We start from the raw sequence: 72,089 nt of genomic DNA on the forward strand, positions 1-72,089 counted from the left end.
TCCTTTTAACAATTTTGACTAAGATGCATAGTCCACATTTGTCATACCATTCTAAGCATCAAGCTTAGAATTGGTTCTAGGTCTTCATCTTAATTTGCTAATTATTTTGACTACTATTCACCTTACTAGTCAACCAAAATGTTGACTTTGTGACACCCCTTACCCGACTACAGTGTAGCCAAGTAAGTTATGCCACTCAGTGTGCCGAGCACTCTATTTTATCTTAATTCATTTTTATTCTTCCTTTTGAATATAACTTGTGAAATATAATTTATTTAAGCCATTTATCGAAATTATAATTTATTTGAGGTTCTGAGAATTTTATAGAAAATCCGGCAAAGTACCGGCTAAAAATGGAGAAAACAGTTCTTCGGAACCTGTGAAAAACACTTCCTATGATCATATTCAATCATCTCATCACTCTCAAACTTCAATATCAAAATCTCAACATTTTTCACCATTCATTTCTCAATCATTCATCTCATGTGATATCATGTATAAATCACAGATAAACATTCACTTTTACATTCATTAATACGATTTTTCATTATTTACATGAACCTCAAAATACATTCCATAAGTTCAAATACATATGAGAAAATAGAAATTAGTTACAAAATGTCAAAATGAAACCTAGTGTCCTACCAATGCACTGTGGATGGTGAGGTGACACGGACACTATGCAGAACTGTGAACTGCCTTACCGAATCTGTGGTCTACTGGGCCCTCTGTCCAAATCTTGAGCACTACGCTGCGTAAAAGCGACGCGCTAAGCATAAAGCTTAGTGGTGCCAATAATACAAGGAAATATAATATGCAAATAAAAATAATAATTTCCTTGCTATTGTGTTCATAAGAAATGAATAATTACTAACTTATTGTTTAGTCGAGGGCTAATCGTGTTTTATGATATTAACTTCTTCATGCATTTCGTTAATTATTTTCTTCATGATCTTGAGCTTTTTTGTATTTTTGGTAATCATTCCTGATACTTAATTTTCATATTTCCTTTAATAATCAGTTCAATCACAGTTATACTTTTCCATGCCCAAGTAACCTATACTGGATGACTGGACTGGATAACGGGTCGTTGGCACTGGAAACCGCGGTGCCTCGGGCCGTCATACCATGGGACGCAGAACGTCAACCATGTATGCAGTCAGTATGGCTAAAAAGCCATGATATCACATAATCGGGCATAAAAGCGATGCATACGGGCATAAAAGCCATGAATACGGGCATAAAGTCATGAATACAGGCATAAAGCCTTTCGCAGTACTGCTAAAACAATACCCTATTGGCATGCCAAACTATCCAAACCAATCTTGTTAGGTATACTAGGGCTTTTGATACTTTAAAATTCTTCAATCTTTGAATTTCAACTTTTGGTGTCACTATTCATTTCATTGGTCAATAAAAAAGTTGACTTTTGCATAGAAAATATGTACATTGACTTTGGCACTTCAAACATACCACATTTTTCATTTAAAACTTGTTGGCATTAAGCATTTATACCATTTCTAAGCTTTAACCAAGTGAAACAAAATTTTCAGTTTTTGAAACTTAACTTTACTATTCCATTAAGCACTATTGCAGTGGGAATTTGAGGAAATGGTAAACATGAAAGTTGTTCCTTATTTTGTCTAGTTGAATTTCATTTTTTGAATCACTCTATTTGGAGTTTTTTAGCTCAATTTATGGCCAAAATAAGTTTACTGTTCACGCAATCGCTCATCTTTGAGATTTTGGGTCTAGCAGATTTTTGGTCCAACTTTGGTCAGTAATTTGATCAAGTTAAGTTCATAATTTGGTCTAACTTTCTTCTTATGAAATGTTCTACATACCTTAGGTTTCCATCGGTTCAAGAATCGCCTAAATCCGAGTTTTCTAGAGAGAGTTATAGCCATCCAAACATTACTGCTCAAGTGAAAATCTGCAGAGTTGCAGGTTTGATAACTTAACTTTGCCCAATAATTTGAATGGGTTAATGGCATAATTTGGGGTGATGTTCTTCATGAAAGTTGTTTGTCTATGTCTTAACTTGTTACTGTAAAAATTTCAGGTCAATTGACCATATCTACAGTGAGTTATGGCCAAATGAACAGTTATTCATTTGGTCATTTCTGCAGGTGCTGTTGCATAAAGCCTTTTGCAGTACTGCTAAAACAATACCCTATTGGCATGCCAATCTATCCAATCTGACACACGTGTCTAGGCAATATAAGGGCACATAATATCATTAAATATTAATATATTGTATTTTATGAATTCATTATTTCATGATAAATTTCAATTATAATTCATGCATTCATTTGATCATTTATATGATCACAATTCACATCAATTATCCTTTTATACCATTGTACTCAAAATACTTCTCCTTTCTATAATAATGAGAACTAATGTCTCATTCATACATTAATATAGTTCATTTATTCATTCATTATGTTATTCATATTGATTACAATTCTAAACAATGGTTCACATGTACCATTGTATTCAAAACATTTTTCCTTTTTCATTTATACATTCAAGAATCTACTTATGTAATTACAATTTTTATATTTTAAGTTGAGTTACTAATATTTTATGAATTCCATTTGTGATGGGCATATAAACCCTAACTATCTATTTACATCAATTAGATGACTTATTTTTCATGTTTCCAGTAATCCATGAAAATTTCATGGACTTCAAATTTATGCTCTTAATTTCCTTTTAACAATTTTGACTAAGATGCATAGTCCACATTTGTCATACCATTCTAAGCATCAAGCTTAGAATTGGTTCTAGGTCTTCATCTTAATTTGCTAATTATTTTGACTACTATTCACCTTACTAGTCAACCAAAATGTTGACTTTTTCTACTTAATGGATATATTAGTTCTAATTACACCAAGATCCCACATTTTGAGTTTTATATTTGCTAGTATTAATTGCCAATTGCAATTTAAAGTCCCCTAGATGCATTTCTAATTTCACATTTTAATTTTCAATTTTTGGTGTCACTATTCACCTCATTGGTCAACAAAAATGTTGACTTTTGGATGGAAAATAGGTACATTGGTTTTAACACTCCCAATGCACCACATTTTACATTTAAAACTTGTTGGAATTGAGCACCCATGCCATTTCTAAACTTAAAACCAAGAGGACTGAATTTTCAGTTTTTGAAGCCTAACTTTACTGTTCCATTAAGCACTGTTGCAGTGAGAATTTGAGGAAATGGTAAACATGAAAGTTGTTCCTTATTTTGTCTAGTTGAATTTCTTTTTTTGAATCACTCCATTTGGAGTTTTGTAGCTCCAGATATGGTCCAAAAACCACAGCTGGCCGGATTTCAATTCTGCAGAATTTACCAAATCTACAGTACCATGAACAGTGAATGTGACTGCATTTTTGAATTGGTTCTGGTCATAATTTGGGGTAGGTTCCTTCATGAAAGTTGTTTGACTATGTCTTAAATTATTTCTGTAAAAATTTCAAGTCACTTGACCAAATCTACAGTGAGTTATGGCGCAGGTGCTGTTGCAGGGTATCCGGATTGGGGCCAACTTTTGGTCCTCTTGCTTTGGTCTTTTGGGCATGGTTTCTTCAGCAAAAATGTGCTATTATAAGCCTAGTTTCATGTCCAATTGGCCAAACACCAATTGGATCAACACAGCCAAAGTTATGGCTATCTAATTGGACTGGAATCTCAGTCACCATTCTTCTTGTCCTAGGCAAAGATAGTCATTCACTTTGCTATGCTATTTTTCAGTCCATATTATGGTCAACTTACCTAAAATGGTCACTAATTGACCATTAAAATGTTCTCTAACAATTTCATAAGCCAAGTCAATTTTCACTCCCCAAAACCCTAGCTTCACATTATGTTTTCAACAAGATACCTTAGTTAGCATACCAATTTATTATCCATGTAGATATATGTCTTAAACATCATTTCTAGTTCACTCTAAGTCCAACAAAACAATCAAAACCATTCCTTCATTAGGGCTGCCGAAATTCATGGTATACATACACATGAATTCTTTTCATTTAATTTACAAATTCTTGTTCACTTTAAGTCCTTAACATGGAATGAAAGGGATTTAGGTATAAATATGCACTAACCTTTTTGAAACCAACCTTGAGCTTGTTATTCTTCAAGATTTCTCCTAGAATCATAATAATCATAATCAATTATAACTTCACTTTCCTAAATTAAATATCCAATAAAAATTCAACAGCATTTCCCCTTAAATTGGACTAAACTCCTATAATAAATCTTAAATCCACAACCACCCATTAATACCCAATCTGGCAGCTTGTGCATTCAAATTTATATATAATGATCTAACCGTTAGATAGATCCCAAATTTTAACCATATATTCAAGACATCCCTATACAATATCAGTAAAAATTTTAGCATCAAATAATCTCTATATCATGAGATATCAAAACATTCATTCAACCCTTCAAAATCTGAATTTTTGCAGAAATCAGTCTTACTCAGACAGCTCATGCAAAACAATTTATATCTCATAAACCACAAGTCTAAAATTCACCAAATTTTAACCCAGCAGCCTTAACATCCCAAATATCATTTTTACCAAATTTCATAATTTTATAAGCATCCTAACTATTTATTTTTCTCAAATTTCAGTAGCTAAAATTCAGAATTCAACCTACAGACAGCCTGTGTTCAACAATATATTTCTCCAAATCCAACCGTTGAACAATCACCAAATTTTAACCATAACTTCCACACATACATACCTCAAATATATCCAAAAATCAGCCGTAGATGTTGAGCCAAACTCACCTGGACGGAAGAGAAAGATGCTGCCCTGCTGAACCCCTTTTTCTGCTACTGTTCATCTCCTTCTCCTTCTTCCTTTCTTTCTTTCTTTTCCTTTTCTCTCTCTCTCTCTCTTGATTCAGCCCGTATGAAGAAGGGAAACTGCTGGTTTCTTTTGTTTTTATCTCATTTTTGCTTCATTTTTATCCCTTTTTATTGGTTTGTCAAATGGTGATTGGAGGGGGCTTTTAAATGACATCATCATGTGTCATAATTAAGCATTTTTCTTCATTTTCTTTTCTTCTTTTCTCTACTCATTTTCAATTCAATTTTTAGTAAAGTTTATTCATGTTTTATGTCATATTAATTATTTACTCAACTGGACAAGTCGGCCAAAAATCACCTCTGAAGGCGAAATAACCAAAATGCCCTCCGTTTGGCTTAACGGGTCAAAATTGTTTGTATAGATTGAAAAATTTTTCTAAATATTTTCTTGGCATTCTAATGCCATAGGAACCTCAATGACCCTTTTCTGGAGTCCCAAAAATTATTTTATGAATTTTCTCTCTGGTCTAGGGCTCCTAGTTGCGAGAACCGCAACTTCCCTCTGGTTACCCATCGCTTGGGCACCGGCTCATTTGACTTGGTTGTATTTTATTTCTAAAATTTTTACTAAATTTTTCTTATTAATATTTGAGTTAATTACAATTCCTCACTTTAGTTTAAATATTTTTCCGAACGTTCTAGCTGTCTGGACCGACACCGGTCACCGAAACAGTAGAATGTACGTAATTGCTACAATGAGGGTGTTACAGGAATTGTTGGAATGAAAACCAAATTCGTAGGTCAAATGGTCATGCTGCTGGCAGCATGACCAAACCTACTTTGAAGGACCAAAACGGGAATTTTACAAGCCCAATTGATATGCCACTAATTGGGGATGAAAATAGACAAAAAAAGGGCACAATTTTCATTAAAGAACCATGCCCAAAAACTGACCAAAACTTAGTGCAACAATTGACCAAAGTGAAATGAGAGCAGTCACATCGCATAAATCGACCAAATGAACAGTAACTGTTCATTTGGTCATAATTCGAGCTAGATAGGTCAAATTGACTTGAAATTTTACCAGCAATTAGATAAGATATAGATCTAAAACTTTAATGAAGAACACCACCCCAAATTATGCCATTAACCCATTCAAATTATTGAGCAAAGTTGACTTACTGTACCTGCGATTCTGTAGAATTCCATTTGATCAGTAATGTTTGAAGGGCTATAAATCTCTCTAGGAAACTCGGATTTAGGTGATTCTTGAACCGATGGAAACCTAAGATATAGTATAACATTTCATATGAAGAAAGTTAGATCAAATTATTGAACAAATTTGGACCAAAAATCTGCCAGAACCAAAATCTCAGCTTGAACAGTGCACGTGAACAGTAATTGTATTTTGGCTATAACTTGAGCTACAAAACTCCGATTGGGGTGATCCAAAAATGAGAATACACTTAAGACAATAAGGAACATTTTCTATGAAGGAAGTTTTGCCAAATTCCAACAGTAGATTGACCAATGGAATAGTGCAACTTCGGAGCACCAAAACCAAAAATTGGCAATTTTGCCAAAATGACCTAAGCTTTGAGAAAATGACCAAAACCAACAAGTTTAGTGACCAAAATGTGGAAGGTAGGTGAATTTGGAATTCCCATACCTATTAAGCCTTAGAAAGTCAACAATTTGACTTGAATAGTGCAGTGAATAGTAACCCAAAACACAAAAATTTCAAGAACGTCGAAATTAGCACGTTAGAGCTAGGTATAAGTGAAGTTAAATTTATTTTTGGATTTGTGTTAAATTATGATACTGAAACACTATAAAATTGTGTGTTTCAGCGGAAAAGAATACCGGGACAGAACCCGAGGAGTCGAGTTAAGGCCAAAAGGCGACTCATTTGAGGTTTGTGCACAACATCACTATGCTTTAAAATGTGTTGATAAAGTGAATGAAATATGTATTTTACATTTGCTTTGAATTATTGAGAATTTATTTGTGACATTAGTTATGATGTTTTGACTCAAATTATTGGAAGTTATTGTGTATATTTGAAATGACAATGTTTAACAAATTGTTAAGATAAGTTTTGAAACCACAGTATCATGACCATATATTTGAACACCTCACTAATACGATGAGTGGGGGTAATTAGTTTCGAATTTTGATTCCTTCTCTGGAGAAGTGTTGAGGTGTGCCAGTAGAAGAGGATGTGAATGGATATCCATATATTTGAGTTAGCTAGCCTTGTGATGTGATTTCTCTTTAGCCTCTGGCTATTGAGATTCTATTTGTTTCGAATGGCATGATCTAACTGTGGGTTTTATGAAATGTGTTTTGATACTTCGAAATGAACGTGGTTTGCATTAAAATCTCATAATTCATGTTTTGTGTTTAATACTCATGTTTAGTCAAATTTTTAAATAAATGTGATTTTATTTTTGCATAAAGATTATTTTAGTATGTTGTGCACCACTGAGTCCTAGTACTCAGCGATAGCTTTTATTGCTGTCGCAGATACAGAGACTAGAGGAGCAGCAGACTGAGCTGCTAAAGATTGAGGATCATTCAGCCTAAAGTCTTCGAGTATAATTTATACCCTAATTGTAAATATTTCTTTTGATGTATATATTGCACATAAATGTATGGACATGTAAAAATGGGTCTTGAGCAGTTGTATAAAATTTGTATAAAGTTGTAATATATATTGTAGTTTGAAATTCTCTTAATGTAAATTTTGTAATGATCTATTTAAATTGTTTTGTATCTAATGAAATATGAATGGAACTATTTTATTTAATTTGAATGAAATGGATTGTTAGTATTTTGATGATCATTGGATACTGGATTTGAAATTGAAAGTTGATAAATGTGTTGAGAAATTGTTGAGATTGAGTTTGAAATTGAAGCAGTTGTTGAGAAAATTTTTAGAAGTGCTTTTTACAGGTATTCGAAGAACTGTTTTCTCAAAATACAGAGGGAACTCTGTCAAAATTTTTATGAAATTTGCGGAAAAATAAAATGGGCTAAAATTTCCAACTAGCTTTCAACTTAATTACATGTTTAAAATACTTATTAAAAATGCTCACCACTTATCAAAAATAAGAAATTTGTTTTAAAATCCTTTGTAGGGTACTTAATGAGTTATCGGTAGGTGAAGTTCGGTAGTTCATTAGGTATTCTACGGTATCATGTTATGCCTTACAGAGGGGTAAGGTGTGACAATTTTGACACTTACCTCTTGAGAACTTCCTTTAAACTTCACCAAATCTTATTTTTCTTGTTGTCAATATCTTCCCCAAGGTGAGTAGTCAAGTTTTAATGAAGGATCTAAGTGGAAATGATGGCTTGATCATGCACCAATGGAGCTTTGCATGTTGGGCGGCAATGGAACTTTCATGGAGGACAATTCGGCTGGTTGTTTGGGAGGAAGAAGATGGACTGAATTTCTATCCAAAATGACTTCAATAGGTGTCCCAAAGCTTGAGTTAGTGGAGCACTAACTTGAATTAATAATTCATTAATCTTAAATTCCTTAATTTGCTCATTTGCCACTAATCTTTTACTATTTACATAATGTATCTCATTTTAATTTTGCATGACATTTTCAAAGTGTAATATCATTTATTTTTAATGGACATTGAGGTCAAAAGGCAACTCTTGGTGTCAAATAACCAAAATGCCCCTCTTCGGGTTGTATTCCTGATTTTTCGGTAACACTGATTTTTGTCTATTTCTCGATTTTTCATTTTTCTTTGTACTAATTTATTTTTTTTTCATATTTCTAGTGTCAATTACATTTCAATAAACCTTTACTTACATCCCGAAATTTAATTCCGAGGGTTCCCCACTGTCTTGGGGTTGGTAATTGCCTTTGCCATAACTTCCCGGTGCAGCTACCCATCGCTACGGTGTCGACTCGTTTAACTTAGTTTCATTTTCTCTCTTTTATTTTTCTTTGATTTTTCTTGTTTTTTTTTTATTTATTTCATCATTATATGTCTGTTCACTATCACCGAAGTGCAGTTTCAGACATCCTGACTTGCTCGGACTAACATTAGGTCACCGAAGCAACAGAACATACAGAACACGTACAGGGAGGATGTTACAATTTTCCACCAGTCATATGCATCCCCTTGTAGTAGTGACACTGAATACTCAAATCATAGCTAATCTGTGCAATGCAATTTCTTGAACACCCTATCCATTCTCTCCAACCATTGTTCTGCCTCTAGTGGATCTATTGTCCCCTTGAACTCAGTAGCCCCATATTAAATCAGTTTGTCATACTGCCTAGCTGAAGGCTATGGTTGTACTACTGGTGTCTACAGTGAGGCTTGAGTAGGCATGTTACCAGCCATCTGTTGGAACATTACAGCCATCTGCATAGCAAACTAAGTAGGAAACTATGGTACTGAGGGTGTTGGTGCGGCTGATCCACTCACATTGTGAAGGGCTGGGGCTTCCCCTTGTACCTCAGCCTCTATTGATTGATCGACTGAACGGTCCCCTTCTTCCATAGTCAATTAGAGGATATTATACCTCCTGAACAAATAATACAAGGAGATTTCCTCCCGTTAATGCATATTTATAATGTAATATACTATATATATCAAACCGTGACATTGAGCAGTTGTACTATGAAGAAAGAATATTCAAATTACAGGTCAAAATAGAATTTAAAAACTAGCTCTGATACCACTAAAACATGTCACACCTTACCCCTCCGTAAGGCATAACATGATCCCGTAGTATACTTAATAAATTACCAAACTTCGTCTACTGATAACCCATTAAATATACTATAAGGGATTTTAAACCTTTTCTTATTCCTTTTTACAGTGGGGAGCACTTTACATAGGTGTTAGAATTTTTTGTTTTAACTAAAGTGAACCCAAATAACAAATATGAAGTATCAGTAATTTCTGTAAAAATTTTGGCAGAGTGCCATCTGTATTTTGAATAAAATAGTTCTTCAAAAACCTATAAAAAGTACTTCCAATATGTTTGTTCAATCCCAAACTTCAGTATGGCTCAACACAAATCATTTTCCTCAACATTTGTCAAACTCAATTCAACATCAATTTTCAATATTTCCAAAGATAGACTACAAAATGGCTGAGTAGTTCAAAAGCTGAGATAAGAAATAAATATGTTACTACTTTAGTTTATAACTGCTCAAGACCAAGTATAATATATACATACAGTGCACATACATTACAACAAAAATTATAAAAAGGTGATATACTCTATATACCTAGCAGAATCTTAAAATGTAGCACAAGCAGCCTAATCTGCTGCTCTGTCTGTCTGTCTACCTGCGACAGCAATGAAAAAGCTATCGCTGAGCCAATGTCTCAGTGGTGCACAACATTAAGAAAATACAATTTAAAACCATAAACCATAAATCATATAAATTGTGGATACTTAAAATCATAGTTAAATTCAAAAGACAGAGAATGTCATAAAGAATTTAAACTCCATTTCACAATGTCTCAATGAATATCAATAAATCATACACACAGCTTAATCATGATTCTATAGTCCAATTCGTCTCAAAAGCTAATGGCTAATGAGGAATAACATAGCTAGCTAGCAATTTTAATGAGTACTCATCCTATTCGTGCTCAACAGGCACACACCTAAACACTTCAGCCAGAGAGGGAATTCAAAGTCAATTCGTCCCACTAGATAAGCTAGTGAGGAATTCAATCAAATATACATGATAGCTGTGATTTCAAACCATTTGCAATATTTTTCAAGCAATAAGTATCCATCAAATATCATTCAAACAAATTTTCCATAATTTAAGCAATAACATACAAATTTTCATAATTTATTTCAATTGAAAATTCAAAAGAAATAACTTTTATGCACAAACCTCTGATGAGTAGCCTCTTGGCCTTGACTCAGTGTTTCTTTTCCCTTCCTTGAGTCTTTGCTAACTGAAACACATAATTTAAAGTGTTTCAGTACTCATTTAAATTGTTTCTAACAATAAAATTCAATAATTAAATTTATTTAATACTATTGCTTTCATTAGTCAACTTATAATGTTGACCTTTGATGCACTCTAGGGGAATAAATTTTAATATTACCAATATGTCACATTTTATAGTCCTTTAGTGTTGGTACATGTTATCAATTTCATTTTCAAGTGTATTACATTTTATTGCAATTTATCAGATTTCGGTATGTTGTTTTGACCTAGCCGATTGACCTAGTTTCCTTAGTTTTTGGGTTCTGGTCTGAATTACAAACTTGTAGATCTATGTTTTAGTGAACTTTTGCCACAAATTTTAGGTCATTTTGAGTTTACTAGACCAAGTTATGGTCATTTTACTATTACTAGACAGATTGCACTAAAATGGCAAACTTAGGTCATTTTTAGGTCATTTCCGATTCTGGAAGTTTTTATACCTGAACTTGTGCAAGCATATTGACTTGCTTATGGTCATTTCTTTTGTGGTCTCTACAAAAGATGTAGCCCTATGTCTAAGCTTTCCAACCATATAAATTTCAGGCCATTTGGACCTATTTTGAGTGAGTTATGGCCAAAATACTGACTGCTGTTCAAATGGTCAATTTTCAGGTTTGCAAAGTCACTAATCCGGATTTGGTCAGTTTCCATGTCACTTTCTGGACAGAATTTTGGTAGGCTTTCTTCATGAAAGTTAGCACATTTTGTGCCTAGTTTCACCTCCAATTAGTCTCATACCAATTGGAGTCACACACTTAGGGTTATAGGCTCATTTGCATACTGCCCTTTACATGTCTCTCAAATACCAATTCAATCACACATTCATCTAGCTATAACTTTATTCCCAAACCAAATTCTGCATTTGTATCATACCACAACCATTTATCACTTCATATTATAGTCACTTTGGGTAGAATACAATGACCTTAAATGCACCAAATATAATCCTAATTCACAAAGTCCAAACCCAACAATATATACACATAAACACTCCTAATTATTACATACATTTTCACTACTATATCATATACTTATGCTGCTACTTTTAGTACCATAATTCAACAACTTTTCATGAATTTAAAAACTTTCAATCTTCACCATGAGGCTGCCCAAGTAACACATATACATCAAACTTCCATTTTAACTTTTCAAACTTACAATTCAAACTATATACATGGTAAATCATTCCTATACATTTAAATGCTTAATTCAACACCTCAAAACACTATTTACATGAACAAATAATTCATTAACCTTGATATTCCATGGCTGGCAAAAACAATACCTTCCAATAACTCATTAAAACCTCAAAGTTTCTTCATAAATCAACTCACCACAACACCCACACAAACTTTAACAAAGAAAGGAAGAAGAAATGGACATTTACCTCTTGTGAGCTTGCCCAAACTTCACCAAAAACTCTTAAAATTACTATCAACTTCTTCCTTGCAAGGTGGGGATAAACTTTAATAAAGACAAGTGTGGGAAAAGATGACTTGATCATGGTGATTCAAGCTTGAAAAGTGAGGCGGCCATGGGAGAGGATTTGAGAGCAATTCGTCTGATTTCTTAAGAGGTTGAAGATGAATTCATCTTCTTTCCACTTTATCTTTAGGTGTCCCAAATGTTGAGGTTAGTGGAGCACTAACTTAGATTAATGAATTAATTAATCCAAATTTTTCATAATTTGCATTTATGCCACTATACTTCCACTATTAATATAATGTTCCACAATTTTAATTTTCATAATATTTTCAAAGTTTAATATCATTTATTTTTAATGGACATTTAGGTCAAAAGGCAACTCGGGGTGTCAAATGACCACAATGCCCCTATTCGGGTTGTAATCCCGATTTTTTGGTAACACCGATTTTTATCGGTTTCTCGATTTCTCGTTTTTCTTTGTACTAATTAATTAATTTTTCTTTGACATTTCTACTGTCATATGTACTTCAATAGATGTTTATTTAAGTCTTAAAAATATTTTTCAGGGTTCCCTGCAGTCCAGGGCTAGTAAACGGTCCACGCCGCAACTTTCCGGTGTGGTCACCCATCGCTATGGTTTTTTGCTCGTTTAACTTAGTTACATTTCATTGCTCTTATTTTTATTTTGTTTTTCTTGTATTTTCCTCTATTGTATTTCATTATATTATATCTCCTCACTAATATTTAAGAATAATTCCAGGCATTCTAGCTGTCCGGACAGACACTGATCACTAGAACAGTAAAACGCACTACCAAATATAGGGGTGTTACAAAATGAATGTAAATTTGTAAGGATTTATTTCTTTTGGTTGTGAATGAAGAAAGCAGTTGTTGAAATGTTGATTTGATAAATTTGATGTTATAAATATATTGCTTTAGTTTGTTTTAACAAGTTTAAAATTTTTAGATAGACAGATTTTTAGCCATCACCACACCGGATTTTCATCTAATTTCTTTAAGTTTTAAAAATACTGTTTTTTTAATTAATTTCATGGTATTTTTCTTAAACCTTAAAATAACTATTAAATCTTTTATCGACAAGTTTCACTTGAAAATGAAATTGAAATCGTTAAATCCCTTATAATATGTTTAATAGATTATCTGTAGAGGGTGTTTCGATAATTCATTAGACATATCACGAGAGTATGTCTGTCACGACCCAACCTATGGGCCGGACCGGCACTAGGACCTGGGCTAGCTTAAAGCCCCCGAGGCCCGTAGTAAGCCTAACTATTCCTCAAATCCATAACCAGGCCCACAATTTAGGCCCAATATGCATATAAAATAATTTAAATCAAACTGTTATAATTTCATTTCGGGCCAACTTAGCCCAGAAATTTTCAGAAACTAAAATCAGGGGAGCCCAGCTCAACCCTGTTACCTCATTTACAAACTGTTTAAATACCATACAAATCTTCATTTATTAATCAAAAAAATTTAAATTAACACAACCTCTACCAAGGTCCACACTAATTCTAACACATGCGGAGTTCTAGATTTTTAATTTTGAAAAGATAGTAAAACAATTAAATAATCGACGTTAAACCTGCGAGGAAGAAAACAGGTTGCTCTGTAAAATAACTCCTCCTGTGGCCTGGAAAAATATTGAACAGGAGTGAGCGTTCGACTCAGAGAGTAAAATATCAATTTTAACCATAATCTCTATAACTATCTAAAACTAATGTACCCTGTAGAGTGAAATGCAACATCAACAACATCTTCACATCATAACATCAAAAAGGTAATTTGGAACACTCACACACCCTGTAATATCAATCATAATATATGAGAGCTGATCCCCTATACAGCTCTCTTAAATCCAACCTGGTGCCAGCGAAGAACTCAAGCCGGACTTTCGCTTAATAAACCAAATCGGGGGTCCCAACGAAGAACTCAAGCCGTGACTACCCCCCGAAGGATCGGGTCCCAGCGAAGAACTCAAGCCGTGACTACCCGTCCTGTCCATAGTCCACACCACATCACACGCACACCAACGCACGCACACGGCTCCAAATTACCACAACAACATTCATAGCACGTTAACAGTTATGAATGCAACATAGATCGTGCCTAGAGTTTAACTATATAAATATATGCATATAAGTGATGCATGGGCATGCTTGAACATATAATAATATCGAAATTACAATTAAAATTAATATTTTACTCACAGTACACCGATGACTATTGTGGCTGCTGGATGCAGAAAAATAGCTGACCTCGATCACCTAATAATTAAATTATAAATTTATTAGTACTAAGTTAAGATAAAATTCTAAAGAGGCAATAGACAGCCTAATCCATGCCGGAAATCCGGCAGAGTTTCCTATACAGGACCTACCCAACCTGCAAAAAGGCTCAAATAACACTTCTAAATTCTCAATTTCCACAACCACATCTCATCAATATCACATGGCCCCTCCTGGGCCCTCCAAATCAGACAATACTCAAAATCTTAAAAATTACGTTTTAGTCCCTATAATTGACATTTATCAAAAATCCACTCAAACAAGCTCTAAAAATTCTAAAATTTTGCCCCGCGGTCCTTAATAATATTATATGACTATTGCAAAAGGAATTATAATTTTTCGATAATCCACGAATATTTTATGAATTTTATTCTAAATCGATATTAGCCAAAAATGAGCAACTTGGAGTTCGGGTTTACCTATGCCAATTCTGACACCTGGAACGCGTCCAGAACGTCTGAAAATGCTAGGATTGACTATAATATTGACCACGTTCTGAGATTGGCCGTCGGGCAGTCGGATCTGGCTGAAAATGCAGTCCCGACGCTGGTGAGCTATCCTCGATCCAATCGCACCTAAATTAAGTCCAAATTTTGTTAATAATTATCATAAAATTATTTTTAAATTTTAGAAATCGAAAAAGTTCGAAAATCTCACCAAGCGATCTGGACCGTCCGATTATCGCCTTTTTCAAACGGTGTCCGATCGGAGCAGGACCAGTTCTATCCCGAAGATCTCGTCGTCTTAAGTCCATCGGTGGCCTCGGATTTCCAATCCGACTGTCGGATTGCCGAAAAAGTGGCCGGAAAGCTCGAAACCCACATGTTTTTCTTCCAACTTTCCCTCACCGGATCTTCTCCCTCCGGCCACCGTTGGAGGCGAGGCTGGTTGGTTCTTGAAGCTTGCTGTGCCGAAAGTTGAACGAGCCCAGCCTCGTCGGAAACAACCACCAGATGACGTCGGAACGAAGCTCGAAAGTGGCAGCCTCGCACATGCGTCCACCTCCCTCTCTCATTGAAACTAGCCTCCATTGCCGCCCTTTGCCGCCTTGCTTGCTGCCGTAGAGGCTCGCCGGATCATGCTGGAGACTCACCGGTCTTCATCACCAGCAGTGGTGTCCTTTGCCAGCCGGAAAAATGAAGAAAGGATGAGAAAGAGAGGGTGAAAGGGAGAGAGTGCGTGGGGGTGAGGGGGGGTTTGCATGGGTCTGTTTCCAAATTTCAAATTTTTTTTTTTTTTTTAAAGGTTGGCAGTGACAGTGGATTTCCACTGTCACATACCAACCTCAAATCATTCAATATATTATTTTTTTTTTTCTGGCTTGTTACATTCTTCCCCCCTTAAGAAAAATTCGTCCTCGAATTTTCGAATAAACAAGAGATATGGAAAAGAAGATTATCGGAACAAGTGCAATCATTACTCCTCCAGCTATGCAGATGTTTGTAAAACATTTATTCTTCAAACTCTTTGTATATTATATATGATATTCTACTGTTCTCTGATTCTACTATAGTGTCCTATTTGTCATCATCTCTTTCTAGAGATGCTCTTATCTCTTAGCTATTCACTGAACATTCTTCTGACATCTCTGGTATTCATTATAACTTCATTACTCTCGACTTGATCTCTGATAACTTTAATTAACTTTGGTGCTTACCTCACTTTTATTACGCCCTAACATGTCTCTTGGTGACTTCAGTCCTTATCCCTTTGTTTCAATAATCTTTGTTTCCCTAAATGACATAGCTTATGTTCCTTATTCCATGGTATCCTATGAGTAGCTTTCTTGTAGCACCTAATCTAGGCATCTTGTTCGAGATCTTCACTCTTCTTATAACCTCAGTAGTCAATACCTATAAATCTTCTCACTCCCATGATACTTCAAAATTTTTAATCTCTTTTGTGTCATTACTAAGGTACTTAGACCAACCTTTATCCATCTTATGTAACTAGTCAGGTAGAGTCTCCTTCAAGAGCCAAGTGTATCATTTATCAACATTGGAAAGTGAACTAGGTCTCACCTTCTAAGTAACAAAAGTGTTTATATTCCCTGACAACTCAATCCATGAGACTTTATCAATTCTCACTCCTCCTTTGGAATGAGAATATCTGGACTTCTTCCTAAAACTTCTTAGTATGTGGCCTACTTCTGACACATTGGCACTCAGATCGAGGCTCTACTACTTCTTTAATCTATCATCTCATAATAACTTGTTTTAAACATCTCTTAGTGTGTTCCTAGCATACCTATTCCTCCTTATCCTCGTCATTATAACTAGCTCTATCGAGCTTTCTTTCCTGTCCTTTACATCTTATCCACTTTCCTTTTTCCTATTTCTGGTATTGTTGATATCTTTTCGACTTGCTCCACTTATTCCTTAATCTTAATCCTATTTCACCCTTACACCTTTTTCCTTCAAGGATGTCCATCCCATCATCAACTTTAACTTTCATTTTATTTCTTAGTCTTATCTTGATTACTAGTTCTATTACTTTGAGAATTCTAACCTTACAATTTACTCCTACCGGCACATTCTTCACCCTTTGTAACACTTATAATTAACCATAGAAAATTCTTTTTGTATCCCCTTTCCCAACTTAACTATCAGAACATTATCATTCCCCACCAGCCTCAGTAGGAAATTGCTCATCCTGGATGGATAGGAGCCCTTGAAACTATAAGTTCCATCTGAACTACATGGCTGTGGGAAATGTGTGCCATGCCTTAATTCCAAATAAGATACTTCACGTGTTCATTCTCCTTAATATAATCACATATACTACCATAGCTTTCCAAACTTCAGCCTCAACTTTTCCTATTAGCAACAATCTTATTCGCTGTAACTCATTCACAATTAATATTCTCTCCAGCTCATAGTTTAAAACAGTTGCAAGCCTTAGTAGCTAACTCAATTTAACTCCTGTCATTACTCTGTTCGTCCTTTCATAATTAATACTAGGTATGCACTTACTGTCATTCTCATATCAGGAAATTTGTGTATGAATTGGTGCCTACCAAACTCTCCAATAACTAGGTCTCCTTGACTCAGTCTCTGTTCCTTATATAACCTTCTTAGAACCAGAAGTACAAGCTAAACTTGAAAAGAAAGAAAAATATCCTCTTATATTCAACTACGCCCGATTGTCCATATAATAACGTTTAACCTATGTTTCCTAGTCTTTCTCTTCAAATTTTATCATCTCCTAGCACAATTGTGCTCTACCCATAAGGCATCATCTGCATAAACCCTTTACCGTACCATTGTCCTTCCTGACATAATATTTTATAATTTATTAACTTTACTTATACTCGACCTATGATTCATATCTAAGATCGTTTATATTGTGCCCTTAACTTTTGTTGATTCCTGAAAGATTTCTCTTACTAATAGATTCTTCCAACACTAATTCCACCCTTATCTATGGTCATTAATTTGATCCTTGAACTTTCTAGTGATTTATAACCACCCAGGCTTGTCACTTCTCGTTCTACCGCTACTATTGTTCTGTCGTTATTGCTTCACTGTAAAGTGATTCTGTTGATCACACTAAAGACGTTTGCCTGACATTCATAACGAACCTCTAACTACCTTCTCACTATCTCAAAAGTCTAAACTAAAACCTATGTGTCATTATCTATAATTCTTTCCACTCATCATACCTATTTGATCCCTTAGATTAACTTTTATTCAACTTACTACTTACTAACTTCTTTTTCTCTACCTAATTAGATAGTCCGCAATATCATCTCACACCTTCTAGCTTTTGCTCATTATTATTGTGTTCCTCGCTTAATCTTCTTGATACTGTTAACAAGTTAAAAGAATCTTGCCCATGTCACTATCTCAACTACATCATGCTTTGAGTATTACATTACTAGATTCCATACCTCCATCACTATTCTCACTAATGTGGTCCCATTTTGGGTTTTCCATCCTTGTCATTCACCTTGCCAAGAATAACACTTAGCTTACCCTATATCTTAATTTTGTTCCTTTTATTATGCGCTCTTCAGGTTGTCATTTCATTTATTTCTTTTGTCTTACCCAAAAATAGAACTTAACTATTCTATCCCTGGTTCCATTCCTCTTCTTAACATGACAGCTGTACTTGCTGACTATATCTTTCAGAGTCTCTATCGCGTTATCATATGTCCGTCTTTGCATGATTTGGTCCTTTGACCACTCTAGCTAGTACTTCCACTAGCATTTAGATTATATTGCATCTGCAATCAATTGTCTAAACCTTCATTCTGCACTTTCTTTATCCATTGGCCTTCTATGATTTATCTTCGCTAATTTATTACTCTTAATACTATTATAATTAGATTATACTATTGTTTTGAACAATATGAAGTTAGAAAGGAACTAAGGAAATTGCAGTCATACCTTTATCGTATGATTTCTATTCTTATCCTTTAGTTTACATAATACCCTTACTACCTCGAGAACTGATTCTGTAGTAATTTTATTTATTATTATTATTATTATTATTATTATTATTATTATTATTATTATTATTATTATTATTATTATTATTATTATTATTATTATTATTATTATTATTTTCCATGTTTACTCAATTAGCCAAAACTTAAGATTCCGGGCACCCAAACCCGTCATCCAATTCAAAGGATTTACATCCATCGTGATCTGATTATATATGATTCCTATAATGAAACTTGTATCCTCTGCAGGATACCCGAGCCAACTACTCTCTACCACACTCTACAGTCCTATCTGGGGCACTATTTTATTGGTTACCATTATTAGTAATAACTTTCGATCCCTTCTGAAAAGATAGGACTATACCCTAACTTGCTGCAACAAAGGTACTACATTTACCACCTTGCCCAAAACCCTGTCAAATTAATGTCTCCTTTATCATATCATAGCTCTGTAAATCATCAATTCATAGTTTCGACCTTCTCTAAGTAGTAGGGTTGTACTTTATTCCATACTGATACACACAAGGTATACTATTCTCACTAAGCTTTAAGCAAAATGTTTGTCATACTGCAAAAACCATCCAAAATTCCATACTGAATACTAGATAATCTCACTCTATAGGTGTCACCTTTACTTTGCAACTAATCCAAAACCTCTGGTCTGATGGCAATTCTTATTGTAACTCTAGCTCATGCTAGGGTAACTGAGTCACTGACTCTAGTTATTACCCAACTGTGACCTTTCAATATTCTAACTCTAGACCCCTAACCAGGAGTTCCCAACTCCTCTGCAGATATAAAACTCTGTTCTGGAATAACTGTACCAAAACAGAAGCCATCCGCAAACACCCTCATTATGGAGCACCACGGGGATGCACGCAGCTCTACACAATAATCTCATGTCGGTACTGTAATCTGCAGCTTACAGAGCAGACATCGAGAACATTGTATAGTTACTACGATACGTCCTGACCGACTAGGTCTCCTAATTTCTTATCTCTCTTTAATCTTTTATTATCATAAACTTATTATGACTGGGTCATCCACTGATGACTGTCAGCAGTGATATCCTCATCCTTATCTAGGGCAACTGTACTTTCAAGACTCACCTTTATGTACTCGTGCCTTGCACAAAATAGGCACACCATTTAAACCCATACCGACAAAAATATAGTATTTCTTGGAGTACATATCCTCATGATAGATCTCACATGTCTACTAACTCTATTTCACATTTCTATGTACTCCACGAAAATCAAGACACTAATTGAGGTACTTTTATATTTCCCGAGGTATAACGCAAAATCTAGAAACAAAGAATTACAGAAAAGACAAAACAGAATCCTATACTCCGCATGTAACATCCTAACAAGACTCCTTTTACACTCCCAAGTATATTCTTTCCCATGAATCTAGAGCCTAAGCTCTGATACCAACTTTGTCACGACCCAACCTATGGGCCGGACCGGCACTAGGACCTGGGCCAGCTTAAAGCCCCCGAGGCCCGTAGTAAGCCTAACTATTCCTCAAATCCATAACCAGGCCCACAATTTAGGCCCAATATGCATATAAAATAATTTAAATCAAACTGTTATAATTTCATTTCGGGCCAACTTAGCCTAGAAATTTCTAGAAACTAAAATCAGGGGAGCCCAGCTCAACCCTGTTACCTCATTTACAAACTGTTTAAATACCATACAAATCTTCATTTATTAATCAAAAAAATTTAAATTAACACAACCTCTACCAAGGTCCACACTAATTCTAACACATGCGGAGTTCTAGATTTTTAATTTTGAAAAGACAGTAAAACAATTAAATAATCGACGTTAAACCTGCGAGGAAGAAAACAGGTTGCTCTGTAAAATAACTCCTCCTGTGGCCTGGAAAAATATTGAACAGGAGTGAGCGTTCGACTCAGAGAGTAAAATATCAATTTTAACCATAATCTCTATAACTATCTAAAACTAATGTACCCTGTAGAGTGAAATGCAACATCAACAACATCTTCACATCATAACATCAAAAAGGTAATTTGGAACACTCACACACCCTGTAATATCAATCATAATATATGAGAGCTGATCCCTATCTGACTCTCTTAAATCCAACACAGTGCCGTGAAGAACTCAAGCGGACTTTCGCTTAATAAACCAAATCGGGGTCCCAACGAAGAACTCAAGCGTGACTACCCCAGAAGGATCGGGTCGACAAAGAACTCAAGCCGTGACTACCCGTCCTGTCCATAGTCCACACCACATCACACGCACACCAACGCACGCACACGGCTCCAAATTACCACAACAACATTCATAGCACGTTAACAGTTATGAATGCAACATAGATCGTGCCTAGAGTTTAACTATATAAATATATGCATATAAGTGATGCATGGGCATGCTTGAACATATAATAATATCGAAATTACAATTAAAATTAATATTTTACTCACAGTACACCGATGACTATTGTGGCTGCTGGATGCAGAAAAATAGCTGACCTCGATCACCTAATAATTAAATTATAAATTTATTAGTACTAAGTTAAGATAAAATTCTAAAGAGGCAATAGACAGCCTAATCCATGCCGGAAATCCGGCAGAGTTTCCCCTATACCTGGGACCTACCCAACCTGCAAAAAGGCTCAAATAACACTTCTAAATTCTCAATTTCCACAACCACATCTCATCAATATCACATGGCCCCTCCTGGGCCCTCCAAATCAGACAATACTCAAAATCTTAAAAATTACGTTTTAGTCCCTATAATTGACATTTATCAAAAATCCACTCAAACAAGCTCTAAAAATTCTAAAATTTTGCCCCGCGGTCCTTAATAATATTATATGACTATTGCAAAAGGAATTATAATTTTTCGATAATCCACGAATATTTTATGAATTTTATTCTAAATCGATATTAGCCGAAAATGAGCAACTTGGAGTTCGGGTTTACCTATGCCAATTCTGACACCTGGAACGCGTCCAAAACGTCTGAAAATGCTAGGATTGACTGTAATATTGACCACGTTCTGAGATTGGCCGTCGGGCAGCCGGATCGGTGAAAATGCGATCCGATTTGGTGAGCTATCCTCGATCCAATCGCACCTAAATTAAGTCCAAATTTTGTTAATAATTATCATAAAATTATTTTTAAATTTTAGAAATCGAAAAAGTTCGAAAATCTCACCAAGCGATCTGGACCGTCCGATTATCGCCTTTTTCAAACGGTGTCCGATCGGAGCGGGACCAGTTCTATCCCGAAGATCTCGTCGTCTTGAGTCCATCGGTGGCCTCGGATTTCCAATCCGACGGTCGGATTGCTGGAAAAGTGGCCGGAAAGCTCGAAACCCACATGTTTTTCTTCCAACTTTCCCTCACCGGATCTTCTCCCTCCGGCCACCGTTGGAGGCGAGGCTAGTTGGTTCTTGAAGCTTGCTGTGCCGAGAGTTGAACGAGCCCAGCCTCGTCGGAAACAACCACCAGATGACGTCGGAACGAAGCTCGAAAGTGGCAGCCTCGCACATGCGTCCACCTCCCTCTCTCATTGAAACTAGCCTCCATTGCCGTCCTTTGCCGCCTTGCTTGCTGCCATAGAGGCTCACCGGAGCATGCTGGAGACTCACCGGTCTTCATCACCAGTAGTGGTGTCCTTTGCCGGCCGGAAAAATGAAGAAAGGATGAGCAAGAGAGGGTGAAAGGGAGAGAGTGCGTGGGGGTGAGGGGGGGTTTGCATGGGTCTGTTTCCAAATTTCAAAATTTTTTTTTTTTAAAGGTTGGCAGGGACAGTGGATTTCCACTGTCACACGCCAACCTCAAATCAATCAATATATTATTTTTTTTTCTGAGTTGTTACAATGTCATATCTTATGAAAGGGTAAGGTGTGACAATAATATTTAAATAATAATTTTTAAAAAAATCTTATCTACCTTTATCTTAAAAATTATATAATATGATAACAAATTTAATTAACAACACTATAAAATTAATAATAAACTAAATTAAATCTTAGAACCAATAATAATAATAATAATAATAATAATAATAATAATAATAATAATAATAATAATAATAATAATAATAATTACTTAAAGTCATACCTCCCCTTCACCATTTAATAATAATACACTAAGATTTTAAATGGTAGCAATAATAAAATAGCATTACAATAGATCTTAAGAATTAAATATACCCTAAATTATAATTGGATTTTTATATTTAAAACTTTAAAATAATCTTATAAAAATATATTTAAATAATATAATAACATTAAAATATCAAAATAATGATTTATTTATTTCTTAAAATTTTCATGTCATTACACCTAAATAGCCACACCAGCCTCTCAAACGATGGCATTTATTACTCCAATTTCAATGGTACCATGACTTAGGTTCCTTAAGTGACTCTAGGCTTAACGATAACAATTACAATATCAAGGGAACCAATGTTTCCACGATCCAGACTCCTCATATCATAGTTTTGATCCTCTAGTTCCTCAAGCAACAATTCCAGTTACATGATTCTTAAAGTCCATAGCCATTGCGCCTTGCAAAAGGCCGATGGGGTAGCACCAACATGAAGAAGCACATAGGGTCAATCCATAACCTCCATAGGGTTGATCTATAGCCTTTCCTTGAGGCTGACCAACAGCCTCTCCTAGGCTCACTTGTAATAAATGTAAGAGGAAAAAAGTTGACATAATGACTAAGTGTAAGCAAGTGGGCATTACTTCTACTGTGTAAAGCGTACAGAAGACTAACGTAAAAAAAATAAAATAAAATAAATTAGGCCATGTGGCCACTATCATTCATGAATAAAAAAGCCAAACATGGCTTATTGTTCAACAAACACCCAACTATTTATATGTATGATAAACTTATTACATCAAAATACAATGATTATTGTATGTAGATCTTGAAAAAAAAAATCCTTAAAGGAAACTTGAAGTCAACGGGTTGCTCTAGAACTAGGCTAGACAAGCAACTCCCTGATATTTTCAAGGCAAGAAGTGGTACCAGTACTTGATGATAAAGTGCCAAAGGGCCTATACTCATATTCCATAGTAACTAAGGGAGCAAGTGAGTTGCACCAGAGGAGTTGACTTAAGAATTGCAAACTGGTCAGTAGTGACCAACAGGGGACAAAATGGAAATTTATTAAAAGGGCCGGAGGACTCTAAGAAGAACATATAACAAGGAGAGCAGAGGAGGAAGATTCAAAACCTCCAAAGGTACTTGTTAGGTAATGGAAACATCTGAGTTATAAAAAATTTTAACCAAGTCTCTCCCTGTAATGGTAACATCCAAAAAATTGGTTTCGTAGTTTTAAATCAGTTTTTGCAATCAACAATCACAACACAACCTACAAGAAAGGTACAGGATATTCTACTTTGCCAAATCAACTTTCTACTTTGTCTTTACCAAAATTATCAAACAACATAAGTAACCTTCTACAGCTAAAAAAAATGTAGTTTCTAAGAGAGGGAAGTAGGAGTAAACATCCAAGTACTAGAGGAACCAACTGTTGGGGTATTTGCAACAAGGAATTAAGCTGGTACCCAAGGGGGTTGTCAAGGAACCTACAGTCAGGGAGTTAGACGCCACCTTTAAAAAAGTAAATCCATAAGCAAACTCAATGCCCAACATGTTCAAAATATAATTCTGAAGTACATACTGCACATTCAACAGATGAGCACCACGGGAGCCGAAAACTACCTGAGAAAGACGGTGTGAATCCAAGATCTACAGTGTCAACAAAAAATGGCATCAAAGCCATGGAATGAATCAAGGCTGAGAATAGCGTGGATTCACAGGCAATGCCAAAAACGGTGTTTGTAAAATGTCGTGAACAACACGAATAGTGCCAAGCTAATGATAGTGTTGAAGTAGGCATCTAAATAACGTGAACAATAATGAAGTGAGGCTCCAAAATTACTGATGAAGGGATGAACGACATCAATTATGGAGAAGAAGTGTCATTGGATTGTTGAGAAAAAAATAGAAGAAAAAAATATTATATTTTGCATGAATAAGAGAAAGTGAGTGTAAAAGAAAGAGAGAAAAATAAGTGAGAAGAAAAAAAAAAATCTTTATGAGATGAAGTCAAAAATTTTCTTACGAGAAAGTTGTTGGTGAAGGAATTGAGTGGCAACCAAGAATGTAAAAAATGTGATTAGAGTAAAGTATAAAAGGGGCGTTTGGTATGATGTTAATAAGGGGTAATTGTTATCCTTATAATTTCTAATTCCTCTCATTAACGTTATTTAGATATTTGAAGAGACGGCTAATTTTTCACTTCATTAATGTTTATGCCTTTTTTTAGGGAGTTAAATGTTATCCTTGACCGACGTCAATTAATAATTACCTTATTTAAAGGTTAAAACTTATAAGAGTAATATTTAACCCTTAATTTTTTTAACCTTCTATCAAATACACCCTTAGAATATTTTTTTTCTTGAAAGAAGGAAACATTTTTAAGAATGAGTGGTTGTTTAAAATTCAAAATTCTACTAAAAGATGAACAAGGGAGTTGTTTAAAAGATTCAATAAGGGAGTTTAAAGAATCTTGGAAATTATATTTTCACATTAACATGGTCTAACTAGTCAATTTATGTGTGAAGGCCAATTGTTTACCCTAAAAATAAATTTATTAAAATATTAATTATTTTAAGCCTATGATTTATTTAATTAATTTTGTTTTATTAATTAAATTATGAGACCTAAAAGTTATTAAATAATAATTTTGGTAGTTAGAGACATAATTATGAAGAAAAGTTAATTGAAGATGGAAAGTTAGCCATGGATAGGAAGTTAGCTATGGATAGGAAGTTAAAAGGAGTTATAAAGAAGCAGAGTTGTGGGCAATAATTTCCTTCAAAGTGCTAAACGTGACATAGGAGAGAATTAGAGGCTTCCAGGTGCTTTCAAGGAAAGGCTATAAATTTCAAGCCCCGCAATTACTTCCCAAGCAAACACAATTTTCCTTCCCATTTTCATTGCAATTAAAACGTAACTGCATTCAGTATAACACATTCCCACAATTGCTTTGATTTAAGGGTCAGAAGAATGGCAAAAATAGTGATTGATGCTTCTATTGATCGAACAGGACCCTGAAATTATTGACAGCACCAAGATACGCCGCCATTCAAGAAACCCTTTTTCACGCCTAATCGAAGCATCATGAAATGAATTGGATGGCGATATACATGCATATCTAGTTAGAGAAAAGACAAAAAGAAATGCAAAATTTGGCTAGGCCATTCATAAAGATAAAAGTTAGCTGACGGTTTCAAAATATTCATAGAAGTTTGAATAGTTAGAAAGAGTTCATGTGAGCATCAATCAAATTCCTTCGAACCATTGGTTGTCAGTCCAAAAGCTTCTCCCAAATTGATCGTGCTTCTCATGGTTCTCCTACCAATTCCTCCGTTGCCCTTCCTCATCATCGCAGCAAATTCCCCATAATCTATTTGTCCATCCTGCAACACAAAATTTTCATGAGCAGATTATCAGCTGGAAAGATAGATACTCAAAAGGCTTTTCTTTGAAAAAAGAGGTGAATGCCCTGTGAATTTGTTGGCAGAAAGTTTGCTTCTGAGGAGAAAAATAAATGAACATTAAGAAGAAAAGGAGAATGGACTTGCATTATCTTGATCGATTTCTTTTATCATTTCATCGAGGTGGAGCTCACTTAAGCCAAACTCTTTGCAGGCTTGTTGAAGCTCATCAATTGTGATATAACCACTACCATCTTTGTCAAAGAATGCGAAAGCAGACACCAAATTCTCCTCTCTTTCCAACTTATTCAGGTGTACAGTGGCAGCAAGAAATTCACCATAGTCAATTGTACCACTGTTGTCAATATCAGCCTGCAAAACACACAAGATACTTGTTTCCTATTAAGCTTAAAATGACAAAATGAGGAAGGCAAAATGGAATCTAAAGCTGATAACCATAGGATGGAAATAATTGCTCTTACTGCATCCATCAAATCCTTTATCTCACACTCCATAAGTTCAGAGCCTACTCGCTTTAAGCCTTCCTTCAACTCATCAAAAGTTATTGTTCCACTGTTGTCTGTATCTATCATTTTGAAGAGCTCTTTCAATCCGCCAATCTCTTCTTCTGAAAGCCTCTCTGCTATAACCTAAAATTTAGTAATAAAATTAATATATACAATCTCTTGAGATCATCATCATATATATTTTGTGTTTCACACATTTATACATGCGGCTATATATATTGTAGAAATGCAATTAGACAGGAAACCAAGGGTGCTATCAATGTGAGTGGCTGAGTGCAGTCACATTTGCGTCAAAATGTCATCAATAAAAGAAAGAAAAGTCTTATTACCAAACCAATAAAAACTAAACAACCACTTAGTTCTAACAAACCAAGTGCAAAACTTTAGACTGTACAGTATAGGCTTGATATCATATTTAAGCATCTCAAAATATTGTTCTCAATGTTTCTTTCTCTCCCCCCTCTACATAAGCTCCAAGGAAAAGGCTGTAAAACATTGGAAGACAAAGCAATGACAGGACATTTGACTAGAGTCACATTTGTGGGACATTGGAACACATTAGGAGGTTAAGGCTAAAAGAATTTTACGAGGGAACAAAATGTTTTGACTTGTTAGGGGGCTGGGCCGCCTTCCAGCAGGTGAGAAAGTTGTATCGAACTAGAAGTCCTAAGACATGAAGCTATGAATTCCAGAACAAACCTGATACCACTTTTACAACCAACACTCCAGCATCTTAAGCCCACCATGCTGCTGCTGTTGCCAGCCACTCAACTGGCTGCTGCATCCCCACCAGCACACACTGCCCTCCCCTGGCTGGCTGGCACTCCCCATCTATCACATGCTGCACCTTGGTGCTTGCAGCCCCATCAGGTGCAGGCAGCCACGCCCTCCCACATTGACTTGGCATGCCCCTGCTTGCCTTCTACTACAAGGCCAACAGAGGTCAGCTCAGGCCTTGCACACCATAAATTGGCCAGCCACTAGGCATCTAGCATAAGTGTGCTTCTTTGTAGCCAGTGGCTAGCCAGCCACTATTCCAATTATAGGTTAGGGTGGGACCTTGCTTGTCAGCAGCTGATCAGCCACAAGGTCTACACAGGTTAGGCAGTGCCCCTGCTTGGCAGCCACAGAACTGACAAAGTTTAGGGACGGCCAGGATTGACCCAGTCCAGATATGTCACTACTCACTAGTCCACATTGGGTTGAGGCACACCAAGCCTAAGGTAAGACATCCAAAGCCAAGCATCTTCCCATGCAGGGGCAATGGGCTTGTCTTGCACTTCACTGCTTTGTTTTTTTATTATTATTATTATTTTTTTTTTTTATGCAAGAATTATTGTTTCGATACTAAATCCATCTTACTGTACCCAAACATCTCACTACAACAAATCTAGACTTTAACAACACTTTTTTAACATTATTTTTTACATAATATTGAAGTAATAAATAACATCAAGGTAATGTGCTCAGACATCAAGGTAATATATAACGTCAAAAATAATATATACAATATTATACATAATAGTGCTATAAATTAGTGTAAGAGTGATGTTAAAAACTTCAGGTTACGGGGTTTATGCACATCATTAGCTACTTGCTAATAATTCTTATATAGGGCATGCTGTATAGCCTATATTTGTTGTAGTGTCTTGAGATATAATAAGGCCTTGACAAAGTAAACGGACCTCCATATGGAAGTATTTTCTGTCTTGCTAATCATTCAACATGGCGTAAAAACATTCAAATATGAGAGGATTGCAAATGCTAAGAACAGTAATAGCAATACAAAACTTCTTAAAGGTACAATTACAACTGCAGATATTGATGTGAAGATATCAATTTTTCACTTGAAAGGAGGTAAGTAATGGAAGAATGAAGAGATGAGAAATTCAGGGAATACTTTCTTTTGAAAGTAAGGCATCAAGAAAGTTAGTGATCATCCTCGTTCCGCTATTTGCATTCAATGAGATTCCAAGGTCATGGTTTAGTTTTACAAAATAAACCATAAAATCACTAATTAAAATTAGATTAGCTCACCTCAACTAAAAGTGCCTCCTGATGGGTGTCTTGTAGCTTAATTTACAACAGTTTCGCCCTGATATGAGGCCTATATAAGATGCAGGCCTCACAGCTATTAGGCATGTAGTATTACTCAAGGACCAAAGTTTTATCCCTTTTCTATGACAAATTAAGGACACAAAATTGTTTTGCACGTATATGTACAATGTAGGCCACTAAATGATGATTGTTATAAGGCTGCATCAGTCAGACAATTCCTTCTCTATGCCAAGAGTGGGATTTATTACTGTGACAAAACTTTAGATATTTACCATGTAAATTCTTAACACAGGTGATGACAGACATGGGCACAAATTCTAGCAGTTAACAATTTATTAGTAAAAGTAATAAAACAAGGTGTCTATCAATTGCTTATGTTTTGAGACACATAAGAAACCACAATAATAGATCATCTCATCTAACTCATGATTTAAACTTTTCCTTAAGAATGGAATCCAACAAACTCCTGAAGTAATTTTTAGTTAGGAACTTCAGAATTCTTATTATTTAATCAACGGATTACCCACAGCATGACATTAAGAAATGATAGATCATTCAATTTCCTTATCTGTTATTGTATTCAAATCAGAAAAATTACAGCAGGAAACTGATAACCTACTGGTCATTCAAACAACAAGACTTCACAATTTTCAGGCCTCAAACACAGTTCACCATATGATCAACCAAATATGTATAGATGCAATCAGAATTTTTCAAAATGGAGTTGATAATGCAATCTAGGGGGGAAAATATTTAAATCTACCAGAGCCTTACTCGCAAAGCCATCTTCTTAAGTTTGTTCATTGCAGAGAATTGCTTCAGGCGGGATAAAACAGCAGAATCAAGGGGCTTATCTGGGGCAATTCTGTCATCTACAATCCATGGATGGCCTGATACGAAAGGCATTGAATCGTAATTGAGTAAGATCCACCAGTGATCACCATGCTAGGACCTGTTTAAGAAAAGACTTACATAACACTTCATGAGCTGATGGCCTTCTCCTAGGATTCCGGTCAAGCATTTTTCTTATGAGATCCTTGGCACTTTCTGAAATGCTAGGCCATGGTTCAGACTCAAAATCTATTTTTCCTTGTAATATCTGCCGGAAGATGCCTATTTCAGTTTCTGGCGGTGCCAAAGGATGCAAAAGCCATATCATCAATGTGTTGGACATGTTCAAAATTAATTTTGCTTAGAATATCCTCTATTCTTTTAATCCTTCATTACCTGCCCAAAACGGTGGCACTCCAGATAATAAGATATACAAAATAATTCCTGCACTCCACACGTCTGCTTCAGGTCCATAATGCTTACGCAATACCTCTGGCGCAACATAGTATGGACTGCCAACAACATCAGAAAAGGTCTCACCTAGAAAGCAACAAATGAGAAAAGGAGGTTCTTATAAAACATAAATAAAACCAGAGAAAATTAATGATATTTAGGCTTATGGGGTGAAGATAACATCATATGTCAATACTCAATAACTCATCACATGATAATTTCACTTGATAATTTCCAATGACATTGTCCATTTCTATTTTACAATTTCTTCAAAGCCAACAATAGATTAAAGATACAACAGGCTTCATGGATCAGATCTCATTACTGCAACAACAGCATTTATTCAAGTGCAATTATCAATTGAAAATTCATATTATAGGCCACCGCAAATAAATTTTGAAGTGGTAAAAGGCTCAGTTGCTCCTTTTTTTCTCTTTCTTGCTTGCTGCTAAATTAATCTGTTTACCTTAATAAGAAGCTGCATTCTCAATGATAATTTTGGGGACAACAATGGCAATCAACATGATTCTGCTTGCAAAATTGATATTTACTAAGTATGCTACAATTATTTTGCCTCCAATAGAATTTATAATTTTTAATAAATTTGATGTAAATAACAGCCAAATCCCCATTAGAAACTTCTCAAGGAAATGATTTTTTTCCAAACAAAAACAGGTATTGAGGATAGTGATGCTGGAGATGCACAATCCAAAGAGCATGACAAGCATTCCATTCCAAAAATGTAGAAGGAAGAAATGAGTAACTTATAGATGAACTTCAAAAAAAATAAAAACTGCAAAATTCTAACTAAAATATAAGAGAATTCCTCCCTCAAATATCAATACAAATTACACATCATAAATACAAGCATAAGATTTCAAATGATGTAAACATTGGAAAGACCCATCCCAGAAATGATCCATTCAAAACTCAAAGAATAAAATAAAGAAAAATCCATGAAAGAATGGGAATTATAATATTATAGAACACTGCTTATTAATTAACAATAAGAAAAATTCATGAAAGAACATTTAATTAGGAATCTGACGATTTCGTCAGCAACACAGTAAATTTCTACATGAGCTAGCTTCAAAAAGAACTAGATCCCAAGACTAAACATTTTAATTAAGATTTTAAAAAGCAGAAATTGGATAGACCCAAGTCAGAATTCATTCATATAAGCCGAAAGGACTGTTGAATCTGAAGAAAAACAAAACCCATGGAAGAAAATTACTAAAAAATGGAGAGAAGGAAAGAAAAAAGTAATTGAATTGAAATAATGAGACCTGGCTTATAGAATACAGAGAGGCCAAAATCAGTGGTCTTGAGAGCAGCGTCTTCCTCAACACTATGAAACAAGAAATTTTCAGGCTTAAGATCTCTATGCATGACGCCAAGAGAGTGACAAGCCTCCACAACCCCAACAATGGTCTTGATCAATTTAGCAGCCTCTCTCTCACTGTAATGACCTTTCTTGACTATCCTATCAAAGAGCTCACCTCCCTCGCATAGCTCCATGACCAAGTGGACACAATAGGCATCCTCATAGGCTCCTCTGATCCTCACCACATTAGGGTGCTCAGATAGGTGGTGCATTATCTGAATTTCTCTCCAAACATCTTCAAAGTCTTCTTTGCAAAGAAGCTTTCTTTTGGGGATAGATTTGCAGGCATAGTTAAGACAGGAGGGCTTATGGGTGCAAAGATAAGTGGTACCGAACTGGCCTTGACCGAGCTTCTTTCCTATGGTATAGTGGTCCCTGAGGTTCTGAGTCCGGTAGGGAAGAACCCATTTGGGCTTTGATAAAGTTGTGTGAGTGGAAGAAGTTGTTGAAGTCGAATTGTCCATTGGCAGAGGGGAAGAGAGGAAAAGAGGTTTGAGTATTGGCTCTTGGGTCTTGATGTGCTTGTCTTTGTTTTTTGTATGTGAATTGGGTAAAAGGGAGGACTTTCTAGCTTGGAAATGCATACCTGAGATTCTTTTTAGGACAGAAGCTGAGTCATCCAGTGTCCAGAGTTGACCCTCTCTATCTTACTCTTTTATTTTCTCGTTGTATAAAAAAAAATATTACTTCCCCTTCTCTGTCTTCTTCCCTTCTATGGGCTTTAAATCAATGCCGGATTTCTCCTTCTGATACCTCAATGCATTCCTTGTTTTGTAATTCTTCTTTTCTTTTCAGTGGAATGGAGAAGAAAAAAAAATAGCGATTTCTTTTAATATTAATATTAGATGAGAGTAATAATTATGAATAAATTTTATTTTTTAAATAAATTATTTTTTAAATTAAGAAAAAGAAATCATTTCATTTTAAATATCAGAATTGAAAAACATTATATTAAATTCTTGTAAATATATAATTTTCAGACAGTCAGATAATAATGATCTAATTAATGAAAAATAAAATCTAATATTAGATATAATTATAATTTAAATAGTGTTTTTTTTAGCAACATGCAAACTGTAAAATAATTTTAAAAAAAATTACATAATTATGAATAAATTTTATTTTTTTAAATAAATTATTTGTTAAGTTAAGAAAAAGAAATCATTTCATTTTAAATATCAGAATTGAAAAAATTATATTAAATTCTTGCAAATATATAATTTTCAAACAGTGAGATAATAATTATCTAATTAATAAAAAATAAAAATTATTTACCAATGTAATATTAAATATAATTATTTATAAAGTTAGGGTGAGATATTAAAAAATATAATTAAAATATTTTTTTTAGCAACATGCAAACTGTATTAGGCGTGAAAAATAAGGGAGAAAAAAAGACATAACAAAAAAACTAATCCAAATAGTTTTTTTTTTGGCAATATATTTCATTATTTTTAGACAGAAAATAAAAAAAATAAAAAAAAATAAAACCTTTTGAATTTCATTGAAAACGCCAATCTAAATGGTTTTCTCAACCTGGCACCGGAAGAGACAAACGCTTGAAAATATTAACTAAAATACTGTTTTCCAATATTCTACCCTATCTTTGTAAATAGTTTATATTACACATTACATTGATAAAAAAAAATTTCCCATTATTTTGATAATATATTTGAGATTTCTATATTAAGGCACTAATTTTTTTTTTTAAGTCATCTCTATTTTTTATTTTATTTTGCTTCCTATTTCATAATTCTATTTTAACAATAGATAAATAAAAAAAAATTGCAAATTATATTAATCCTTGTAATATATCCCAATATATTACTCATTATTTGGTTGTATGAGAATTTTTTTTTTAATTTAGAATGATGAGATTTTAAAATTAATGAAAAAAAAGTATGGTGATTTAAACAAGTTTTAACTACACTTAGTTTGAAATAGCATTTTAAAAATACATAGAAAAAAAAATTGAGGGATATATTTTATTTATATTATGTTTGATATAACGTAATTAAAGATATAATGTAATTCTATATTTAATAACCTTATTTAATAATGTTAAAAAAATAATGTAATAGAATAATAATTACGCACACTTTACGTAACAAAATAATATATATAAAATGTTTTAATTTTTTTTTTCATTTATTTGTAAACATTATGAACACTGCCATCACCACCACCCTGACACCTCTGCTATTATCATAACTATTAACACAACCACTATTATCAGATCATTTTTATTGTCGTTATCATCGTTACTACCATTATTATTACTTGATTACTGCTGTTATCAATATCATTGTTGCCGGTGTTAATGTTGGGGTGAAAATATGAATAATTTCAAATTTAAATAATGTTTAAAAAATAATAATATCATTAAAATTTTATTATTAATTTGATTATATTTCATAAATATATAAAATACTTAATATACACTAAAAAAATGGGCTTTTTTATTGAAGGAAAATCTCATCGCTAAGAGATAATTTGCCGTCACAAAAAAAAATTGCGATCAAAAAAATCTCATCGCATAATGTCACAATAGGTTTCACCATTAAAAGTATAATGGGATGAGAAAAAGTGCCCAGTCACAATTAAGTTTTAGGAAAAAATATATAATATCCGTTGCTAAAATTTCAATTGCAACTGAATTTATAGGCAAATACCTTCGCAATTGAAATAATGAATTTATATTCATGTGTTTGCGACCAAAAAGATTCTATCATAATTTTTTATAATAAGATAATATTAAATTTGCTTAAATCTAATTATTTGCACAATTTAAAATATTTCAAATAATTTTTTACGTATTTTATTATTGCACATTTCATTCTCCCATGACATATGTAAATAAGAGTAGATAGCTAAATGTCAAAACTACTCTAAAGCAAAACTAATACACAACACCATCAAAATTAACATGTCCTTTATAATTATAACTCTTCACTACTCCCTAGAATCTCAAGACATTCTCTGTGCAACCTCCTTAGCTAAGAGTTTCTTCTTAACTTCGGTCTTAGCCTGAGATTTGGAGCCGATGATGCCACCACCACACCTTTTGCGATGCTTATCAAACTTGCCATTGTTCAAGAAATATTGACTTCAAAATCAGGACAACCAACGTCATCCAATATAAAAAAAAATTTGCATAAAATCAAACCATTAATTATAAGGATTGTTAATTATAAGGGCAAACCATAAATAAATGATGTGTTAATTATAAGGGCATGCCTTAAATAAATGATGTCTCTGTATATTAGTGTCACCAAAGATGTGCTATTTATTACCTTGACTGCCTCCAAAATCTTGCTAAATTCCAATTTATCTTCATTCTTCATAGATGCAAGGCATAAAACTGCAATTATTTTCTTGTGAAAAATATGCTTTAATCACAAAAATTCAGAAGACCACAAACTGTCATTTTTCCAAAAAGAAAAAGACAGATTAAAAAAGATCGCTAAATGGATGGAATAAGTGCCGAAAGCTCACTACTCCAAGCTGTGACTTACCCTTCACAATTGCATAAAAAGACCTTTATTTTTTGCACAAAGCAGGCAACCAAACAACAGGCTTAATTGGATCAACATCATGTACAATAACCACTATATGGAGTTCAATTATTAAAAAAATTAAAAATAAAATTATAACCTATACATGTTGGATACCATAAACGTGCAAGTGTTAACCATTTGATAGATGTTATAACAAATACATGCTCAATGAGGTAAGTAACATGGTTAAGACCATACATAACAATAATGAATTTCTTTGATTCCATAGTTTTCCCCTTAGCTTTAGCCTATGCTCTTTTAAAGAGCCTTTCCTTCTTAGCTGCCTTGTCCTTGAGTCTATATATGAGAAACAATTTGTAGAGTTGTGTGGCTATAACATAAAACAATAAGTCAAAAAAAAAAAAATTGGTATCAGAAAACATCATCCTTAGTATCAAGATATCATAATCATAATAATTTCATTAGAACACCACAATAAAACAAAAGCTTTTGAGTTTCAATAGATATCTTACCAAGGTTCTTGTCAAAGTTTTTTTTTTGAATTGGTTAACAGCAGGAGGAACCTTCTAACGTTGCTTCAAAATCCTCCTTTTCCTTTGTATACAAACTAAAATTGAAATCAAAATTAGAACTCAAATATCTAGTAACCTAAAGTAGAAACAAGGGAAACTGTTGACTCACTAACCTGACTGAAAGCAAACCTGAAACATCTAGATCCTTATAGCCCATATCCTTTGAGTATGGCCTGCTCAAACTCCAGAAAAACAGAATGCAATTAAGGAGATATCATATCTCATTTTTCAAGTTTAAGATAATGTCAAGATAAGAAGACCCAAAGAACTGAAGAAACATTCTACAATTTTAAAGTAGAAAAACATAAGCAATGCTCATACTCCAATAGGACAAGCTAATCTTAATAGGTTATGCGACCAATCTGGTTTCTAACTTGAGCAACCACAAAAACTGTAAATGGTTAAAACATCAACTCAATCTATGTTTTGGTAGTTCAATCAAAACTGCCACCTTTATTCTAAAAAATAAAAATAAAAATAAAAATAAAATAAAAAATGCCACCTTACATCCATTGATTAAATTTCAATTAATTGTGTAATTAACAAAACCCAAAATGTCAATGTAAGCACTTAAATTTTGATAAGCCTCGTATCTAATGAAGGTTTGTCTTGAGCATGATTTGCTATATTTAATATATTGGAAAGAAATTCTAATCTTTTCTAATAACTAAAAGGAAAATACAAAATATGTATATGATATTTTTTATGGACTTCAAAATGTTATCTAAATTAATTAATAAATAAATATTTAACACATGTCAGAATTTGAACCTTGACTCAACCTTGCATGGTTGGATCCTTAATTTTTACTCTATCTTCTCTAGTCCAAATTTCTAATGACTAATGTAGACATCATATTTTGGACAAGCTTTAAATGCGTAACTTACCAAGTCGATCTTCCATTTTAATATTTTATCCGATCCCCGCCGGTTGCCTGATGCTAGGTCATTTTCTCTGAAGTGGTAATGATCTGAAGATAGGTAATAAATTCGATCTCATGAATCCCAAAGTGTTTTTTGATCCCTCCATCAACCCGATTTTTTTGGATTTAACCTTCAGATCTTCGAACCATCTTTGTATTTTTGTTTTTCGATCTCTTGCCATTCAAAACTCTGAATTGCGGGAAGTTTGGCGATTAAATATCTAATCAAGTCATCGTTTTGTCCGATCTCTAAATATGTGATCCTGAAATGAATGTGGACTAGGACTCGATTTCGAATCATTAATGTTTCTATGGTTTTCCGATCTCATCCTCGCAAATAATATTTTTTGATCTCTTTAAGCAGTCATGTTTTATAACCTATCTTAAGTTCTGTGGAATTAGCATTCATACTTAATGGGGATGTTTTCCCGATCTCATCATAAAACAAATTTATTTCAAAGTCGAAAATATACAAGTCATTCGGCAAGAAGATCTTCCCTAGCTTGTTCTTCAATTACATCTGCAATATTTACTCCCTCCTCTCTCTCTTGTTCGCCCTCACTCTCAACTTCAGCACCCGGAGCAAGTTCCTTGAGCTAAGCGAAGTCCTCTGTAACACCCCTATGTTTGGTAGTGCATTCTACTGTTCCAGTGACCAGTATTGTCCGGAGAGCTAGGATGCCTAGAAATACACTTAAATATTGATGAGGAGACATAAAATAATGAAATACAAAAAAAGAAAATACAAGAAAAACAAAGAAAAAATAATAGCAATGAAATGTAACCAAGTTAAACAAGCTGAGAACCATAGCGATGGGTGACCGCACCGGGAAGTTGCGGCATGGACCGTTGACTAGCCTTGGATCATGGGAAACACTGGAAAATATTTTTAAGACTTAAATAAATATCTATTGAAGTATAAATGTCATTAGAAATATCAAAGAAAAATTAATTAATTAGTATAAAGAAAAACGAGAAATCGAGAAAATGACAAAACTCGGTATTACCGAAAAATCAGGAATGCAACCCGAATAGGGGCATTGTGGTCATTTGACACCCCGAGTTATCTTTTGACCTAGATGTCCATTAAAAATAAATGATATTAAACTTTGAAAATACCATGAAAAATTAAAATGAGATACATTATGTAAATAGTAAAAGTGTGGTGGCCAAATTACAAAAATTGGAAAGTTTAACATTAAAATAGATTTTTAATCAATTAGTGCTCCACTAACATCACTTAAGTGGACCTTTAATCAACCTTTGGATAGAAAATTCTGTCATCTTCAACCTTTGGAAGAGTGGTTGAAATGAACTCCATGGGAGACTCCATGGCCAAACTCACATCCACACCCATGCATCCATGATTCAAGCTTCCTTTCACCATAAATCCTTCATTAAACCTTGCATACTCAGCTTGGGGAAAACATTGGTAGCAAAAAGAAAAAGTTTGGGTGAGGTTTTGAAGAACTTCAAAAGTGGTAAGTGAGTGTTTTCAATTTTTATTTCATTAAAAGTGTAACCAAGGTTGTGGGTAGTTGATTTATGGAAGAATTTTTGAAGTTTGATGTTTTAATAGAGATGTGCATTTTGGCAGCCATGGAAATTCAGTATATGTAGCTTGTTTTTACTTGTTTATGGTTGTTTAAGATATGGTTATTGATGGCAACATGGATATGTGTATAATGGTTTGGAATTGGGTATGTAAATAGGTTATGTTCATGTGGTTAAATGATGTAAATGGACTTTGGAAAATTCTGTATTATAGTGTGCATATTGAGAATGGTTACAAGCTGTCCAAAATGACCAAAAATGTGTTGTTAAAGGTGTTAATGGTAAGGTACAAACCAGAATTGGCATGAAGGAAGTAATTTAGTAAGTGTTGAATATGTAATTGGTAAGTGATGAGAAGTGTGTAGTAGGGCAGTGTATGTTTTGGCTTAGAACCTTAAGTGTGTGACTCCAATTGGTATGAGACCAATTGGATGTGAAACTAGGCACAAAATGTGCCAACTTTTATGAAGGAAGCTTACCAAAATTCTGCCTAGAAGGTGACTTAAAAAATGACCAAATCCGGATTAGTGACTTGAAAGCCTGAAAATTGACCATTTGGGCAGTAGTTAGTATTTTGATCATAACTCACTCAAAACAGGTCAAAATGACCTGAAATTTTTACCATGAATATTTTAGACATATATCTACAATTCTTATGAAGACACAAAAGCCCAAAAATGGCTAGAACCAAGCTAAATAGCTTATACAAGTTCAAGTACCAAAACTGGCAAAACCAAAAGTGACCTAAAGTTACTATTTTGGTGCATTCTGTCCAGCATTGGTAAATTGGCCATATCTTGGTCTACACAACTCAGAATGATCTGAAATTTTGCCCTGCGTGCAATAAGACATAGACCTACAAGTTTTTAGTTTGGACCGAAACTCGAAAACCGAGAAAACTAGGTCGTCCGAGTAGGTCAAAATAGTACACCGAAATCCAGTAAATTGTAATAAAATGCAACACACTTAAAAATGAATTTGGTAACTATATACCAACACTAAAGGGCTCTAAAATGTGACATATTAGTAACATTGGAATTGACTCACTTAGAGTGCATCAAGGGTCAACATTATAAGTTGACTAATGAAATAAATTAAAGGGAATAGTACCAAGAAAATTTAGATATTGGATTTTATGGTTGGAAACAAATTCATTGAGTACTGAAATACTTTAAATTGTGTGTTTTAGTTGATTAGGATATTGAAAAGCATAAAGAACATTGAGTCAAGGCCTAGGAGCTACTCAAATCAGGTTTGTGCACAACTAGTTTTTAACTGATTTTGTTCTGAATATTTCATATGATTAAATGACATATTTTTCTTATGTATTATGTTTAACAAGCATTGGATTTAATTCAATGATTATTGAAATTGTTATAGTACGTATAAATTTAGCTTTGTGAAATGGTATTTCGATAAGTATTAAGCATTGTTGTGAATTGAATAAATTATGTTTTGGAAAATTGTGATAGAACATGTTTTGAATTATGATGGGCAATTTGCATGAAAAAATACAAATTTATGATTTGAATTGTGATGAGCATAAAAATTATTAGATATTGGAATTGACTTGAATCTAATTGTACTGTGATTTATGCTTACTAAAAGGATTGTGATATTGTTTTATATCTCACTATAGATGCTTAACTTGGTTATTACCTGTCTCTCTCATTTGTTGAGAAGACAATGGAGTTAGTTGTATTTTGATTACCATGGTATGTGCATAGGCTTAGATTCTCCTCTTATTAGAGGTTAGATCTAAGTTTTTTTATGTTATGGCCCTTTCAGAAGAATCATTATTATGATGTGTACTGTGCACGATGATTCGACCTCCTCGACCATAGGGAGTTAGAATCCGATTCGACCTTCCCGACCATAGAGAGTTAGAATCACCTCGAAGATGGCCCTTTCAGATTAGTCTTGCATAGTTAGTGTTAGTAGTATGCCCTAGAGCATATCATTTAGTATGTATCTTGTACATATTTTTATTAATAAAAGGCATTTCCACTTTTCCGTTTACATAATATATTTATGTGTAATAGAAAAGGTCCATTGATATTTTGTTAGAAATATTATTCTTAAGTTGTTAAGAATATGAGTGACAATATTTCTAGCACAAAGTATCATAAATAGGTTCACAATCAAGGATACTTCATAATAAGGACATGACTTATCCAGAAAGATTGTATTCATGTTTGTTCCTAAGTTATTTATATGAGATATAAATAAGATGGAATGGTGAGTCTCATGCCATATAACAAACATGATAGGCACTTATAAATGATAAGTAGGCCGAACCAGTGACACTTATGACAAGCACATGGAGTTTACTCTTGTCAATGTTTTGTCATAAATCATATCAGTGCATATAATCTTTAGACCTGAGATAGCACAGTTATCTTGTATATAGGTAGTTTGAGTTTGATACTGATTTCATACTTGTACTGTGTATGGGTATATAGGCCTGTTGGCTCCTACTAGTTATATATGGAATTAGGTGTTGATCAAGATGGAATCTGTTCCTCTAAGTAAATAGAGATAAAATCCTATGTTCATTTAATTGTTCTTGATGTTTCAAGTTCCTGGCCAGGACAGATAGATTTACTCAGAAAAGAGTTTCTGATGAGAAAATCTTTTTAATCAAGAACTGGAATTAAAAGAGAACATAATATTCATAGCAAATGGAGTTTGACATAAACCATGACTCCAGCTTGAGTTGGGATTTTGTAACAGAGAGATTCTAGTGCATGGTAACATATGATTATAGGTTCATTTAAGGTAAACCTTATTACTAATTGGGTGGCCATGGCATGCTATGCTAGGTGTTAACCATGGTCTATGAGGTGCATAAAATGATTTAGAGAAATCATTTATGGTAAGAAAGAGTTCTGATGATATTAAGAGTTGATATCATGTCTCATTGCCAATTAGTGATGAGCCTAGTAAGTCACACACATACACAAGTTATTACCTATTTAAATATGATTTAATTAATTAATTAAAGAGTTTAATTGATTAATTAAATAGGTTTGGTTTGCAATTAAATTGTAAAGTCCCTAGCATGACTTGAAATAAACTCTAGATTATTGGATGTGTAGTATAAATTAAATTTGTATTTAAAGTGTTTAAATATGAATTTAATTAATGAGAAATTAATTAATAGAGATTAATTAATTAATTTATATTTGATATAAATTAATTAGAAGAAGAAAAATAATTATTTTGGGTTAAGAACTCAAAATTAAGACACAGGGGTATTTTGGTCATTTCACAGTGTGACACGTGGCACCATGAAATGGTGACACATGGGATTACACATAAACTTGCCAAATATTTTTTAATCATGTAAGATGATTAAAATCAAGATTAAATATAGGTTTGACACTTGGCACAATGTGATTGGGTCACTTAAACCTAGAGCTAATCAAAGGGTGACATGTGGCAAGGGTTTAATGTGTTAACCTAGCTATTTAAGTGTTGTTATGAAAAGAAAAAATAACCAGCAGCCACTCCTCTCCTTTGTCACGCCACTTTGAGGCTTTTCATCTATTCTTCTTCATCTCTCATCAATTCAAAGAGATTAGCCATCAATCTCTTGAATTAAGAACACTAGAAATTGTTTTTAGTGTCCTGTTTACATCTCTAATCTCTTAAAAGGCAGAACTTGAATTTCTAATTAATAGAAAAAGCTTTAGAAGCTGTTCAAGGGCTGCCATAGGTGTTCTTGGTGTGGACAAGCTAGAGGGACAACATCTGGTGTCCTGAAGACGAATCTCAAAGGCGCAGACACGCTGCAGTGCATCAAGAGGTTAGTGTAATCGTTTTTTTATTTAATCTAGGGTTCTAAAATTAATCTGATTAATTTTAAAATCTTAAACAGAAAATACAGATCCAAAAACATATTAAAAGAGTTTTAATATATTGTTTATCATTGAAATCAAATAGATAAAAATAAATCTTGCATGATGCATGTGACCCTAGGTGAAAATTTTGAATTCAATGGTATAAACTTGTGTTTTTCACCTTTCTGTTCCTTCAATTGGTATCAGAGCCACTATATTTGCCATTTAGATTGTTGATTATATGATTTAATTGTGTGTTTAATCATGAGATCAAAAGATCATTGCTGGTTGCAAAGCAAGGTGGCGGTATATTTAAAAAAACACCATCAATGGTGCGCATGGTTTGGCTACCATGGGTGTTTCAAGGTTTGGCTTTTAATTATGCAATTATTGTATGATCTAAGGCCTATTCTTTGACTAATTAAAGTGTTTAATTAGTAATTTTAATCACACAATTAAATTATAATTCAAATCAAAATTTTAAAAATTGTTTGAATGTGATTCAAATCTGAATTTTAAAAGTTATTTGAATGTGATTCAAATCTGAATTTTTAAAGTTGTTTGAATCATATTTAAATCTGATTTTTTAAAATTGATTGAATAAAATTCAGATATGATTTTTTAAAAAATGTTTGAATGTGATTCAAATCTGATTTTTAAAAAAATGTTTGAATGTGATTCAAATCTGAATTTTTAAAGTTGTTTGAATGTGATTCAAATATGAATTTTTAAATTTGTTTGAATGAGATTCAAATCTGAATTTTTAAATTTATTTGAATCATATTCAAATCTGGATTTTTAAGTTGAATATGAGATATTCAATTTAATTTAAGTATGTATGTTTTATTTAATTGTTAAATAGTGATATGCATGATGGATGATCATGGACTATAAAAGACCAATGTAAATGGATTTATTTCTTTTATGTTTCTTTGGGATTGTAAATTAATTAATTTATTTTAATTTATTTTGGGCATGTATTATTAAGTTTGTAATAATTTTTGGGTTGTAATTTCATTTATTTAAGTTCTTGTAAATTCGCCTTGGTATGCCAAGGATTACCATGTAATATTGGATTGCAAGAAGTTCAAGGAGGTCAAGAGCATTGGTGGGACCAGTGGGAGGAATTCAAGATCAAGTGTTGATTATGTACTCCTTCAGCAACTCTTGTAAAATGAATAAATGAATGAAATGCACCTAGGAATGCCCTGATTCAATTCTTGGTGGCTCAGAATTGAATCCCTTAGAAAGTCCATGATCATACCATATTTACTGCTTATCCATGAATGCATGAGATGTATGAGAATGTATGCAATTATATGATATATGCATGCTAAATGGATAATGTGCAAAGTGAGACCTTAATAGTAATTAGAATGACCATAAAATCTTCCAAACAAATGATTAAGTTGGAAATGCTATAATTAAAGTAATTATAACATAGGCCCTCCATTGGGGCAATTATTTTAAGAAATTTTAAATAGTTGCATAAGATGCAATTAATTTAAGAGATTTTCTTAAGAGTAATTGTTAAGCATGAGATGTTGTAAATATGTAAATGGTTTAGTGGCCAATATTGGATGTACCTGAGGACATTGAAATTATTTGCATAATTACTGGCTCAATGGGATCAACTTAACTAATGCAAGATAAGTCAATAATGGATGTACTTAAGATTTTGAGCATTAGGAGCTAGTTAAAGATTGAACCTCACATGAGATGTGATGGGCAAGGAGTTGCTCACTTATAGTTTATTGTAATTCCAATAATGGATGTACCTGAGGATGATCAATAGAATTATAAGAATTCAATCACCCACTAGAAATCCATCCAACTAGGATTTCCGTTTTCTACTTTGGAAGTGTAGGATTCGCTAAGTTAGTGGGAGGACCAATTTGATTAAAAGACCATAATCATTTTGGTTAATTACATTATACATTTACTAATTAATCTGGTTATTTCTGCAGTTAATTTTCTGATAAAAATGAGCACAAAACAACCACCCCCTTCGAATATCCTTGCAAGCATACTTGATCACAATAGGTTGACAGGACCTAATCTGTCTGATTGGTTAAGAAATTTGAAACTTGTCCTAAACCTTGAACATATAGGATATGTTCTAGATTCAAATGTTCCTGGTCCCTTACCTCTAGAGGCCACACAAGAGGAACATGAAACTTTGGATAAGTGGAAGGAGCATGATATGAGAGCTAAGTGTTACATGCTTGCTTCCATGAGTAATGAGTTACAGAAGCAACATGAAAACATGCAGAGTGCAAGTGAGATCCTCCTTCACCTACAAGAGTTGTATGGTGAGCACAGAAGGAACGCTAGGTATGAGATATCTAGACAGCTATTCCGTATGACGATGTCTGAGAGATAGAATGTTGGGGATCATGTCCACATGATTATTCGGCTGATTGAACAGTTGGAACATCTTGACTTCAACATGGATTTCCAACTACAGACGGATTTGATCCTTCAGTCCCTTCCTGAGTCTTTTGCGAATTTTGTGACAAATTTCCATATGACTAAATAGGAATGCACCTTAGCTGGTTTACTCAACATGCTGGTTATTGCCCAAAAGAATATGCCAGGCAATAAAGGAAAAGAGGTAGCTTTGGTTGCATCTTCTTCTGCTGGAAAGTCCAACAAGAAGAAGGGCAATAAGAAAAAGAAACCTTAGATTTCTGGTCCTTCCAAGAAAATAGCTAAACAGAAAAGAAAGACTAAAGCTGATGGAGGCAAAGGAAAGTGTTTCCACTGCCAACAGGATGGGCACTAGAAAAGGAACTGCCCAGAGTATCTTGCTTCTCTGAAGGACAAGAAGGATACACCTTCGGAAGGTATGTCCATATCTTGTTATTTAGATTCTGATGATACTCATAGTTCATCTACAGCTTGGGTTTTAGATACTGGTGCCAGTTCTCACATTTCTAATGATATGCAGGAACTAGCAAATAGTAGCAGCTTGCGTTCTCAAGATATTAGAGTCCGGATTGGCAATGGCTCAACTGTTGAAGCTTTAGCCATAGGATCTAAATCTTTTTACATGTTTGGACATGTTTTGTGTTTGGATAATATTTTATATGTACCTGATGCTTTTAAGAACATCATTTCTATATCTAGTTTGACTAGAAATGGCTATGAATTTCAGTTCACAGATGATGTTTGCAATATTTATTTTGGAAATAAATATGTTGGTTAGGGTTATATGAATGATGGTCTTTATTATTTGGATAATAATGACAAACACAAATTGAATGCAAGTGATCTAAAAGAATGCAATGCCATGGTGAAAACCAACTCAAGTTCAAAATATATTTGGCACTTAAGGTTATGTCATGTTGCAGAAGATAGGATTGCAAAACTGGAGAAAATGGGGATTTTATCCTCATTGGGCTCTGAGCCTACTCCAACTTGTGAATCTTGCCTTCAGGGCAAAATGACTAGATCACCCTTTGTTGAACAAGGGCTAAGAGCTGAAAATATTTTGGAGCTAATACATAGTGATGTATGTGGTCCATTTAAAAAAATGGCTAGAGGGGGTTTTCATTATTTTATTACCTTTACTGATGATAAATCAAGGTTTGGGTATTTGTATTTGATGAAATACAAACATGAATCTTTTGAAAAGTTCAAAGAATTTAAATCTGAAGTAGAAAATCAAACAAGAAAGAGTATTAAAGCTCTTCGATCAGATCGTGGAGGTGAATATTTGAGTACTGAATTTGATGAATACTTGAGAGAGCATGGCATTGTTTCTCAGTTGACTCCTCCAGGAACGCCACAACTGAATGGTGTATCTGAAAGGAGAAATTATACCCTATTGGATATGGTACGTAGTATGATGAGCTATACTGATATGCCAATCTTCTTTTGGGGATTTGCATTAGAATCAGCTTTGTATATTCTGAATAGGATTCCATCAAAATCAGTTTCTTCCACACCTTATGAGATATGGCATGGAAGAAAACCAAGTCTTAAGCATGTTAAGATTTGGGGTTGTCCAGCTTATATCAAAAAGCTGAACACTGATAAATTGGAGACCAGATCAGAAAAAGGTCGATTTGTTGGATATCCAAAAGATAGTTTTGGATATTATTTTTATTTGCCTACTTCACAAAAGGTTGTGATAAGTAGAGATGCCACATTTCTTGAACAACAGTTTGTTCAAGAAGGAGGCAAAGGAAGGCAAATAGAGTTAGAATTGGAGAATTCTGACCAACCAATAGATCAGATGAATATAGATCCATCTAGTCAACCTATACCCGTTGATGAAACATCTACAGCTGTTCCTCGTAGAACAACCAGGGTATCTCACCCACCAGTGAGATATGGTTTTCTTCATGAAGAAGAACAAGAGTTGTCTACTCATGAAGAAGTAGATCATGGAGATGATCCACTTACTTATGAAGAAGCTATATCAGATATAGACTCTTCAAAATGGATTGATGCTATGAAATCCGATATTGATTCCATGTATAAGAATCAAGTTTGGGATCTTGTTGACCCACCTGAAGGTATTGTACCTATAGGGAACAAATGGGTTTTCAAGAAGAAAATTAGTTCTGATGGAAAGGTAGAGACCTATAAGGCAAGGCTAGTAGCGAAAGGGTTTCGCCAAAGGCAAGGAATCGACTATGAGGAGACTTTCTCACCTGTTGCCATGCTTAAATCAATTAGGATTTTATTAGCAATAGCTGCATACTATGATTATGAGATTTGGCAGATGGATGTTAAAAGAGCTTTTCTCAATGGATACATTGAAGAAAACATTTTCATGGAACAACCTAGGGGTTTTGAATCCCATGATGGTTCCAAGGTATGCAAGCTAAAGCGATCCATTTATGGGTTGAAACAAGCTTCGAGGAGTTGGAACATCCGTTTTGATGAAGCCATTAAATCCTTTGGTTTTATCAAAAATAAGGATGAGCCATGTGTATATAAGAAGGTTAGTGATAGTGCTATCACTTTTCTTGGCTTATATGTGGATGACATACTGTTGATGGGTAATGACACAGGTATGTTGATGACTATAAAGGTATGGTTGTCAAATACATTCTCCATGAAAAGACTTAGGGGAGGCAACCTATATTCTTTGGATTCGCATCTATAGAGATAGAGCGAAAAGAATAATTGGTTTATCTCAAAGTCTATACTTGGAAAAGGTGTTAAAGAGGTTTAACATGCTTGATTCCAAGAGAGGATTGTTACCAGTGAGACATGGTATCCACCTTTCTAAAGAGATGTCTCCAAAGACACCTGAAGAAAGAGATAAGATGGCCAGGATTCCATATGCTTCGGCTATTGGAAGTTTAATGTATTCAATGTTGTGTACTAGGCTGGATATCACATATGCTGTTAGTTTGACTAGCAGGTATCAATCCAATCCAGGTTTGGAACATCGATAGTCATCAAGAATATCCTTAAGTACTTGAGAAGAACTAAGGATTTATTCTTGATTTATGGAGGTGGAGACTTGCAATTAGATGGTTATCGATTCGATTTCCAATCGATATTGATGATAGAAAGTCTACCTCTGGATATGTGTTCATTTGTAATGGATGTGCAGTCAGTTTGAAGATTTTCAAACAGAGCACGACTGCAGATTCCACTACGAGGTCGAGTATATTGTCGCATCGAGATCTGCAAAGGAAGCTGTTTGGATAAAGAAGTTCATGACAGAACTTACAGTAGTTCCTTCCATTAAGTCAGCAGTTCCACTACACTGTGACAATAATGGAGCAGTCATACAGGCTAAGGAACTAAGGTCTCACCAAAATCCAAACACATAAAAAGGCACTGCCACTTTATCAGAGATATAGTTGGGCAAGGCAATATAGCCATGCAGAATAATAACATCAGCTGAAAAAATCCAGCTGATCCATTTACTAAGCCTATGTCACAGACTCAGTTAGACCGACATCTTGAGAAGATAGGTCTAAGATATTGTAATGAATGGCTCTAGTGCTAGTGGGAGATTGTTAGTAGTATGCCCTAGAGTGTGACACCCCTTACCCGTCTACAGTATATCCGGGTAAGATATGTCACACGGTGTACCGGCACACTCTATTTTTCCTTAATTAATTTTTGTCATAGTTTTAAATAGAGTTTATGAAATATAGTTCATTTAAGTCATTTATTGAAATTATAATTTATTTGAGGTTCCAAAAATTTTATAGAAAATCCGGCAGAGTACCGGCTAAAAATGGAGAAAACAGTTCTTCGGAACCTGTGAAAAACACTTCCAATATTCATATTCAATCATTCTCAACCTCTAATATCAAAATCTCAAAATTTTCAATTTCAGTTCTCAACAACCTTTTCATTTCTCAAACATCCATTTCTCATAATACTCATATACAACAATAAATAAATGCTCAAATTTTGCATTCATAACCATAACTTTCATTATTTACATGAACATCATGATACATTTCATAAGTTCAAATACATATGAGAAAATAAAAATTTGATTACAAAATATCAAAATGACACCTAGTGTCCTACCAATGCACTACAGGTGGTGAGGTGACACGGACACTGTGCAGAACTGCAGGATGGACTCACCCAGTCTGTGGTCTACTGGGCTCACGATTTGTATCTCCAGTACCTACGCGTGGCAAAAGCAACGCGCTAAGCAATAATGCTTAGTGGTGCAATAATATAATAAAAGAAATAGCAAGAAAATAAATATGTAGTGAATGTATATGTTATATTTGTTTGGTATTTGTATATTATTTACTTTGTCCACTTTTATTCATTTGGTTGCCCCAAGTAACCTACACTAGAAGACTAGACTGGATAACGGGTAAACTGGCACTGGGTATCTAGTACCTCGGGCCGTCACACCATCGGTCACATATGCATCTCCCAGGCAAATGAACAGCTAACAAGTCAGAATACATCAGCACAAGGCCAAATCTCAATACAAGGTCGAATGGCTAAAAGCCATAAAATCACGTAACGGCATATTACCATGTGCGATCGCTAATCGAACCCTATTGGCATGCCAAACTATCCAAACCAATCTTGTTAGGTATACTAGGGCATTTGAAACTTTTAAATTCTTCAATTTATGAATTTCAATTTTTGGTGTCACTATTCACCTCATTGGTCAACAAAAATGTTGACTTTTGGATAGAAAATATGTACATTGACTTTGGCACTCCCAACATACCATATTTGGCATTCAAAACTTGTTGGCATTAAGCATTTATACCATTTCAAAGTTTAAACCAAGGGAAGCAGAATTTTCAGATTTTGAAGCCTGATTTTACTGTTTTATTGAGCACTGTTGCAGTGGGAATTTGAGGAAATGGTAAACATGAAAGTTGTTCCTTATTTTGTCTAGTTGAATTTCTTTTTTTGAATCACTCTATTTGGAGTTTTGTAGCTCCAGATATGGTCCAAAAACCACAACTGGCCGGATTGCCAAAACTGCAGAGTTACCAAATCTACAGTAACATGAACAGTGACTGTGACTACCATTTGGGTTAGGTTCTAGACATAATTTGGGGTAGGTTTCTTCGTGAAAGTTGTTTGTCTATGTCTTAACTTGTTTCTGTAAAAATTTCAGGTCAATTGACCATTTCTACATTGAGTTATGGCCAAATGAACAGTTACTATTCATTTGGTCATTTCTGCAGGTGCTGTTGCAGGGTATCCGGATTGGGGCCAACTTTTGGTCCTCTTGCTTTGGTCTTTTGGGCATTGTTTCTTCAGAAAAAATGTGCCATTATAAGCCTAGTTTCATGTCCAATTGTCCAAACACCATTTGGATCAACACAGCCAAAGATATGGCAGTCCAAGTGGACTGAAATTTCAGTCACCCTGCTGCACTCACAAGGCAGCATACTCATTCACTTGCCATGCTATATTTCTGTCCAAATTATGTTCAAATTTTCTCAAATGGTCACTAATTGACCATTAGGATGTTCTTTAACAATTTCATAAGCCAAGTTCACATTGTGCTCCCAAAACCCTAATTCAAATTCATGATTTATACAATTTACCTTAGTTAGCTACTAATTCATTATTCTTATGTTTATAAACTTCAAACATGATTTCTAGTTCACTTCAAGCTCATAAAAAACACTCATTCCTATTCCTTCACTAGGGCAGCCGAAATTCATGTACACATACACATGAGTTTTTGTTCATTTAAATTACAATTCTTACTAAGTTCAAGTCCCTAATCATGAAATTAAAGAGTTTTAGGTATATAATGCACTAACCTCTTGTAAGCAGATTTTTCCAAGCCCCAAACTTCACTTTCTTTCTTCTTCTTGGCTGCCAATTGCTTTGTCTAGGTGTGGGATTAATTTTTGATGAAGGGACTTATGGGTTTTAGTGAGTGGATGAAGAGAAAATCAAGTTCAAAGCTTGATAAAAATGGTGGAAGAAGGGAGCAATGGTGGACGGCAAAAAGGAAGAGAAATAGGAAGAAGATGAAACTGAATTTTAGTCAAATTTGTCCCATTCTACTCATTTATCTAATGGAAATTTAAGTTTAATTAAAAAAATTTTTAATGACATCATGAGTGATGTCATTAATCCTATTTTATTTTTCCTTTTTCTCTTCTTTTCTTTTTCCATTTTCCATTACAATTTTCATGATTTTAAATTTATTTTATGTGTCTTAATCTCTCTTATTTTAATTGACATTTAGGCCAAAAATCACCTCTGAAGGCAAAATGACCAAAATGCCGTCCGTTTGGCTTAACGGGTCAAAATTGTCTGTACCGATTGAAAAATTTTTCTAAATATTTTCTTGGCATTCTAATGCCATATAAACCTCAATGACCCTTCTCTGGAGTCCCAAAAATTATTTTATGAATTTTTCCCCGGGTCTAGGGCTCCTCGTTGCGAGAACCGCAACTTTCCTCTGGTTACCCATCGCTTGGGCACCGGCTCGTTTAACTTTGTTGTATTTTATTTCTAAAATTTTTACTAAATTTTTCTTATTAATATTTGAGTTAATTATGGTTCCTGACTTTAGTTTAAATATTTTTCCGGACGTTCTAGCTGTCCGGACCGACACCGGTCACCGGAACAGTAGAATGTACGGAGTTGCTACCGGGAGGTTGTTACATAGAGCATATCATTTAGTATGTATCTTGTACATATTTTTATTAATAAAAGGCATTTCCACTTTTCCATTTACATAATATATTTATGTGTAATAGAAAAGGTCCATTGATATTTTGTTAGAAATATTATTCTTAAGTTATTAAGAATATGAGTGACAATATTTCTAGCACAAAGTATCATAAATAGGTTCACAATCGAGGATACTTCATAATAAGGACATGACTTATCCAGAAAGATTGTATTCATGTTTGTTCCCAAGTTATTTATATGAGATATAAATAAGATGGAATGGTGAGTCTCATGCCATATAACAAACATGATAGGCACATATAAATGATAAGTAGGCCGAACTAGTGACACTTATGACAAGCACATGGAGTTTACTCTTGTCAATGTTTTGTCATAAATCATATCAGTGCATATAATTTTTAGACCTGAGATAGCACAGTTATCTTGTATATAGGTAGTTTGAGTTTGATACTGCTTTCATACTTGTACTGTGTATGGGTATATGGGCATCTGTTGGCTCCTACTAGTTATATATGGAGGTAGGTGTTGATCAAGATGGAATCTGTTCCTCTAAGTAAGTAGAGATAAAATCCTATGTTCATTTAATTGTTCTTGATGTTTCAAGTTCCTGGCCAGGACAGATAGATTTATTCAGAAAAGAGTTTCTGATGAGAAAATCTTTTTAATCAAGAACTGGAATTAAAAGAGAACATAATATTCATAGCAAATGGAGTTTGACATAAACCATGACTCCAGCTTGAGTTGGGATTTTGTAACAGAGAGATTCTAGTGCATGGTAACATATGATTATAGGTTCATTTAAGGTAAACCTTATTATTAATTGGGTGGCCATGGCATACTATGCTAGGTGTTAACCATGGTCTATGAGGTGCATAAAATGATTTAGAGAAATCATTTATGGTAAGAAAGAGTTCTAATGATATTAAGAGTTGATATCATGTCTCATTGCCAATTAGTGATAAGCCTAGTAAGTCACACACATACACAAGTTACCACATATTTAAATATGATTTAATTAATTAATTAAAGAGTTTAATTGATTAATTAAATAGGTTTGGTTTGCAATTAAATTGCAAAGTCCCTAGCATAACTTGAAACCAAATCTAGATTATTGGATGTGTAGTATAAATTAAATTTATATTTAAAGTGTTTAAATATGAATTTAATTAATGAGAAATTAATTAATAGAGATTAATTAATTAATTTATATTTGATATAAATTAATTAGAAGAAGAAAAATTATTATTTTGGATTAAGAACTCAAAATTAAGACACAGGGGCATTTTGGTCATTTCACAGTGTGACACGTGGCACCATAAGATGGTGACACATGGGATTACACATAAACTTGCCAAATGTTTTTTAATCATGTAAGATGATTAAAATCAAGATTAAATATAGGTTTGACACTTGGCACAATGTGATTGGGTCACTTAAACCTAGAGCTAATCAAAGGGTGACATGTGGCAAGGGTTTAATGTGTTAACCTAGCTATTTAAGTGTTGTTATAAAAAGAAAAAATAACCAGCAGCCACTCCTCTCCTTTGTCACGCCACTTTGAGGCTTTTCATCTATTCTTCTTCATCTCTCATCAATTCAAAGAGATTAGCCATCAATCTCTTGAATTAAGAACACTAGAAATTGTTTCTAGTGTCCTATTTACATCTCTAATCTCTTAAAAGGCAGAACTTGAATTTCTAATTAATAGAAAACGCTTTAGAAGCTGTTCAAGGGCTGCCATAGGTGTTCTTGGTGTGGACAAGCTAGAGGGACAACATCTGATGTCCTGAAGACGAATCTCAAAGGCGCAGACACGCTGCAGTGCATCAAGAGGTTAGTGTAATCGTTCTTGATTTAATCTAGGGTTCTAAAATTAATCTGATTAATTTTAAAATCTTAAATGGCAAATACATATCCAAAAACATATTAAAAGAGTTTTAATATGTTGTTTATCATTGAAATCAAATAGATAAAAATAAATCTTGCATGATGCATGTGACCCTAGGTGAAAATTTTGAATTCAATGGTATAAACTTGTGTTTTTCACGCTTTCGTTCCTTCAGTTAGTGAGATAAAGAATGGTTTTTAAGATAAAGAATGGCTTTTAAGATCAAGAATGGTTTTTGAGATAAAGAATTGTTATTTCAATTATGATTTATGTATAATTGATTTTGTTGGAATTACCTTAAATGGTTGGTTATGATTTGATAAATTGAATTTCGTGATCAAAGTCATTTTATACAAATGATTTATATTATTGGCAATGGATATTTTGAGTATTGGAATTTGATGAGTATTCAGATTTCCAAATTATTTGCTATAAATTTTGTTAATGTATATTGTACTATGCTTTAAATTATAGTTGTGCACCACTGAGTTCACCATTCCGCGATAGCTTTGTATGCTGTCGTAGGTGAAAAGAGCATAGAGCAATTGAGTAAGCTTCTTTGAAGAGACATTCAGATTAACTTCAGGTATATCATAGCTATACCCATGTACATAGGTTTTGATGTATGCATGTAATAATATGTATGTAAATTATTTGAGCAGTTGTATAAAAACTCTTGTAAAATATTTTGGTATATAATTAAATGTAAATTATTGTAAATGTAAATTTGAGATTTCATTTACTTGAATAGTTTTGTAATATAAATTTTGAGTCTTATAATCAATGAAATGTTTCTTTATGATGAGATTAGTTTGAAAATGAATTGATTATTTATTGAGATTTGAATTGTGAATTGAAATGAAGTTATAGGAGTTATATTTGAGAAAACATATTGGGAGTATATTTTTTTTGCAGAATTGAAGAACTGTTTTCTCAAAATATAGCCCGCACTTTGCCGAAGTTTTGAAAAAATTTTATAACACCAAATTTTAATCGATGATTTAAATTTTACGAAAATTGTTTTAAAATCCCTTGTAGTATATCTAATGGGTTATCGGTAGGCGAAGTATGGTAATTCATTAGGTGTACTACGGGATCATGTTACATCTTACGGGGGAGTAGGGTGTGACATTCTCATCGGGATAATGTTTGACAAGCTCGGTAAGGAGATCACTATGAGCTTTCACATAAGCCCTAGCTTCTTTCGTTAGAGCCTCCTCATCGTTCGCTTGAATCTCTTCAGAGAACTTAATCCGGACATCATCAAGCTCCTTTTCTAGCAAAGCTATCTTCTCTTCGTAAGACTTTGTTTGTTCTTCCAGCTTGACGACCCGAGCATTCGTGGCAGAGAGCTGGTTCTGCATTGATGCCATGTCTTGAGACAGCCTCGACATCCCTCTTCATAAGATAAACCTTCTCTCTAACCACGTGCTGGGTCACCATTGCTTCTGAGCTCAAGCTCATTTAAAGGCTGAGAAGATCATCAATATTTTTAGGACCCATTCTGGTTTGATCCTTTGGGAAACAGATCATGGCGCTCAATACTTTTGCCAAATTAAGATTGCCCCGCGCTTATTTATTCTTCTCCAATGATTGGAGTAGTATTCCAGCAGCTTGTGAAAGAGGTCATCCAGACGAAGCTTCCTGACTTAAGGATCTGCCCTCTGAAGCTGAAGTGACCGGAGGTTGGGGAGGAGTTTCAGATCGGGTGGGAGGCTCTACGGTAAGGATTTGCCCCTCTGGGATAGATTGATCTTGGATTAGAACCTCTAAGCTCGTCTCTTCAGTTCGGGCTCTCTTCTAAGCTTAAGCTCTCTTCATTTTTAATACCTTTCTGCTGAGCTTTTTATTCCGCTTTTGAGCTTCCCTCGTTGCCTCATTTCCAGCCATACCTGCACAGAAAAATGAGATTAGTGAGATCATCAGGGACTAAGAGATTAAAGATTCAGGTTTTACTCGTCTCGGGACCCAGATCAGAGAGTTGTAGCTCATAGTCCTCGTGGGCTATCAATCGCATCATCCACCATTTTAGCTCGGCCATAACCTGTAACACCCTCACTTTAGCTATTCCGTACATTCTACTGTTTCGGTGACCGGTGTCAGTCTGGACAGTTAGAATGTCTGGAAAAAAAATATTTAGATTAGAGTGAGAAATCATAAATAACTCAAATAATGGTAAGAAAAAATTAGGAAAAATTATAGAAATAAAATACAACCAACTTAAATGAGCCGGTGCCCTAACGATGGGTAACCCAGTAAGAAGTTGCTATTTTCACAGCTAGAAGCCCTAAACCCAAGGGAAAATTCATGAAATAATTTTTGGGATTCTAGAAAAGAGTCATTGAGGTTTCTATGGCATTAGAATGCCAAGAAAAGGCTTAGAAAAATTTTTCGATTGGTACAAACGACTTTAGCTCAATAAGCCAAATGGAGGGCATTTTGGTCATTTCTTCTTTGGAGATGATTTTTGGGCAACTTGTCCAATTAAGTAAATAATTATTATGAAATAAAATATGAATAAATATTACTAAAAATTTAATTGAAAATAGGTAGAAAAGAAAGAAAAAGAAAATGGAAATAAATACCAAATTATAACATAATATGATGTCATAAATGAATAAGATTTAATTTCTAACCAATGGGAATTAATCAAGCAACTTAAAAGGGATAAATACCAATAATTGAGACACAAAAATGCAAATTATTTCTGTTCATTTTCTTCAAGTTTCGGCAGCCCATTCTCTCACTACCTCCATGAAAATTTCTTCCATTTCTCTCTTCCAAACCTTGCATTCCCACCATAAAACCCTAAGTTTCTTTCATTAAACCTTGTCACTTCCTATTGGGAGAGTGTTTGGCAGCCTAGTGAAAGAAGGAAAGTGAAGGACAATTTAAGATTAGCCAAGAAAATTCTGCTTACACAAGGTTAGTGCTAGTTACACTCCACTTTTCTTTTCTAAACTTGAAATTAAGGTTAATTATGCATGAATTACAAGGGAAAAGTTGATATTTATGCATGAAATTAAAGACACAAACTTTGGCCTACTTGTGTAAGGGTAGGATTTGAAGTGTTTGATGCCAAATGAATTTGATATTGTGCTTGAATTTGATGCTAGGTATGTTAGTGTACTTAAATGGTAGGTATTGTATGAAGATTTAGTTGGGAGCTAGGGTTTTGAGAAAGAGTTTGAGGATATATTCAATTGATATTAAATTGGTGCTCCAATGGTCAATTAGTAACCATTGGGAGTGAATTACCCTAAAATTTGAATGAATTATAGCATTAAACATTGACTTTGTAGCCTTCATTGTGCCAGAATTACTGCACTCAAGTCCAGTGTGGTTAGGTTGCAATAAGTTGAATTGTGTAGCTTCAATTGGTGCAAGGCCAATTAGAGGTGAAATTAGACACATAATGCAACATGTTATATGAAGAAACCTGGCCCAGAAAATCAACCTAAGTTGCCTTAAAAATTAACCTAATTCGGGTGACCAATATGCATGTTCTTGGAAAATGACCAAATGAACAGTGTTTGTTCATTTGGTCGTAACTCACTGTAGAAATGTCCAATTGACCTAAAATTTATATCAATGGAAAGCTTAGACAATTTAGGACAACTTTCATGTAACGATCAGGCTCCAACCACTAGAGGAATTGTCTGCTTTGGCCATAAGCCTCAAGGTTTTGTCCCATAGGTGGAATGGAGAACTTCCCAGGAGGTCACCTATCCTAGGATTTCTCTCAAGTGAGCACGCTTAACCCTGAAGTTCTTCCAACTCTCCAGGCCATTCCACCAAAAAGTGCCTCTAGTGATTAGTTCCCCTATTTTATATATCATTACTTTTTGAACCCAAGACCATCTCCGTGCTTTGCTGATATGGGATTTGCCTAAGGGACCTTTCGGTCGTTACATTTCATGCGGGACACAACTCTAAAGATTTACCAGAACTTAATGAAATTGCCCACCAAACTCAGGACACCAAAACTGCCAGAATGGATTCTGCCCAGAAATTCTGGGTACTATCCTATCCGGCCAGTTATGGTATTTAGGCCATAACTTGAGCTAAAAAACTCCAATTAGAGTGATTCAAAAAGGAAATTAAAGAAGACACATTAAGGAACAACTTTGATGAAGAAAATTTTATTAAATTTTCACTGTAACAATGACTAATGGAATAGTAAACTTAAGGTATGAAATCTGAAAATTTTGAATAACATAAAATAAGCTTTGAAATTGTGACACCCCTTACCCGACTACAGTGTAGCTGAGCAAGTTATGCCACTCAGTGTGCCGGAGCACTCTATTTTATCTTAATTCATTTTTATCATAGTTTTGAAAATAACTTGTGAAATATAATTCATTTATTGAAATTGTAATTTATTTGAGGTTCCGAAAATTTTATAGAAAATCCGGCGGAGTACCGACTAAAAATGGAGAAAACAGTTCTTCGGAACCTGTGAAAAACACTTCCTATGATCATATTCAATCAATCCCAACTCCAATTATCAACAAAGTCTCAGAATAATTTCATCAATTTCATTTATTTCTCAATCATTCATCTCATGGTACTCATATACAATTCACATTTTGTATCACATCAAGTTACAGCAATTTCTTAACGATTCCTCTATTTATCATTTCACATCATCATTATACTCAAATCATAAATAAATTCTCACATGTGATTTATAATCACTTGTTACAAGTACTTACATTAATACAAAATTATATTACATTTGTTTCAAATACACATGATAAAATAAGAGTTTAATTACCAAATTTACAGAAATCTCAAAATACAAAATGGGACCTAGTGTCCTACCAATGCACTGTAGACAGTGAGGTGACACGGACACTATGCAGAACTGCAGGATGGACTTACCCAATTTGTGGTCTACTGACTCTCGATCAGTATCTTCAGTACCTACGCATTGCAAAAGCGACGCGCTAAGCATAAAGCTTAGTGGTGCAAATAATAAAATAGAAAGAAATAATATGCAAATAAAAATCATAATTTCTTAGCCATTGTGTTCATAAGAACTGAATAATTACCAACTTAATGTTTAGTCGAGGGCTAATTACGTTTTATGATATTAACTTCTTCATGCATTTTGTTTATTTATTTTCTTCATGATCTTGAGTTTCTTTGTATTCTATCGTTATCATTCCTGATATTTAATTTTCATATTTTCTTTAACAATCAGTTCAGTTATAGTTATACTTTTCCATGCCCAAGTAACCTATACTGGACGACTAGACTGGATAACGGGTCGTTGGCACTGGACACCGCGGTGCCTCGGGCCGTCATACCATGGGACGCAGAACGTCAACCACGTATGCAGTCAGTATGGCTAAAAAGCCATGATATCACATAATTGGCATAAAAGCCATGAATACGGGCATAAAAGCCATGAATACGGGCATAAAGCCATGAATACAGGCATAAAGCCTTTCGCAGTACTGCTAAAACAATACCCTATTGGCATGCCAAACTATCCAAACCAATCTTGTTAGGTATACTAGGGCACATAATATCATTAAATGTTCATAAGTTTTATTATTTCATTTTATGTTCCAATTATCGTTCATAGTATTTTAATTTTATTTATAGTAGAAGCATAAATCTTCAAATCTCATTTTTATATAATTTATGCATTCATCATACCATTCACATTAATTGTAATTTACATCAATCGATTTTCATGTACCATTTGTACATTGAAATATTTCCATTTCTCTCATGATGAAAGCAATTAATCCCATTCACACATCCATGTGATTCATCTAATCGTTACAATATTTATATGAATTAGTATTCACATTATTACCTCTCATGTACCAATTTTTGTACAAGGTATTATAATCCTATTTGAAACAAAGACGTAAATCCTAATGATAACTTTATCTCATTTATACTCTAAACAATCCATTTGTGTTAATTACATTTTATATTTCAAGTTGTATTACTTATGTAATATGTGTCATTTTGTTTACTATTCACCTTACTAGTCAACCAAAATGTTGACCTTTTTATACTTAATGGATATATTAATTCTAATTACACCAAGATCCCACATTTTGAGTTTTACATTTACTAGTATTAATTGCCAATTGCAATTTAAAGTCCCCTAGATGCATTTCTAATTTCAAATTTTGAATTTCAAGTTTTGGTGTCACTATTCACCCCATTGGTCAACAAAAATGTTGACTTTTGCATAGACAATAGGTACATTGGTTTTAACACTCCCGATGTACCACATTTTGCATTTAAAACTTGTTGGAATCAATTACCAAATCCATTTCCAAGCTTATTTCAAGTTTTCATGTCACTATTCACTTCATTAGTCAACTAAAATGTTGACTTTTGCATAGAAAATATGTACATTGACTTTGGCACTTCAAACATACTACATTTTTCATTTAAAACTTGTTGGTTTTGGTCACTTTCTCAAAGCTTAGGTCATTTTGGCAAAATTGCTAATTTTCGGTTTTGGTGCTCCGAAGTTGCACTGTTTCATTGGTCGATTTACTGTTGGAATTTGACAAAACTTCCTTCATAGAAAATGTTCCTTATTTTGTCTAGTTGAATTTCTTTTTTTGAATCACTCCATTTGGAGTTTTGTAGCTCAAGTTATGGCCAAAATAAGTTTACTGTTCACGTAATCGCTCTCGCTGAAATTTTGGGTTTTGGCAGATTTTGGTCCAACTTTGGTCAGTAATTTGACCAAGTTAAGTTCATAATTTGGTCTAACTTTCTTCATATGAAATGTTCTACCATGTCTTAGGTTTCCATCGGTTCAAGAATCGCCTAAATCCGAGTTTTCTAGAGAGAGTTATAGCCATCCAAACATTACTGCTCAAATGAAAATTCTGAAAATCTCAGTACAGTAAACTTCACTTTGCTCAATAATTTGATTAGGTTCTGGTCATAATTTGGGGTAGGTTTCTTCATGAAAGTTGTTTGTCTATGTCTTAACTTGTTTCTGTAAAAATTTCAGATCAATTGACCATTTCTACAGTGATTTATGGCCAAATGAACAATTAATCATTTGGTCATTCTGCAGGGGCTGTTTGCAGGGTATCCGGATTGGGGCCAACTTTTGGTCCTCTTGCTTTGGTCTTTTAGGCATGGTTTCTTCAGAAAAAATGTGCCATTATAAGCCTAGTTTCATGTACAATTGGCCAAACACCAATTGAACCTACACAGCCAAAGATATGGCAGTCCAAGTGGACTGAAATCTCAGCCACCCTGCTGCACTCATTGGGCAGCCTGCCCATTCCACTTTGCCATGCAATAATTCACTCCTAATTATGGTCAACTTACCTCAAATGGTCCCTAATTGACCATTAGAATGTTCTTTAACAATTTCATAAGCAAAGTCAAATTTTCACTCCTAAACCCTAGCTCAAAGTCATGGTTTTCACAATTTCTTTAGTTAACTCTTTCATTCTTTGTATATATATATGTATACACTTTAAACATAATCTCCAATTCACTCTAAGTCCATTAATACAATCAAACTCATTCCTTCCTAGGGCTGCCAAAAATTCAAGGGATGCATACACTTAACTTTTATTCATTTAATTTACAATTTCTCACTTATTTCAAGCTTCTAACATGGAATCAAAGAAGTATATATATATAAGTAGGCACTAACCTCACTTTAACCTCTTGTAGGCAGATTTCTCCAAGCTAAAACTTCACTTTCCTTCCTTTTCTAGGCTGCCAAACACTTCCCAAGAGGTAGAGACAAGTTTTTAGTGAAGGGACTTAGGGTTTTATAGTGCAAATTCATGGGAAAATGGAAGTAATTAAAGAAAACTTCCATGGAGGGTTATGGAGGAGAGGATCACGTTTTGAAGAAGAAGATGGCTGCTTGTTTTTGGTCTTCCTTGGTCTTTATTTATCTCTTTTATTAATTAGTCAAATGGTTACTTAATTGTGATTGGTTATGGCTTTTAAATGACATCATCAAGATGTCATAAATTGCTTTTTATTTCATTTTCCTTTTCTTTTATCCACTACTCATTTCCAATTTCATTTTTAGTAATATTTATTCATATTTTATGTCATATTAATTATTTACTTAACTGGACAAGTCGGCCAAAAATCACCTCTGAAGGCGAAATGACCAAAATGCCCTCCGTTTGGCTTAACGGGTCAAAATTGTCTGTACCGATTGAAAAATTTTTCTAAATATTTTCTTGGCATTCTAATGCCATAGGAACCTCAATGACCCTTCTCTGGAGTCCCAAAAATTATTTTATGAATTTTTTCCCGGGTCTAGGGCTCCTCGTTGCGAGAACCGCAACTTCCCTCTGGTTACCCTTCGCTTGGGCACCGGCTCATTTGACTTGGTTGTATTTTATTTCTAAAATTTTTACTAAATTTTTCTTATTAATATTTGAGTTAATTATGGTCCCTCACTTTAGTTTAAATATTTTTCCGGACGTTCTAGCTGTCCGGACCGACACCGGTCACCGGAACAGTAGACTGTACGGAGTTGCTTCCGGGAGGGTGTTACAGAAATAGTATTGAAAATCAATGCCAACAAAAATAAAATGCAAAATGTGGTATCTTGGTGAACTTAGATTCAACAAATCTATTATGTATTAAAATAGTTAAGTGAATAGCAACCTCAATGAAATGAATGCAAAGGACCAAAACTTAAATTGCTAATGATACCTCACTTAAATGATTTAAGGTTTTTTTAAATCATATGATTAGTTTGATGGGATTTGTAGGCTCATCACAAATAGAACTCAGGAGAAATAATTGATATAATTTGAAATGTGAATTGTAAATTACTATAAATGAAATATTAAAGGTGTAAATGATGTGCAAATAATATTTGGGGACTTTTCCTTTTTATTGAATAAAAATGAAAATTTGCTTGAACCTAGGTACATGTGAATTGGTGTGATAGATTAGAGATGAAATTGTAAATAAACTGTACAAATAAAATTTATGAACATATGCATTAGATAAAAATAAATTTGGACATTGTATTCCCACTAGGAAATAAAATAAAACCTATAGACACTTAATGGTACATGAGTGAAATTAAGAGTAATCATAAATACTTAGTAAGCAAAAATATTTCTTGAATTTCAATTGATAAATTATATAAATAGTGTAATGAATAAATGAATCATATTAATGTATGAATGAGACATGAGTTCTCATTATTGAAGAAGGAAAAAATATTTTGAGTACAATGGTACATTAGAACCATTGTTTTGAATTGTGATCATTATGGATAACATAATGAATATATAAATTACAATGAATGCATAAAATTATGTAAATATTAGACTTAGAGATTTATGTTTCTATTATGAAAAAGATTAAAATGCAAGAAATTATAATTAGAACCTATAATGAAATAATGAAACTTATGAACATTTAATAGTACTATGTGCCCATGTATTGCCTAGACACATGTGTCTGATTGGATAGATTGGCATGCTAATAGGGTATTATTTTAGCAGTACTGCGTAAGGCTTTATGCCTATATTCATGGATTTATGCTCGCACTCATGGCTTTTATGCTCGATTATATATTATCAAGGCTTTTTAGCCATACTGACTGCATACGTGGTTAACATTTCGCGTCTCATGGTATGATGGCCCGAGGCACCGCGGTGTCCAGTGCCAATGACCCGTTATCTAGTTTAGTCAGCCTACCATAGGTCACCTGAGCAGTATAAATTATTGAAATTATTTAAGCATATTAGTAATTAAAAACATTAGAAAGTATTAAATAAAATGTAAAAAAGAGATTAGCAATAGAAACATAACAAAAATACAATTTGCAGAATTATAGAGAGACCTCAAATACAATACTCCTAGAATAAAATGTATGTAACACTCCTCACCCATCTACAGTGTAGCTATAACACCCTCCCTGTAGCAACTCCGTACATTCTACTGTTCCGGTGATCAGTGTCTGTTCGGACAGTTAGAACGTCTGGAAAAATATTTAATCTAAAGTGAGGAACCATAATTAACTCAAATATTAATAAGAAAAATTTAGAAAAAATTTTAGAAATACAATACAACCAAGTTAAATGAGCCGGTGCCCAAGCGATGGGTAACCAAGTAGGAAGTTGCTATTCTCGCAACTGGGAGCCCTAGACCTGGGGGAAAATTCATAAAATAATTTTTGAGACTCCATAGAAGGGTCATTGAGGTTTCTATGGCATTAGAATGCCAAGAAAATGCTTAGAAAAATTTTTCAATCGGTACAGACAATTTTAGTCTGTTAAGTCAAACGGAGGACATTTTGGTCATTTTGTCTTCAGAGATGATTTTTGGCCGAATTGTCCAGTTAAGTAAATAATTATTATGACACAAAATGTGAATAAATATTGGTAAAAATTAAATTGAAAATGAGTAGAGAAGAAAAGGAAAGAAAATGAGATTAAATGATAATTTTGACATCATATGATGTCATCAATTCTTTCCCCACCAATCACAATTAAGCTAGCCTATTAAAAAGGGATAATTAAGATAAAAATAAATAAAAGCAATCAGATTCATCTCCTTCCCCATTTCTAGCCATTTCCTCTTCCACACCCAAACCACCATTGAAAGCTTATCAAAGCTTCAATTCCCACCTTAAACCACCTCAAAACCCTAACTTGCCTTCATTAAAAATTATCCCTACCACTAGAGCAAGCTTCGGGCAGCAATTTGAAAGGAAGAAAGTGAAGTTTTTAAGGCTTGGAAAGTGCCTAAGTCAAGTTTAGTGCCAATTTATTCTAAAAATTTTGTGCATGGCTGCCATTGAACATGATGTTGGTGTTGTAAACTATGGATTGTATGTGTATGAAAATTTTAGTTGTTGGAGTTAGGGTTTGAGGCATAAAACTTAAATTTTGTTCATGTGTTGGTGAGTAAAAGTTTAAATGGTCAATTAGTGACAATTTGGTTGTGTATGATGAGGAAATGAAGAGAGTTGTGGCTTGGTATTTGAGATTGGTAAGCTGCCTTGGCTGACCTGCAGGACTTAGCATGAGTCCAGCAGGTTTGGGTAGCCATAAATGGAGTTGTATAGGTTCAATTGGTACAAGGCTAGTTGGGCATGAAACTAGACACATAATGGCACAACTTTGGTGGAGAAACCCTACCCAGAAAACCAAACCAAGTTGGCCTAAAAATTGTCCTAATCCGAGTGACTTGCATTCTGCTTGGGCAAAATGACTAAATAAATAGTGTTTATTCATTTGGTGATAACTCAGTGTAGAAAGGTCCAATTGAACTAAAATTTTACCAACAGAAAGCTGAGACATAGACCTACAACTTTCATGGGGAACACAAATCCAAATTCTGATCATAACCTAGTCAAATTGCCAACCAAACTTAGGTTACCAAATCTGGCAGAACCAGTTTTGCCCAGAATTTTGGATTCTGTCCAATCTGGCCAGTTATGGTGTTTAGGCCATAACTTGAGCTACAAAACTCCAAATGGAGTGATTCAAAGAGGGAAATGTAACTAGACAAAATAAGGAACAACTTTCATGAAGACAACTTTGCCAAATTTCTACTGTACAAATGACCAATGGAACAGTAAACATAAGGCTTAAAATCTGAAAATTGTGAATAATTAAAACTAAACTTAGAAATGGTATTGGCAACCAATACCAACAACTTTAGAATGCAAAATGTGGTATGTTGAGAGTATTAGAACCTGTAACACCCCCGTTGCATAGCCTGGTAGATTTCACTGTTCCGGTGACCGGTGTCGGTCCGGACAATTAATGGGATTAGGGCCACACTTAAGACAACATGAGAAGCCATAAACACAAATAATTAGTAATGTTTAATTAGTTAACTATAAATAAGAAAAACAGAACATAAGAGGTTAAACGAGTCGAGAGTCACAGCGATGAGTGACCTCCTCGGGAACGACTGCGAAGTCATTTTAAACTCAAATTTCGAATCGTAAAAAGTGACGCTGCGGTCCTTAGGACCCTTATGGACACAGTGGAAAAGAGAAAATCACGAAAAAGAACTGTTAAGTCAGTCAAATAATTAGGTCAGGGAGCCGGAAGAAATATTGGATTATTTGCAAACTGGGATGAACCGGCGAGGGGCGATTTGGTCAATTGACCTCGAGAGCTGACTCCTGACCTAACTGTCGAATAAAATCGAAGAAAAGAAAATTTCAAAATCGAGAATTAAATTAAAAAACTAATAGAAAAAAAAAAAAAAGAAAGAAAGAAGATGGAAAAGTCAAAGTGATGACATCATGCATGATGTCATAAAGGCTTAATTGATTTATTTTATTAATTTGGGAATTTTGGTCTTCCTAAGACATAAAAGAAAAGAAAAGAAAAGAAAAAAAAAATATAATAAAGTCATCTTCTTCATCAAAAACGTGATTCTCTCTCCCTCACCCTCTCCCTCACCCAAAACCTCCATTAAAGCTCATTTTGAGCTTGATCAAATCCCTAATTCCACCATAGAAAAATTAGCCACCATAGTTAAAGCTTATCTAGGCAACTTGAGAAGAGGATTGAGTAAGAAAGAAAGAAGGAAAATTTGAAGGAAAGGAGGAAGAAAATTGCTACACAAAGGTTAGTATGCTAAACTCTTCATTTATCCATTCAAATGCACATGTGATGGTTGAAAGTGAGCTTAGAACTTGATTAAATGAAACAAACATGGGAGAATGACCATTGCTGAAATTTGGCCTGGTTGGGAGGAGTATGGTTTGCATGAATATGATGCAATTGAATGAGTTTAGAAACTTTACATAGTTAAATGATTAACATTTAAACCATTAGAACTAGTTAAAGGCATGAAAATGATGAGTTAGGGTTTTCAATGCTAGGGTTTATGAACCAAAAATTGGAGAAATACATAAATGGCATGTTTAACCTATTGTGAAATAAAATAATGGTCAATTATGACCAAATAAGTCGTGTGGGAATTGTTGGAATAAAAATCAAATTCGTAGGTCAATGGTCATGCTGCTGGCAGCATGACCAAACCCACTTTGAAGGACCAAAACTCAAATTTTACAAGTCCAATTGATATGCCACCAATTGGAGATGAAAATAGACATAAAAGAGCACAATTTTCATTAAGGAACCATGGCCAAAAACTGACCAAAACTTGGTGAAACAATTGACCAAAGTGAGTTGATAGCAGGCTGCCACTACACTAAACTGACCAAATGAACAGTTATTCATTTGGTCATAACTCGAGCTAGGTAGGTCAAATTGACCTGAAATTTTACCAGCAATTAGATATGATATAGACCTAAAACTTTCATGAAGAACACCAACCCAAATTAGGCCATTAACTCATTCAAAATCATTGAGCAAAATTAAATTACTGTACTGAGATTCTGCAGAATTTTCATTGAGCAGCAATGTTTGGATGGCTATAACTCTCTCTAGAAAACTCGGATTTAGGCGATTCTTGAACCGATGGAAACCTAAGACATAGTACAACATTTCATATGAAGAAAGTGAGACCAAATTATGAACTTAACTTGGTCAAATTATTAACCAAAGTTGGACCAAAAATCTGCCAGCACTAAAATCTCAGTATGAACAGTACATGTGAACAGTAAACTTATTTTGGCCATAACTTGAGCTACAAAAATCCGATTGAGGTGATCCAAAAATGAGAATACACTTAAGACAATAAGGAACATTTTCTATGAAGGAAGTTTTGTCAAATTCCAACAGTAGACTGACCAATGAAACAGTGCAACTTCGGAGAACAAAAACCGAAAATTGGCAATTTTGCCAAAATGACCTAAGCTTTAAACAAATGCCCAAAACCAACAAGTTTGGTGACCAAAATGTGGTATGTGGGTGAAGTTGGAGTTCTCATACCCATTAAGCCTTAGAAAGTCAATAATTTGACTTGAATAGTGCAGTGAATAGTAACCCGAAACACAAAATTTCGAGAACGTTGAATTTAACACGTTAGAGCTAGGTAAATGTGAAGTTAAGTTTATTTTGGATTTATTTTAAGTTTTAGTACTGAAACATTGGAAAATTTCGTGTTTTAGTGGAAAAGAATACCGGGACAGAACCCGAGGAGTCGAGTCAAGGCCAACAGCGACTGCTTGAGGTTTGTGCACAACATATACTTTTATAATCATCTTTTGCATAATGTTTTGAATAATGTGAAATATTGGATTATAGCATTTTTATGATGTTTGATTTAAATTGTGAAAGTTATTGTGTATATTTGAAATGACAATGTTTAGCAAATTGTTAAGATAAGTTTTGAAATCACAGTGTCATGACCATATATTTGAACACCTCACTAGCACGACTAGTGGGGGTAATTAGTTTCGAATTTTGATTCCTTCTCTGGAGAAGTGTTGAGGTGTGCCAGTAGAAGAGGATGTGAATGGATATCCATATATTTGAGCTAGCTAGCCTGTGATATGATTTCTCTTTAGCCTCTGGCTATTGAGATTCATGTGATTTCTCTTTAGCCTCCGGCTATTGAGATTCTATTTGTTTCGAATGGCGTGATCTAACTGTGGGTTTTATGAAATGTGTTTTGATACTTTGAAATGAACTTGGTTTACATGTAAAATCTTACAATGCATAATTGTATTTAATTTTCATGTTTAGCCAAATTTTTGAATGAATGTGCTTTAAGTTTTGCGTAAAGATTATTTTAGTATATTGTGCACCACTGAGTCCTAGTACTCAGCGATAGCTTTTATTGTTGTCGCAGATACAGAGACTAGAGGAGCAGCAGACTGAGCTGCTGAGGTGTGTGAAGTCATCAGCTTGAAGCCTTCGGGTATAATTTATACCCTAATCAGAAATACTTCTTTTGATGTATATATTGCACATAAATGTATGGACATGTAAAAATGGGTCTTGAGCAGCTTGTACACAAATTTGTATGAAGTTTGTAATAAAGTTTAGTTTGTGTTTCTTTTGATATAAATTTGTAAGGTTGTGTACAAATTGTTTTGTTTTTAATGAAATATGAATGATATTGATTGACAGTATTTTGAAAATTATTGAACTTGTGAATCTTGAGAAATTGATTGAGTTTGATTGTGAAACTGAAGTAGTGGTTGAGAAAAACTTTTAGAAGTGCTTTTTACAGGTATTCGAAGAACGGTTTTCTCAAAATACAGAGGAAACTCTGTCAAAATTTTTATAAAATTTGCGGAAAACTAAAATGGCCAAAAATATTAATTAGTTTTAATTTCAACTAAATGTTTTAAACACTTATTAGAAATGCTCACCACTTATCAAAAATAGGAAAATTGTTTTAAAATCCCTTGTAGGGTACTTAATGAGTTATCGGTAGGTGAAGTGCGGTAGTTCATTAGGTATTCTACGGGATCATGTGATGCCTTACAGAGGGGTAAGGTGTGACAGAACCAATGTACCTATTGTCTATGCAAAAGTCAACATTTTAGTTGACCAATGAAATGAATAGTAACACCTAAACTTAAATTTCAAGCATTGTAAAGTTTAAAAGTGTAACATGTCCTAGTACACCTAGCAAGATTGGTTTGGATAGGTTGGCATGCCAATAGGGTTCAGTTAGTAGTATTGCACATGGCATTATGCCATTCTGTTATTTCATGGCTTTTAGCCATTCTGACATTGTGTTAAGACTTGGCCTTGTGCCTAATGTTATTACAGCTTATTAGCTATTCTGTTGTACACCGGGAGACACATATGTGACCGATGGTGTGACGGCCCGAGGTACTTGATACCCAGTGCCAATTTACCCGTTTATCCAGTCCAGTCATCTAGTATAGGTTACTTGGGCAACCAAAAATGAAAGTTGATATATTTAGTGAAATAATGAATATAACAAGTAACAAATAAATAAGACTACCAATAATTATCAAAAACTTGTCTGCATGAGACATCAATACACTCACTGCAGATTTATTTTTTTTATTAGTTCTTTTTATTATTATTATTGGCACCACTAAGAATTATTGCTTAGCGCGTTGCTTTTTGCCACACGTAGGTTCTGGAGAGACAGACAGAGAGCCCAGCAGACCACAGACTGTGTGAGGTCACAGATCTGCCTAGTGTCAGAGTCACCTCTCATCTACAGTGCATCAGTGGTAGGACCTTTAGGTCCCTTTTGAAATTATGTTTTTGTATTTTGTAATAGGTAGTAGTTTGTGATTTGTAAATTATAAATTCATGTAAATTAGTAAATTTATGTAATCATATGTTGATATACATATTTGAAAAATTTTGTTAATTAATATAATTTGAGAATATCTTCATGAAATTTTAGTTGATTTTGAATTTGAATGAAATTGTGGATTAATGTTGAGAACTTGAAATGATTTCTAATATTGAGACTATGTTGATGGTTATTGGAAATGATTATTAGAAGTGTTTTTCACTGGTTCTGAAGAACTGTTTTCTCCATTTTTAGCCGGTACTCTGCCAGAATTTTCTATAAAATTTTCGGAACCTCAAATAAATTATAATTTCAATAAATAACTTAAATGAATTATATTTCATAAATTGTACTTCATAACTATGAAAAAAAATAAATTAGGAAGAATAAAAAATGATTGAATTAAAATAGGGTGTTCCGGTACACTGTGTGGCATATCTTGCTCGGCTACACTGTAGACGGGTAAGGGGTGTCACATTTAGTGGTATAAGAGCACGGTTTAGGCGTTTCTGGGCCTAGATTGAGTCCATACTATGCATTGCATTTGTAAGAGTTGAGGTGACACTAATGCAGATCTGTTGTCTTTGTTAAATAGGATATGGACCCTTCATCTTAGAGGGCTGTTGAGGAGGAAGTGGAGAGTCATGCTCCACCTGCAGCAGCTGAGACTGGGGGTAGGGGAGAACCTGCTACGCCAGCTCAAGCAGAGCCTACTTAGCCTCCATAGACCATGTTCCAGCAAATGGCCGAATTCTTCAGACAAATGGCTGGGGTAATGCCACCACCACCACCACCTCCACAACAGAAATCACACCTGGAAAGACTGAGAAAATTTGGAGCAGTGGATTTCTTTGGCAAGAGAGAAGATGATTCTGTTGCAGTCGAAAATTTGTTAAACAGAACAGGAAGGGTTTTAAAACAACTCCACTGCACTCCAGAGTAAAACCTAGAAGCTGCTATATCTCTGTTGCAAGATGATGCATATGAATGATGGGATACAGTGTCCAGTGAAATACAGCTAGAAGTAATAACTTGGGACTTCTTCCTCTCAGAATTCAAGTAGAAATATGTGGGTAGTGTATACCTGGAAGGGAGAAGAAGAGAGTTCATTAATTTGAGGCAGAGACAGCTGACAGTGGCAGAGTATGAAAAGGAATTTGTCAGACTAAGTTGTTATGGAAGGGAGATAGTCCCTAATGAAGCCGAGAGGTATAAAAGATTTGAAGAGGGATTAAATGACAACATAAAGATCATGATTACTGCCTTGGGAATCACACACTTTACCAAGTTAGTGAAAGTTGCAATAAAAGTTGAAAAGGTTAGAATAAGTGAGCAGACCAAAATAGAAAGACAGCAGAAGAGGGGCCGGGTCAGTCTAGCTCATCTCCTGCACCAGGAAAAAGGTTCAAAGGTCCACCTGCATAGAGTTTAGGTCAACCTCACCCCTAGGAGAGGTCAGTCCACACCATCTATGGGCAGCTCGCTAGGGATGGGGTTTAGGGGACTAGCCCCAGCATCTTCTGCATGTCCACATTACCTGAAGTGGCATAAGGAGGAGTGTTGGAGAGTGACTGGTGTCTACTTAAGGTGTGGGTTGATAGAGCATCAGCTGAGGAATTATCCACGTAGAACTACTACAGCTACTCCAACAGAAGCAGACAGACCTGCTCCTGCAACACAAAGGGGTAGGAAATCTGGCAAATCGGAGGCAGTGGGACCATCATAGAAGCCTGCATCTGAGCCAGTAGAGAGGCCTGAGGGCAGACCACCTGACAGAGCCTATGCCATGAGAGCTCGGGAGGAGCAAGATGCCCCGGATGTCATCAGGGGTATGTTCTCCCTCTACAATACATCTGTGCATGCATTGGTGGATCCAAGATCCACTTATTCATACATCTGCATTAACCTACCCGTAGAAAGGGGGATACTAGTAGGGGAGAGTGACCAAGACATCCTAGTCACTAATCCATTGGGCCACAGTGTAGTGGTGAACAAAGTGTACAAGGGTTGCCCGTTAAGGATTCTGGGGTATGAATTCTTGGTAGACCTGATTAAGTTACCTTTCCATGAGTTTGACGTGATTTTGGGAATGGACTGGTTGTCATGTCATTAGGTAATGGTTGATTGTAAACTAAAGAGGATTTCATTGAAAACTCCTGAGGGTAATGAGATCACAGTTGTGGGGGAAAGGACAGATTTCTTGTTCAATGTCATCTCAGCCACAGTTGTAAGAAAACTGAAGAGAAAAGGCTGTGAAGCCTACCTAGCACATGTGGTGGATACTAGGCAGGCTAAGCCAGATCTGTGTGACATACCCACAGTAAAAGACTTCTCAGATGTGTTCCTTGAAGAATTGTTTGGCTTGCCACCAGAAAGGGAAGTCGAATTTGCAATTGAGATACTGTCGGGTACAACACCAATCTCTATTGCTCCTTATAGGATGGCACCCACAAAATTGAAAGAAATGAAAATCCAGTTACAGGAGTTACTGGATAAGGGGTTCATATGCCTCAGTGTGTCACCATGGGGAGCTCCAGTGCTGTTTATGAAAAAGAAGGATGGGACTTTGAGGTTGTGCATCGATTACCGCCAGTTGAATAAAGTGACTGAAGAACAAATATCCGTTGCCTAGAATTGATGATCTGTTTGATCAGTTGAAGGGAGTAGGAGTTTTTTCCAAAATTGATCTCAGATCAGGGTATCATCAGTTGAGGGTGAAGGATGCAGATGTGCCAAAGACTGCATTCAAGACCCGGTATGGGCATTA

General features: G+C 34.4%; 1 protein-coding gene, 2 long non-coding RNA genes and 1 pseudogene across 4 annotated transcripts; all 4 read right to left on the minus strand.

Annotated features, from left to right (window-relative positions):
* Positions 1 to 13,588: 13,588 nt before the first annotated feature.
* On the minus strand, positions 13,589 to 15,275 carry LOC131181669 (uncharacterized). 2 transcript variants are annotated; one of them, XR_009150166.1, is made up of 3 exons: positions 14,969 to 15,275; positions 14,472 to 14,528; positions 13,589 to 13,894 (listed from the first exon to the last, which is right to left on the minus strand). It is a non-coding gene; the product is annotated as an uncharacterized LOC131181669 (long non-coding RNA). The 2 variants fall into 2 exon arrangements; XR_009150165.1 differs by lacking the exon at positions 14,969 to 15,275 and having other exon boundaries at positions 14,472 to 14,621.
* A 5,412-nt stretch (positions 15,276 to 20,687) lies between these two features.
* On the minus strand, positions 20,688 to 22,025 carry LOC131181531 (uncharacterized). The gene is made up of 2 exons (XR_009150059.1): positions 21,449 to 22,025; positions 20,688 to 20,879 (listed from the first exon to the last, which is right to left on the minus strand). It is a non-coding gene; the product is annotated as an uncharacterized LOC131181531 (long non-coding RNA).
* A 4,210-nt stretch (positions 22,026 to 26,235) lies between these two features.
* On the minus strand, positions 26,236 to 32,455 carry LOC110658656 (calcium-dependent protein kinase SK5). Its single transcript, XM_021816377.2, has 7 exons — positions 31,648 to 32,455; positions 30,305 to 30,448; positions 30,050 to 30,202; positions 29,852 to 29,967; positions 26,975 to 27,142; positions 26,640 to 26,864; positions 26,236 to 26,474 (listed from the first exon to the last, which is right to left on the minus strand). The coding sequence occupies exons 1-7, from the start codon at positions 32,327 to 32,329 to the stop codon at positions 26,334 to 26,336; spliced, it is 1,629 nt and encodes a 542-aa protein (XP_021672069.2). The 5' UTR covers positions 32,330 to 32,455; the 3' UTR covers positions 26,236 to 26,333.
* A 2,257-nt stretch (positions 32,456 to 34,712) lies between these two features.
* On the minus strand, positions 34,713 to 54,561 carry LOC110658601 (60S ribosomal protein L7a-2-like; annotated as a pseudogene).
* Positions 54,562 to 72,089: the final 17,528 nt, after the last annotated feature.

This window comes from Hevea brasiliensis, chromosome 7, assembly GCF_030052815.1.
Source record: "Hevea brasiliensis isolate MT/VB/25A 57/8 chromosome 7, ASM3005281v1, whole genome shotgun sequence".
Taxonomy (NCBI): Eukaryota; Viridiplantae; Streptophyta; class Magnoliopsida; order Malpighiales; family Euphorbiaceae; genus Hevea; species Hevea brasiliensis.

Excerpts from the sequence above, each read along its gene's own strand:
- LOC110658656 (XM_021816377.2), bottom strand. The coding sequence starts at position 32,329 with ATGCATTTCCAAGCTAGAAAGTCCTCCCTTTTACCCAATTCACATACA. Across the intron at positions 29,968-30,049 it reads ATCAGCTCATGAAGTGTTAT|GCCATCCATGGATTGTAGAT; the intron begins GTAAGTCTTTTC and ends CTTTCGTATCAG. Across the intron at positions 27,143-29,851 it reads TTAAGAAGATGGCTTTGCGA|GTTATAGCAGAGAGGCTTTC; the intron begins GTAAGGCTCTGG and ends ACTAAATTTTAG.